The 72,089-nt window shown below is 38.9% G+C and overlaps 1 protein-coding gene across 3 annotated transcripts; it reads left to right on the top strand.

Annotated features, from left to right (window-relative positions):
- The first annotated feature begins 20,567 nt into the window (after positions 1-20,567).
- Positions 20,568-46,858, top strand: LOC127677138 (cytochrome P450 2C6). Of its 3 annotated transcripts, XM_052172349.1 has the most exons (9): positions 20,568-20,735; positions 22,424-22,586; positions 22,766-22,915; positions 27,686-27,846; positions 28,872-29,048; positions 39,900-40,041; positions 43,507-43,694; positions 45,405-45,546; positions 46,677-46,858. In XM_052172349.1, exons 1-9 carry the CDS (start codon positions 20,568-20,570, stop codon positions 46,856-46,858), a joined length of 1,473 nt encoding a protein of 490 aa, XP_052028309.1. The 3 variants fall into 3 exon arrangements, with proteins under 3 accessions (XP_052028309.1, XP_052028310.1, XP_052028311.1); XM_052172350.1 differs by lacking the exon at positions 22,766-22,915; XM_052172351.1 differs by lacking the exon at positions 28,872-29,048.
- The last annotated feature ends 25,231 nt before the right edge of the window (positions 46,859-72,089 follow it).

The following is a 72,089-nucleotide window of genomic DNA, read 5'->3' as shown; positions in this document are numbered from 1 at the left end:
TAGACTATCTAAACAGTCCCATAACTCCTAAAGAAATAGAAGTGGTCATTGAAAGTCTCCCAAACAAAAAAGCACAGTACCAGATGGTTTTAGGGCAGAATTCTATCAGACCATCAAAGAATATCTAACACCAATACTCTTCAAAATATTACACAAAACAGAAACAGAAGGAACACTACCCAACTTGTGAAGCCACAATTTCACTTTTATCATAACCACACGAAAATCTGACAAAGAAAGAGAACTTCAGACCAATTTCCTTCATGAATATCGATGCAAAAAATTCAATAAAAATTTTGCAACCAGAATCCATGAACACCTCATAATGACCATCTAGGATGATCAAGTAGGCTTCATCCCAGGTATGCCTGGATGGTTCAGTAGATGGAAATCCATCAATGTAATCCTCTATATAGACATACTCAAAGGAAAAAAAATGATCATTTCATTAGATTCTGAGAAAGCATTTGACAAAATTCAACATCTCTTCATGTTAAAAGACTTGGAAAGATAGGGAATTCAAGACCCATACCATAGTAAAAGCATTATACAGGAAACCAGTAGCCAACATCAAACTAAATGAAGAGAAACTTGAAGCAATCCCTCTGAAATCAGGGCCTAGACAAGGCTATCCACTCTCTCCCTCCCTGTTAAATATACTTCTCAAAGTCCTACCCAGACCAATTAGACAACAAAAGGATGTCAAAGAGATTCAAATTGGAAAGGAAGAAGTTAAAGTATCACTATTTGCAGATGATATGATAGATACTTTAGTGACACCAAAAATTCCATCAGAGAACTTTTAAACCTGATAAACACCTTCAGAAAAGTGTCTGGATATATAATTAACTCAAGCAAATCAGTAACTTTCCTATACTCACAGGATAAGGAGGCTGAGAAAGAAATTAGACTTGAGATTTGTACAGGGAGATAATTATAAATCAATTTGCATCCTTCTACATGTTGACTTCCAGTTGTCCAAGCATCATTTGTTGAAAAGGCTATCTTTCACCCACTGGATGGTTTTAGCTCCTTTGTCAAAGATCAAGTGATCATAGGTATGAAGGTTCATTTCTGGGTCTTCAATTCGATTCCATTGATCTACCTTCCTGTCACTGTACCAATACCATGCAGTTTTTATCACTATTGCACTATAGTATAGCTTGAGGTCAGGGATGGTGATTCCTCCAGAAGTTCTTTTATTGTTGACAATATTTTTCACAATCCTTATTTTTGTCATTCCAGATAAATTTGGAAATTACTCTTTCTAACTCTATGAAGAATTAAGTTGGAATTATGATGCAGATTGCATTGAATCTGTAGATTGCTGTAGGCAACATGACCATTTTTACTATATTAGCCCTGCCAATCCAGGAGCATGGGATATCTTTCCATCTTCTGAGGTCTTCTTTAATTTCTTTCTTCAGAGACTTGTTCTTGTCATACAAATCTTTCACTTGCTTGGTTACAGTCACACTGAAGCATTTTATATTATTTGTGACTATTGTGAAGGGTTTTATTAACCAATTTCTTCCTCAGCCTCTTTATGCATTGAGTATAGGAAGGCTACTGATTTGTTTGAGTTAATTTTATATCAAGCGGCTTTCTTTATCTCTTCCTTGACTACTTTTTTGCATGAGGTTTAATAAAGTTTCTTTTATGAATGTGTGTACCCTTTTATTTGGAGCATATATGTTCATAACTGAGAGGTTATCTCGGTAGATTTTTTCCTTTGATGACTATGAAGTGTCCCTCCCTATCTTTTTTGATTACTTTAAGTTGATAGTTGATTGTATTCGATATTAGGATGGCTACTCCAGCTTGTTTCTTGGTATAAATTACTTGGAAAATTGTTTTCCAGCCTTTTACTCTGAGGTAGTGTCTGTCTTTGTGCCTGAGGTGAGTTTCCTGTATGCAGCAAAATGTTGGGTCCTGCTTATTTATCCAGTCCATTCGTCTATGTCTTTTTTTTTTATTGGAGAATTGCATCCATTGAAATTAAGAAGTACTAAGGAGAAGTGGTCACAGAAAGCCTTCCAATCAAAACCAAGCATGGGACCAGATGGTTTTGGTGCAGAATTCTATCAGACCTTCTAAGAAGACACAATACCAATATTCTTCAAACTATTCCACAAAATAGAAACAGAAGGTACACTACCCAACTCGTTCTATAAAGCCACAATTAGCACACAGCTTGCTCTGGTGGGTCAGCACCACAGAGCTTAGGTTCCAGTCCTGAGGCCTCTGGTGGGAGCCTTTAGATCTCCGCTTCAGGATTCAGAACAGCCTGGGCTACAACACCACATCTCCAGGTCCTGCAAGAGGCCAGAGGAGCACCCGGGAGGCCAGCTGGGAAGAGTCAGTGTGCTCTGGTGAGTCCAGCAGGCCCGGGCGCGAGCCTTCAGGTGTCTACTTCAGGATCTGAACAGCCTTGGACACAGCACTCGGTCTCCAGGAAGTGCAAGAGGCCTGGTGTGCACTTGGAGGCAGACTGGGAGCACACAGTTTGCTCTGGTGGGTCAGCACCACAGAGCTTAGGTTCCAGTCCTGAGGCCACTGGCGGGAGCCTTCAGATCTCTGCTTCAGGATCCAGAACATCCTGGGCTACAACACCACATCTCCAGGCTCTGCAGGAGGTCAGAGGGGCACCCGGGAGGCCGGCTGGGAGGAGTCAGTGTGCTCTGGTGAGTCCAGCAGGTCCCTGCAGGAGCCTTCAGGTGTCTGCTTCAGGATCTGAACAGCCTGGGCCACAGCACCCTGTCTCCAGTCAGTGCAGGAGGCCAGCTGTGCACCAGAGGTCAGCTGGGAAGAGACAGCTTGCACTGGTGAGTCCAGCATTGACAAGACCAACTAACACCAGTGAGAACTAGATGGCAAAAGGCAAACGTAGGAACGGCACTAACAGAGATCAAGGCAATAGGGCAGCATCTGAACCCAATTTTCCTTTAACAGCTTGTCCTGGATACCCCATCACACCAGAAAAACAAGATTTAGATTTAAAATCACTGGTCATGATGCTGGTAGAGGAACACATGAAGGACATACTTAAAGAAATTCAGGAGAAAGTGGATCAAAAGTTAGAAGCCCTTGCAAGGGAAACACAAAAATCATTGAAAGAAATTCAGGAGAATACAAAAGCCAATAAGGAGGAAATGCAAAAATCACTTAAAGAAATACAGGAGAACTTTGGTCAACAGGCTGAGGTCATGAAAGAAGAAACACAAAAATCTCTTAAAGAATTACAGGAAAGAACAAACAAGAAAGGGAAGGAGCTAAGCATAACCATCCAGGATCTAAAATCAGAGGTAGAAACAACTAAGAAAACTCAAAGGGAGACAACTTTGGAGATAGAAAACCTTGGGAAGAAATCAGGGGACATAGATGCAAATATCAACAACAGAATACAAGAGATAGAAGAAAGAATCTCAGATGCTGAAGATACCATAGACACCATGGACTCAACAGTTAACGAAAATGCAAAATGCAAAAAGCTTGTTACCCAAAACATCCAGGAAATCCAGGACACAATGAGAAGACCAAACCTAAGGATTATAGGCATAGATGAGAGTGAAGATTTACAGTTGAAGGGGCCAGCAAATATCTTCAATAAAATTATGGAAGAAAACTTCCCTAACCTAAAGAGAGAGATGCCCATGAATATACAAGAAGCCTACAGAACTCCAAACAGACTGGACCAGAACAGAAATACCTCCTGTCACATAATAATCAAAATACCAAATGTACTAAACAAAGAAAGAATATTAAAGGCAGTAAGAGAAAAAGGCCAAGTAACATATAAAGGAAGATGTATCAGAATCACACCAGACTTTTCACCTGAGACTATGAAAGCTAGAAGATCCTGGGCAGATCTCATCCAGACTCTAAGAGAACACAAATGCCAGCCAAAACTTCTATACCCAGCAAAACTCTCAATCACCATAGATGGAGAAACTAAGATATTCCATGACAAAACCAAGTTTACCCAATATCTATCCACAAATCCAGCCCTACAAAGGATAATAGGAGGAAAACACCAATACAAGGAGGGAAGCTTCACCCTGGAAAAAGCAAGATAGTAACCTTCTTTCATCAAATCCAAAAGAAGTTAACCAATCAATTGTAAAAAATAACGTCAAAAATGACAGGAAGTAATAATCACTATTCCTTAATATCTCTTAACATCAATGAGCTCAATGCCCCAATAAAAAGACATAGACTAACCGACTGGATATGTAAACAGAACCCTACATTTTGCTGCATACAGGAAACACACCTCAGTGTCAAAGACAAACACTACCTTAGAGTAAAAGGCTGGAAGACAATTTTACAAGCAAATGGTCTCAGGAAACAAGCTGGAGTAGCCATTCTAATATCAGATAAAATTGACTTTCAACCCAAAGTCATCAAAAGAGACTCTGAGGGACAATTCTTGCTGGTCAAAGGAAAGATACACCAAGAAGAACTCTCAATCCTGAACATCTATGCTCCAAATGCAAGGGCACCCGATTTATAAAAGAAACTTTATTAACGTTCAAAGCACACATTGTACCTAACACAGTAATTGTGGGTGACTTCAACACTGCACTTTCCTCAATGGACCAATCAGGGAAACAGAAACTGAACAGGGACACAATGAAACTAATTGAAGCTTTGGACCAATTAGATTTAACAGATATGTGAACATTCTATCCTAAAGCAAAAGAATATACCTTTTTCTCAGCACCTCATGGTACCTTCTCCAAAATCGACCATATAATTGGTCACAAGGCAGACCTCAATAAATATAAGAAAATCGAACTAATCCCATGCCTCCTATCAGATCACTATGGAGTAAAAGTGGTCTTCAATAGCAGCAAAAACAACAGAAAACCCATATACACATGGAAACTGAACAATGTTCTACTCAATGATACCTTGGCCAAGGAAGAAATAAAGAAAGAAATTAAAGACTTTTTAGAACTTAATGAAAATGAAGACACAACATACCCAAATCTATGGGACACAATGAAAGCAATGCTAAGAGAAAAACTCATAGCCCTGAGTGCCTCCAAAAAGAAAACAGAGAGAGCATAAACTAACAGATTAATGACACTCCTGAAAGCCCTGGTACAAAAAGAAGCTATTTCACCCAGGAGGAGTAGAAGGCAGGAAATCATCAAACTCAGGGCTGAAATCAATCAAGTAGAAACAAAGAGAACTATACAAAGTATCAACAAAACCAGGAGCTGATTCTTTGAGAAAATCAACAAGATAGATAAACCCTTAGCCAGACTAACCAAAGGGTACAGAGACAGTAAACAGATTAACAAACTTAGAAATGAAAAGGGAGATATAACAACAGAAACTGAGGAAATTCAAAAAATCATTAGATCCTACTACAAAAGCATATACTCAACACAACTGGAGAATCTGGAGGAAATGGACAGTTTCCTAGACAGATATCCGACACCAAAACTAAGTCAAGATCAAATAGATCATCTAAACAGTCCCATAACACCTGAAGAAATAAAAAGGGTCATAGAAAGTCTCCCAACCAAAAAAAGCACAGGACCAGATGGCTTCGGTGCAGAATTCTATCAGACCTTCATAGAAGACCTAACACAAATACTCTTCAAACTTTTCCACCAAATAGAAACAGAAGGAACACTACCCAACTCCTTCTTCGAAGCCACAATTACGCTGATACCAAAACCACACAAAGATCCAACAAAGAAAGAGAACTTCAGGCCAATTTCCCTTATGAATATTGATGCAAAAATACTTAATAAAATTCTTGCCAACGGAATCCAAGAACACATCAAAACGATCATCCACCATGATCAAGTAGGCTTCATCCCAGGGAGGCAGGGATGGTTCAATATAAGGAAATCCATCAATGCTATCCACTACATAAACAAACTCAAAGAAAAAAACCACGTGGACATCTCATTAGATGCATAAAAAGCATTTGACAAAATTCAGCATTCTTTCATGCTAAAATTCTTGGAAAAAACAGGAATTCAAGGGCCATACCTAACCATCGTTAAAGCAATATACAGCAGACCAGTAGCCGACCTCAAACTAAATGGAGAGAAACTTGAAGCAATCCCACTAAAATCAGGTACTAGACAATTCTGTCCTCTCTCTCCATATCTTTTCAATATAGTACTTGAAGTTCTAGCTAGAGCAATTAGACAACATAAGGCAGTCAAGGGGGTACAAATTGGAAAGGAAGAAGTCAAATTATCACTATTTGCAGATGACATGATAGTCTACTTAAGTGACCCAGAAACCTCCACCAGAGAACTCCTACAGCTGATAAACAACTTCAGCAAAGTGGCTGGTTATAAAATCAACCCAAGCAAATCAGTTGCCTTCCTATACTCAAAGGATAAGCAGGCTGAGAAAGAAGTTAGGGAAATGACACCCTTCACAATAGCCACAAACAATATAAAGTCTTTTGGTGTGACTCCAACCAAACAAGTGAAAGATCTATAAGACAAGAACTTCAGGTCTCTGAAGAAGGAAATCAAAGAAGACCTCGAAAATGGAAAAATCTGCCATGCTCGTGGATCAGCAGGATCAATATAGTTAAAATGGCCATCTTGCCAGAAGCGATCTACAGATTCAACGCAATCCCCATCAAAATCCCAACTCAGTTCTTCACAGAGTTAGAAAAAGCAATTCTCAAATTCATCTGGAATAACAAAAACCCCAGGATAGCTAAAACTATTCTCAACAACAAAAGAAATTCTGGGGGAATCAGTATCCCTGACTTCAAGCAATACTACAGAGCAATAGTGTTAAAAACTGCATGGTATTGGCACAGTGACAGACAAGTGGACCAATGGAATAGAATTGAAGATCCAGAAATGAATCCACACACCTATGGTCACTTGATCTTCGACAAAGGAGCCAAAAACATCCAGTGGAAAAAAGATAGCCTTTTCAACAAATGGTGCTGGATCAATTGGAGGTCAGCATGCAGAAGAATGCGAATTGATCCATTCTTATCTCCATGTACTAAACTTCACTCCAGGTGGATCAAGGACCTCCATGTAAAACCAGACACACTGAAACTAATAGAAAAGAAACTGGGGAAGACCCTGGAGCACATGGGCACAGGGGAAAAGTTCCTGAACTGATCACCAATAGCTTTTGCTCTAAGATCAAGAACTGCCAAATGGGACCTCATAAAATTACAAAGTTTCTGCAAGGCAAAGGACACTGTTAAAAAGACAAAATGGCAACCATCAAATTGGGAAAGGATATTCACCAACCCTACATCTGATAGTGGGCTTATATCCAATATATACAAAGAACTCAAGAAATTAGACCCCAGGGAACCAAATAACCCTATTAAAAATGGGGTACAGATCTAAACAGAGAATTTTCACCTGAAGAAATTCGGATGGCCAACAGGCACCTTAAGAAGTGCTCATCATCATTATTTATTAGGGAAATGCAAATGAAAACAACCCTGAGATTTCACCTCACACAAGTCAGAATGGCTAAGATAAAAAACTCAGGAGACAGCAGGTGTTGGCGAGGATGTGGAGAAAGAGGAGCACTCCTCCGCTGCTGGTGGGGCTGTAAGATGGTACAACCACTTTGTAAATCAGTCTGGTGGTTCCTCAGAAAACTGGACATGACACTTTCGGAGGACCCTGCTATACCTCTCCTGGGCATATACCCAAAGGATTCCCTGGCATGCCATAAGGACACATGCTCCATTATGTTCATAGCAGCCTTATTTATAATAGCCAGAAGCTGGAAAGAACCCAGATGTCCCTCAAAGGAGAAATGGATACAGAAAATGTGGTATATTTACACAATGGAATAGTACTCAGCAATTAGAAACAATGAATTCACAAAATTTTTAGGCAAATGGTTTGATCTGGAAAATATCATCCTAAGTGAGGTAACCCAATCACAAAAGAATACACATGGAATGCAATCTCTGATAAGTCGATAGTAATTAGCCCAGAAGCCCTGAATACCCAAGGCACAAATCGCATAACAAATGACTCCCATGAAGAAGTATGGAGAGTGTCTTGATCCTGGAAAGGATTGATCTAGCATTGGTGGGGAGTATAAGGACAGAGAAAAAGGAGGGAGGTGATTGGAGTATGGATGGAGAGAAGAAGGTTTATGGGACATATGGGGAGTGGGGATCTTGGAAAGGGGAAATCATTTGGAATGTAAACAAAGAATATAGAAAATAAAAATAAAATAAATATAAAAATAAATATAAAAAAAACAAAAAACAAAAACACAAAAAAAGCCACAATTATGCTGATACCAAAACCACACAAAGATCCAACAAAGAAAGAGATCTTCACGTCAATTTCCCTTATAAATATCACTGCAAAAATACTTGATAAAATTCTTGCCAACCAAATCCAAGAATACATCAAAACAATCCTTCACCATGATCAAGTAGGCTTCATCCCGGGAATGCAGAGATGGTTCAATATACAGAAAGCCATCAATGTAATCCACTACATAAACAAACTCAAAGAAAAAAACCACATGGTCATTTCATTAGATGCTCAAAAAGCATTTGACAAAATTCAGCATCCTTTCCTGTTAAAGGTCTTGGAAAGAAAAGGAATTCAAGGCGCATCCTAAACATAATAAAAGCAATATACAGCAAACCAGTAGCCAACATCAAACTAAATGGAGAGAGTTTGCAATCCCACTAAAATCAGGGACTAGACAAGGCTGCCCCCCCCTCTCCATATCTTTTCAATATAGTACTTGAAGTTCTAGCTAGAGCAATTAGACAACATAAGGAGGTCAAAGTGATACAAATTGGAAAGGAAGAAGTCAAACTATCACTATTTGCAGTAGTGATATGATATGATAGTATACTTAAGTGACTCAAAAACTCCATCAGAGAATTTCTACAGTTGTTAAACAACTTAAGCAAGGTGGTTTGTTGTAAAATTAACTCAAGCAAATCAGTAGCCTTCCTATACTCAAAGGATAAACAGGCTGAGAATGAAATTAGGGAAATCACACAGTTCACAATAGACACAAACAATATAAAGTATCTTGGTGTGACTCTAACCAAATAAGAGAAGGTTCTTAATGACAGGAACTTCAGGTCTTTGAAGAAAGAAATCAGAGAAGACCTCAAGAGATGGAAAAATCTTCCTTGCTTTTGGATTGGCAGGATTAATGTAGTAAAAATGGCCATCTTGCCAAAAGCAATCTACAGATTCAATGCAATCCCCATCAAAATCCCAACTCAGTTGTTCATAGACTTATAATGAGCAATTCTCAAATTCATCTGGAATAACAAAAAACCCAGGATAGCTAAAACTATTCTCAACAGTAAAAGAACTTCTGGGACAATCAGTATCCCCGACCTCAAGCAGTACTACAGAGCAATTGTTTTAAAAATTGCATGGAATTGGTACAGTGACAGGTAGATTAATGGAATAGAATTGAAGATCTGGAAATGAACCCACAGAATTTTGGTCACTTTATCTTTGATAAAGGAGCTACAACTATCCAGTGGAAAACAGCCTCTTCAATAAATGGTGGTGGTTCAATTGAAAGTCAGCATGTAGAAGAATGAGAATTTATCCATTCTTATCTTCTTGTACTAAGCTCAACTCCAAGTGGATCAAGGCCTTCCACATAAAACCTGACACACTGAAACTAATAGAAAAACAACTGGGGCATACCCTTGAGAACATGGGCACAGGGGAAAATTTTCTGAACCAATAGCTTATGCTCTAAGATCAAAAATTGACAAATGGGACCTCATAAAATTACAAAGTTTTTGTAAGGCAAAGGACACTGTCAAAAGGACAGAATGGCTGCCAACAACTTGGGAAAGGATATTCACCAACCCCAAATCTTACAGAGGGCTAATATTCAATATATACAAAGAACTCCAGAAGTTAGACTCCAGAGAACCAAATAACTCTATTAAAAAATGGGATACAGAGCTAAACAAAGAATTTTCACCTGATGATCTTTGGATGGATTAGAAGCATCTTAAGACATGTTCAACACCATTATTTATTAGGGAACTGCAAATCAAAACAACTCTGAGATTTCACCTCATACCAGTCAGAATGGCTAAGGTTAAACACTCAGGAGACAGCAGGTGTTGGTGAGGATGTGGAGAAAAAGGAACACTCCTTCACTGCTGGTGAGATTGCAAGATGGTACAACCATTCTGGAAATTAGTCTGGAGGTTCCTCACAAAACTGGACATGACACTTCCAGAAGACCTTGCTGTACCTCTCCTGGGCATATACCAGAGGATTCCCTAGCATACAATAAGGACACATGCTCCACTATGTTCATAGCAGCCTTATTTATAATAGCCAGAAGCTGGAAAGAACCCAGATGTCCCTCAATGGAGGAATGGATACAGAAAATGTGGTATATTTACAAAATGGAATACTACTCAGCAATTAAAAGCAATGAATTCATGAAATTCTTAGGCAAATGTTTGGATCTGGAAAATATCATCCTAAGTGAGGTAACCCAATCACAAAATAGTACACATGGAATGCCATCACCGATAAGTGGATATTAATTAACCCAGAAGCTCTGAATTCTCAAGACACAATTAGCATATCAAATGATACCCAAGAAGAAGGAAGAAGAGGGCTCTGGTTCTCAAAATACTTGATCCAGCATTGTTGGGGAGTACCAGGACAGAGAAATGGGAAGAGGTGATTGGGAAATTGGCGGAGGGAAGAGGCCTTATGAGATTGATGGGGAGGGCGGGACTGGGAAAGGGGAAAGCATTTTAATGTAAACAAAGACTAGAAATTATTAAAAGTAATGAATTAATTAATAAATAATAAAAAATTATTAAAAATAAAAAGTTAGAAGCTTGGTTAATGTTGCCATATTTCTGATGTCTCCAAACTACACATTTTTTTCCATGTGGAAATTAAAGGAGGTAATAGAGGAATGGGAATGGCCTGGTATCTTTACAATTGCTGGTTTAAATCTTACAGGCTAGTGGATTCCATTGTCTTAAGATCTGCTAGCAATGGAGCTGATGACAAGTTTCTGGGATTAATTAAGTATGAACCTTTATAATATGTTTCATGTTTCATGTTCAGTATCTTATGTTCATGAGTTTTTTACAATGGAAATAGGGAATCCAAGTAATTAACACTTAGAGGATTTTACACTGACAAAGTTGATTGTCTCCCAGTTTGAACAACTGAAATTTGAAATCTATGAGGGTATTCGCCTTGTCTTATTGTATCTTGTTTGCTCCCATTTGGTTGCTGTTTCTTGAGGGCCTTCTCTTTTCTGAATAAAAGGAGGGGAGTGGAGATGGGAAAGAGGAGAGGCACAGGTTGAGCTGGGAGGAGCAGAAGGAAGGGAAACTGTTGTGGTAAGGTATATTGTGTGAGAGAAGGATCTGTTTTCAATTAAAAAAGAGAGAGAAAGATTTATTATGTGCTTGTAGAGCTAAATGTATTTAAAACTGGAACCTTCCTTCTTACATGTCTGAATTGTCAATAGAGTCAAATTCATGAGAACAATGATCAACATTTCTCTTTTTTATGCTTAGCTACACAAGGATATGCCTTTGTGTTAATATTTAGATTAACACCTTAGGCTGAAGGGAAAACTACATTTGTTCTATGATTTCATTTTTAATATTACAATGTATTTTCTGTTGTTACCTCAAACAATGAAAAGGTAACCAATATCAATATATTTCAGTTTCTTTAGTGATCTCTTTCACATATTCTCTATTTCAAGGTTGGTGCACTAATGATGAGACCTTACCCTAATGAGTTAGTCCAAATCCTTAGGTTGCAAAATGTAAAAATTTTCTAAAATAAATTCTTAAATTAATTGTAATTATTCTGTCAAATGACAGAAATGCCTCAGTCTGGAGTTATTAGACCAAATGATGCAAAATAAAAAAAAAAGAATGGATCAATTCACATTCTTCTGCATGCTGACTTCCAATTGAACCAACACCATTTGTTGACAGGCTATCTTTTTTCCACTGGAAGTTTTCAGCTCCTTTGTCAAAAATCAAGTGACCATTGGTTTGTGGGTTCATTTCTGGGTCTTCAATCCTATTCCATTGATCCACCTAGACCAAAACCTCAGGCAACAGCAGATGCTGATGAGGATATGGAGAAATAGGAGCTCCCCTTCATTGCTGGTGGGATTGCAAAATCATACAACCACTTTGGAAATCAGTGTGGTACTTCCTCAGAAAATTGTGAATAGCTCTACTTGAAGACCTGCTCTAACACTCCTAGGCATATTCCACAAAATTTTCCAACAAATAACAAGGGCAGTTGCTCATGATGTTCACAGTAGCCTTGTTTATAATAGCCAGATACTGGAAACAACCCAGATGTCCTTCAATGGAAAAATGGATACAGAATATGTGACACATTTACAAAATGGAGTACTTGTCTATTAAAAACTACAAGTTCACAAACTTTGTAGGCAAATGGATAGAACTAGAAAATATCATGCTGAGTGAGGAAACTCAGAACGAAAAGGGCATGCTTGGTATGTACTCACTGATAAGTGGATATTAGCCAAATGTTCAAATTGTCCATGATACAATGCAAAGATTGTTTGAATCTTAACAAGAAGGAAGGCCAAATGTGGATGCCATTCAGATGGCCAAGAAGCACCTTAAGAAATGCTGAACATCATTAGCCATTAGGGAAATGCAGATGAAAACAACCCTGAGATTTCACCTCACACCAGTCAGAATGGCTAAGGTTAAAAACTCAGGAGACAGCAGGTGTTGGTGAGGATGTGTAGAAAGAGGAACACTCCTTCACTGCTGGCAGGATTGTAAGATGGTACAACCACTCTGGAAATCAGTCTGGCGGTTCCTAAGAAAACTGGGCATGACATTTCTGGAGGACCCTGCTATACTTCTCTTGGGCATATACCCAGAGGATTCCCCAGCATGCAATAAGTACACATGCTCCACTAAGTTTGTGGCAGCCTTATTTATAATAGCCAGAAGCTGGAAATAACCCAGATATCCCTCAGTGGAGGAATGGATACAGAAAATGTGGTATATATACACAATGGAGTACTATTCAGCAATTAAAAACAATGAATTCATGAATTTTTTAGGCAAATGGATGGAACTGGAAAATATCATCCTAAGCGAGGTAACACAATCACAAAAGAATACACATGGAATGCAATCATTAATAAGTGGATATTAATTAACCCTGAAGCTCTGAATACTGAAGATACAATTAGCATATCAAATGATTCCCATGAAGAAGGAAGAAGAGGGCCCTAATCCTGGAAAGGCTTGATCCAGCATTGTACGGGAGTACCAGGACAGAGAAAAGGGAGGGGGAAAGACAGGAGAATGGATGGAGAGAACAGGACTTATGGGACATATGGTGTGTGGGGGGGACTGAGAAAGGGGAAGGCTTTTAGAATGTAAACTAAGAATATAGAAAATAAATAAAAAAATAAAAAAAACCCAAAAAACAAATAGAAGGATAACAAAAAAAGAAAGGCAAATGAAGTACACATTCAATTTAAAAAAAGAAAATGGGGGCTGGAGAGATGGCTCAGCAGTTAAGAGCACTGACTGCTCTTCTAGAGGTCCTGAGTTCAAATCCCAGCAACCACATTATGGCTCACAACCATCTGCACAGCTATAGTGTACTCGTATACTTAAATAAAAAAAAGGAAAAAGTATATGTTGACACAATGTAGTAAACTACTCAGCTGTTAGAGAAAATAGTAAGAAGAAATTTATTTCATAGATAACACTAGAAAAAATCATCTTGAGTGAAGCAGCCCAGGCCCAGAAAGAAAACATGATATGTCTTCACTTATATGTGAATATTAATAGTTAACTAAAGAATTTTGAAACTATAGTCCACAGACCCAGAGAGGCTAAGTAAAAGGAAAGGGTCTGTGGTCAATGAATGGATTTTCCTGGGAAGAGAGAATAGAATAGAGTTTTAGGTCGACAAGGGACATGTGGGCGTTGGGAATCAGGTGGAATAGAGGGAGAGAGTACAGGGAGAGACAACTGAAATAGGGCAATATTTAGGTGCCAATGAGGAAACCTGGTACTTTGGAAACCTCCTGGAACCTAAAGGGTTGACTCTTACTAATTGAAGATACAATGTCTGAACCAGTAAGTAGACAAGGCTCCAAGTGATAGAGCACAGAGACAAACATAGCCATAAATCCTTTGACCCAAACCTGTTCTGCCTGAAAAATGTGCTGGAGTCATGGTGTCATGGGGCTTATGGGAGTTTTCTGCACATTACAACTTGAGGCCCATGTCATGAGAGGAAACTTGTGCTTGACACTGTCTATGTTCATGAGCCAAAAGTCAAATGAAAATCTAGCATAGAACCTAGTACAACTGATGCCCTCCCCCCAAAACCAGTCAAGGAAATGACCCCTAATAATATTTTGATGTACTCAGATGAGCACTATTGCCTTCACAGAGGCTTCCTCTGGTTGCTGATAGAAGAAGATGCAAAACACTAGAGGGAGCCCATGAACCATGCAGAAGAGTGTGAGGTAGGACTGTAGTAGTCAGAGGCATTAACATCATCATGAGTTCTTTGTATATCTTGTATATCCCCTCTCCCTTCATATCCCTTTGTTGGGGCATCTGTTGAGCCTTCACCTGACCAAGGACCACTCCTCCAACTTATGCCCATCAAGGCATTCCTCTGCCACATTTTTGGCTGGAATTATATATACCCCTCGTTTAGACCCCGTGAGTCCTGAGGTCTCTGGACAGCCTATATCATTGTTATTCATGGGGCTGTAGACCCCTTCAGCTCTTCTGGACCACCCTCCAACTCCTCCATTGGGGATCCCACACCCAGGCCAATGGTTGGCTGCAAGCATTTGCCTCTGTATGTGTAAGTCTCTGACAGGGCCCCTCCAGAGTTGGAGTTGTCATCCGTAATAGTATCAGGGGTTTGGTGACTATTTATAGGTTGAATCCCCAGGTAGGGCAGTCTCTGGGTGGCCATTACTTCAGTATCTTCTCCACAATTTGTCACCTTTATTGCTCCTGTGAGTATTTTGTTCTCTTTCTTATAGGATCCAAAGCACCCTCACTTCAGTCCTTCTTGAGCTTTCTGTGGTCTGTGAATTGTAACTTGTTTATTTTGAGCTTTTGGGCTAACATCCACATAGCAGTGAGTGCATACCATGTGAGTTCTTTTGTGACTGGGTTACCTCGCTCAGGATGATACTTTCTGGTTCCATCCATTTGCCTAAGAATTTCATGAATTCATTGCTTTTAATAGCTGAATAGTACTCCATTGTGTATATATACCACAGTTTCTGTATCCATTCCCCTGTTGAAGGACATCTGGGTTCTTTTCAGCTTCTGGCTATTATAAATAAGGCAGCTATGAACATAGTGGAGCATGTGTCCTTATTACGTGTAAGAGCATCTTCTGGGTATATGCTCAGGAGTGGTATACTGGGTCCTCAGGTAGTGCTATGTCTAATTTCCTGAGGAACTGCCAAAGTGATTTCCAGAGTGGTTTTACCATCTTGCAATCCCACCAACAATGGAGAAGTGTTCATTTTTCCCCACATCTTTTCAAGAATCTGCTGTACCCTGAGTTGATAGGGCCTTTTTTTTTTAACCATTTTATAATCCTATGTTGACTCCCTGTTTTCAACCAAGATCCATACTGTGATTGTAGAAATACAGCTCACATGTTCATCTGACATCTATGTTACAGTGTCATCTTCCCTGCCTCATTTTTTGTCATGCCTCACTACACTATTGAATTTCAGTATTTTTGTGAAGCTTTCTTGGGTCATTTGCCATTTTGCTCCCTTCCTACTTTTTGATTACTAATTGTCATTCATGTCTATGCTAGTGTCACTTCAATTTTAATTAAGAACACAAATGGTATGCACTCACTGATAAGTCGATATTAGCCCAGAACTTGAAATACCCAAGATAAAATTCACATATTAAATGATGCTGAAAAAGAAGGAAGAACAATATATGGATACTTACTCTGGTCCTTCTTAGAAGGGGGAACAAATTTCCCACAGTATAAGATAGAAGGACAAAGTCTGGAGCAGATTCTGAGGGAAGGACCATCCAGAGACTACTCCACCTAGTGATCCATCCCATATACAGTTACAAAACTCAGACACTATTATTGATGCCCACAAGGACTTGCTGACCAGAGCCAGATAGAGCTGTCACCTGGGAGGCTCTGCTAGTTCATGACAAATACCGAGGGTGACACTCTCAGCCAGCCATTGAACTGAGCACAGGGTCACCAATTAGGAGCTACAGAAGGAGCTGACAGGGCTTGCAGCGCCACAGGAGGAACAACAATATAAGCTACCAAGTACTTTCTGAGCTCCCAGAGACCAAACTATCAACCAGAGAGTACACATGGAGTTACCCATGGCTCCAGACATGTAGGCAGTAGAGGATGGCCTTATTGGACATCAAAGTGTGGAGAGGCTCTTGGTCCTGGAAAGGCTTGATGCCTCAGTATGTGGAAATGCTGGGACAGGGAAGTGGGAGAGGGTTGATTGGGGAACAGGGGGAGGGGAGATGGGTTATGAGAATTTCGGGGTGGGGAGCAGGAAAAGGGACAACATTTGAAATGTAAGTGAAGAGTATATATAACAAAAGAAAAATAAAACAAATGTAAATAAAGAAAATATCCAATCAAAATAAAAATAATAAAAATTTAAAAAATAAAAATAAATCTTTTTAAACAAAGGAGAAAAAATGAAAACATATTATAAAATAACCAGTCTGTTCAGAATGGAATATGATTACACAGACATTATAAAAATTAAAGTATTAATGGAATGGTATGTGCTATTCTCATTATAATGGCAAAGCTCAGGCAAAGTCTTAATTTTTAGAGATGGCATCATAGTTACTCTAAATTGACTAAGCAGATATTTCCAAGCTCTCTTAGCTCAGAAAAGACATTGTCTTTTAAGAGTATGTCCTACAGTATTTCATAAATAATATACAAGTTCTGTGGATTTTATTAACATGCTCACATCAGTTTTTATTCTGATTTCCTCTCCTTTCTTTGTCTAAACAACAATTATTCCCACAGGAGATAAAAAGGGGAGCATTGTAGATTCTGTCCTTTGGCTAGGCAGACAGAGTCTATGGGTGGTAGATCCAGGCTTTGAGTCCTTATCTTACACTTGTTTTCCTCCACATAGACATTCAGTCCTATCAACATCCAACCTTAATGACTGTGTACTGTGATTCAATATCAACCATATTTAGTCCTATTCAAAGCAAACATGAGTTTAGTTAATAATTACATCATCATTTCTGTCAGAGAAGTTTGAGCTTAATGATTTTTCAAATCTGGTTAATAATTAGATTATCATTTTTGACATGGAGGTCAGAAAAGTTCTATTTTAATAATCTTTAGACATTTGGTGACCCAAAGGAGGAGAAGGAGGAGGCAGAGGAAGCATCAAACTCAGAGGAACAAGAAGATCTCTGGGAAGGATATCCGTGACTTGGTGATGGCTGCCCAGGCCATGTTTCCTCCACAGTCTCCCCTCTCCTCTATTCTCTTGGCTCTTTTTGTCATTATTCATACTCACTCTGCTACTGTACAGCCTCCTCCTGGCCTTCACAACACATACAACCAAAGATGCTTCACTAGGGAAACCTTCACTGGACACAACAGATTTATAAGAATGCAGGATTTCCCACTTGAATGAGGCTGGATCAGAATTGAGATTCCCCTACACCTGGATTTCCTCTCCACTGCACCCAGCCTGAGGGAGAGTAAAACCAAGACAAGAAGCCCGGTAAGGTAGAGCAGTTTTCCTTGTGGGTACCTTATAAAAGTAATCTTTTATGTTACATCTTGTTACCTGATTACTTTCTATTGTGCTTCCTGATGTTGGCGGAACGATGGTGTGGGCAACCTTTTGAAAACCGATGCTCTGTGCTGTATCCCATCAAGAACCCATAGCTTAGATCAGTTCTCAGACCAGTTCAGTAATGGGGAAAGATCAAAGTCATGCTGCTCATGTACTGATACTTCTGAAGGTGATGTGTAGCTTAAGATTTTTATCAGCCACCCACAACGATTCTAGTGGGAAATATAACAGGTTAGGGCATATGCCTTTATTCTATAGCCTCTGTCCTCAGCTAGTGCCCTCGAATTGAAGCCATTAGGATTGACCCAATTTAACAGTTTACCAATTTCCAATATAAAGTCAAATATAAATTCTTATGGTTTTTTAGTCTAGCCTAAGTTCAATAAAAGGAACTTTGTTTCTTTGGGATTTTGTCTCAATGTGGGCCAGGCAACAAATTCTGCTTACCTTACCCAAGATAACAGGGCAAGATGACTTTGGGTCACCAAAGGTCTAAAGATTAGTAAAATAGAACTTTTCTGATCTCCATGTAAGAAAATGATGATCTAATTATTAACTAGATTTGAAAGAGCATTAAGATCAAATTTCTCTGAACTCTATGTCAAAAACGATGATGTAATTACTAACTAAACTCATGTTTGTTTTGAATAGGACTAAATAAGGTTGACATGGAATCACAGTACACAGTCAGTAACAATTTGTGGATATGATAGTACTGAATGTCTATATGGAGGAAAAAGGTACAAGATAAGGACTCAAATCCTGGTTCTACTACCTATACTCTCTGTCCACCTACCTGAAGAATAGAATCTCCAACGCTCAGCTTTTAATCCCCAGTGGCAATAATTTTGGCTTAGGCAAAGAAAGTAGAGGGAATCAGAATAAACTTTGATGTGAGAATTTAAAGAAAATCACAGAACTGGTATATGATTTATGAAATACTGTATCAAATAATCATAAAAGCCAATTTTCTGAGCTAAGAGAGTTTGAAAATAGCTGCTTAGTCTAGTTAGAATAACTTTGATGCCATTTCTACCAATCAAGACTTTGCTTGAGTTTTGCCATTCTAATTAGAATAACCTATATCATTCCATTAACACCTCAAGTTTTACATGCCTGTCTTATCACATTCCATTCTGAACAGTCTGGCCATTTTATACTATGATTTCTGATATCCCCAACAACTTATGATTTATAAAAATCACAGAAATTGCTTTGTATTCAACCTTCCTTGTTCATTATATAGTAATGTTTTTTTTCTTATCAATTACAGAATTACAATGATGAATTTTATATCAACTTGACACAGGTAGAATTATTTGGAAAGTGGGAACTTCAATTGTGAAAATGTCTCCCTAAGATGTGGCTGCAGCATATTGTTAATTAGTGATTGTTTGGAGAGGGCCCAGCTCATGATGGGTAAGGCCATGCATGGGATCCTGGTCCTGCGTTTTAGGAGAAAGCCTCATGAGGAAACCATGGAAACAAACCAGTAAATGGCACCCTTCCATGGCCTCTGCATCAGATCCTACTTCCAGAGCCCTGTCCTGCTTGAGTTCCCCTTTTGGCTGCTTCCAGTGAAGAACCATGATGTGGAATTGTAAACTAATTAACACCTTTCCTCCACAATTTGCTTTTGGTTATGATATTTCATCACAGCAATAGTAACTCTAATTTAAACAAGAATAAAAAATGCAAAACACCTTTTCTGGGTGAGACAATACAATCCAGGACTCACAGTAATTTTTGTGCAGTTATCTGATGTGTCTGTGATTAGTTATACTGGGCTGCAATAGTCTCGTCTAGAGTGATATGAAGGGAGTGATCCTTTTCTTAAGTAGTCGTATAGATTGGTAGCTTGTTTTTTGGTACTCCTAACAGTGGGAGTGGCTCTTTTGCCTGATCTTGAAATTCTTTTCCTTCCTACTGTTGTCTTATCCAGCCTTAATTCGAGGGATCTTGTCATGTTTTACTGTATCTTGATGTGCCCAGTTTGGTTGTCATCTCTTGGAGGCCTGCTCATTTCTGAACAGAAATCAGAGCAGGAATACAACTGTGGAGAGGAGATGTGGGAGGGATGAGTGGCCTGGATGTGTGGTACTAGACAAGAATCTATTTTAAATAAAAAATGTAATAAAACCATGGTGAATATCTATGGCCATAAGAAAATATCTTTGAATTCATTTTTTTCTTTCTATGAACTGTTTGGCATTAAATATTCTTCTGTTTGTCTTTTTACCATTAGAACAAATAAGAGTCTTGATTTTCCATGACTTGTATTATACAGTGGTGAAGGACAGGATAATATACTGTCTTTTATTCAATATGTCTGAGTAACACTAGACACAGTTTATTTACTTAGCTGTATTTGCCAAACACTGTTAAATACTTATAAAGCTACACTTATTCAGAAAGAATCTGTAAATGTTTAAGGTAATAAATAATTTAAATATACTGTTAAACCTGGACATAATTGTTCAGGCATAGGAAGATATAGTAGATGAGTAGACTGAGCTACATTATGAAATGTTTAAGCATGAAGAACAGCTTATTTTTGTCATTATCACTAGGATAAAGTCCATGTAAACACAGATTAAAGAGCTGCAGCTGATTAGTTAATTGTGATGTCATATTGATTCTGCTGCCACAGGATAAAAGCTGTGTGCTGCCTGATCATAGCTGTGTCAGGAAGGAGGAGCTCAATGGATCTGGTCACGTTCCTGGTGCTCATCCTCTCTTCTCTCCTTCTCCTCTCACTATGGAGACAGAGTTCCAGGACTGGGAGTCTCCCTCCTGGCCCTACTGGTCTCCCAATTATTGGCAATTTCTTTCAGCTAGATGCAAAGAACATCACCCAAACTTTAACGAGTGTAAGTATACCTTATGCTCCCCTAGCACCTTGCAAGGAAAGATAAATCAAACTGTTCTTTTAAAAATTTCTTTTCATTATGAGATTCTAATTATTATTATTTTTATCATCATTATTATTTTAAGATTATAATATATTCCTCCTTCCTTTTTCTCTTTGCAAACACTCCACATTCTCCTTACTGTTCTTTATAAAAATCCCTGACTCATTCTTTTATTAATTACTAAATATAACCTGTATAGTTTGTATAATGTTATTTTTGCATATGTTTTCAGGACTGACCTAAAAGAATATTGAAATCAATGATCATAAAGTTAAAAACCCATAAAGTTGCATTTATTTTCTCCATCAGAAATTGAGGAAAAACTGATTTTCTATTGTGAATTAGAGAAATTTTGGTTCTTTTCATATTATAATAACGTTTGCAAAATTGCAAGAATTATGTATACTTCTTTCCATCTTTATTTTATTGCTGTTTTCCACCTTTTTTCTTTTTGCTAAAAGTCTCTGGAAAAGGGCTCATTACATCATCCACCAGCTCAAGTAGCACTTTAAAGATACGTATTTATTGGCATTAGCGTTTTGAAATGACTTTCTTTGAATGACCGGTGTTGTATTAAGAGAAAATATCTATAGATGTAGAGTAAAACACTAAATAATAGAACTAAACATATTTGATACTATTCACTTTGGCTTTTATTCTGTGAACCAGGCCATGAATGCCTCAGGTTAAGAAATTGTTCTCTTAGCAGATGCCTGTGCTGTGTACACCTTCAGTGCAACCCACTCTCCACATTTGTAGTAAGGATAGATGAACTTAGCTTCCTCATTATGGACTTCCGCTCTTCTTCCCTGGAATAAATTTTACAGGAAAAGCTTTGCAGGTGTTTCTGAAACAGTCATATGAACATTGATACTTACTTTAGTATTGACTGAACATGAAATTAGATTGTGCAGGCATCAACTGATAAAAAAGCCAAGTACCAATATTGAGTATTATTATTATTGTTATTATTATTATTAATTTCATGACCAAATGTTGCCTATGATTCCCCCTCACAGAGTTCTCACCTATTCCCTCTCCCCTTTATTTCTGTGATGGTTCTCCTCATTCTTCCTTCTCCCTTGGATATCAAGTCTCTATAGAATAGGCACATCCTCTCCCACTGTGGTCAGATAAGGTATTTCTCTGCTATATATGCCAGAAGCCTTTGAGCACCCTGTATATGCTATTTAGTTTGTGTCTTAGTCTCTTGGAACATCCAGGGGTCCAAGTTAGTTTACACTGTTATTCTTCCTATGGGGTTGCCATCCCCTTCAGTACGTGCAACCTTCCTCTACTTTTCTTTACTCTTCCTACAGTCCATTGCTTGGCTGTAAGTATCTGCATTTTTCTCAGTAAGCTCCTCATAGAGGTTCTCAGAGTTCCTGTCTGTCAGCACAACAGAACATCAGTAACAGTGTCAGGGTTTGTTGACTGCCCATGGAATGGCAGTCATGAATAATTCATCCCCAGAAAGAATCTGGAAAACTCTTGCCTCAGTTATTGAAACAGGATCAAGAGACCTGCTGAATATTTTGATGTAACATTTCAATGTAATCTAAATATCAACTGTCTGGGTCATCACAGGGTACTTTGTACCTACTGAGAAGTGACAATTACCCATTGCTTTTCTTTCCAATTTTCAGTTCTCAAAAGTCTATGGCCCTGTGTTCACTCTGTACTTTGGCATGAAGCCCACTGTGGTGTTGCATGGGTATGAAGCTGTGAAAGAAGCCTTGATTGATCATGGGGAGGAGTTTTCTGATAGAGGAAGCTTCCCAGTAGGTGAAAAAATTAATAAAGGACTTGGTAAGTGAGTGTGCATGTTCATTTGTGAGCTGGGCAGCATTTACAGTGAAGAAAAAGAAAGAAAGCAAAGGCTACATCTGATCCTGGGGCTCAGACTGGGCCTCTCTAAGGTTATGTCTTTGCAGATGCCCTTTTCTCTTTCTGGGATCACATTGTAGCTTCCATTCCTATTTCTTTAGGAATTTTTTTTAGCCATGGAAATAGATGGAAAGAAATAAGACGGTTTACACTCACAACTCTGCGGAATTTGGGCATGGGAAAAAGGACCATTGAAAACCGTGTTCAAGAGGAAGCACAGTGCCTCGTGGAGGAACTGAGGAAAACCAATGGTGAGGAAAGCTTTGCGTTTTGACTTTTCTATTCTGTTATAGGTTAGAGTACAAAGGATTTAACTTTTCCATTCTGTTATAGGTTAGAGTACAAAGGATTTAACTTTTCCATTCTGTTATAGGTTAGAGTACAAAAGATCTAACTTTTCTATTCTGTTATAGGTTAGATTACAAAGGATTTAACTTCTCCATTCTGTTTATAGGTTAGAGTACAAAGGATCTAACTTTTCCTTTTCTGATCTGGTACTATTCTTTCAGAAATGTTTTTCGTTGCTTTTGAATCAGGTATCATGAACACAGGTTTTATTTCAGTTTTATAAAGAGTTACATCCTTAGCATAAACATATCTTATTTATTGCTGATCATTTCATGAGAATAAATGCTATTGATAATGGTGGCAGTGCCGTTATCCATGCTTTGTTTATGGATCACAAACCAGATGATATTTGTTTTCATTTTGTTGAGCTACTTTGGTCTCCACTATTTCACTGATGTGTCAAGATGTCTTAAATGTTCATTTTCATAGTCCTGGGTACTTATGAATCAAAGTATATTTTTCATTTCTTAGCTGTGTGTAATAGAACTTTATCACAATTTGAAAAATTATCATGATTTTTGTTGTGATTTGTATGTTTTAAGAAATTGCACATGATAGCTTTAATCTGCAAAACATACAAACTTTTTATTATATTTTACTAGATATTTTATTTATTTACATTTCATATGTTATCCCCTTTCCCAATTTCCACCCCCTATCCTATCCTTTTGTTTCTATGAGAGTGTGTCCCCACCCAACCACCAATTCCTGCTTCCCTGCTCTGGCATTCACACATACTGGGGTACTGAGCCTTCTGAGGACCTAGAACCTCTTCTCCCAATGATGCCCAGCATAGTAATCCTCTGCCTCATATTTAGCTGGATCAATGGGCCCAGCTATTGTCGACTTTCTGTTTTATGGTTTAGACCCTGGGAGCTCTGGTTGGTTGATATTGTTCTTCCTATAGGGCTGAAAACCCCTTTAGCTCCTTCAGTCTTTTCTCTAATTCCCCCACTTGGCACCCTGTGATCAGTTCAATGATTGACTGTGAGCATCCATCTCTGTACATGTCAGGATCTGGCAGAGCCTCTCAGGAGACAGCTGTATCACGCTCCAGTCAGCAAGCATTTCTTCGCATCCACAATAGTGTCTGAGTTTGGTGACTGTATATGGGATGGATCACCAGGTGGGACCATCTCTGGAGGGCCTTTCTTTCAGTTTCTGCTCTACACTTTCTGTCCATATTTGCTTCCATGAATATTTTGTTTCCCTTTCTAAGAAGGACTGAAGCACCCACACTTTGGTCTTTCTTCTTCTTGAGCTTCATGCCATCTTTGAATTGTATCTTGAGTATTCCATGCTTTTGGGCTAGTATCCATTTACCAGTGAGTGCAAATCCTCATGTGTTCTTTTTTTTGAGTGTCAGATATTGTCTATAAAAATACATATGTTTTCAGAATACATAAGTTTTCTCAGTGGGAATTTAGGTTTTGTGGAGACAGGAATATCATAAATGTCTTTGATGTCATATTTTTAAAAATTCTTTTATTGGATATATTCTTTATTTACATTTCAAATGTTATCCCCTTTCCCAGTTTGTCTCCTCCCTGGATAGCCTCTAACTTACCCCTCTCCCCAAGCTTCTATGATGGTGTCCCTCCTCTCACCTCCTCACCCTCGATTCCCCTACAATGGGGCATCTATTGAGCCTTTATAGGATCAAGGAATTCTCCTCCTTTTGATGCCTGAAAGGCAATCCATTGGTACATATACAGCTAGATCGGTGTCTACTCCTTGGTTTGTGATTTAGTTCTTGGGAGCTCTGGGGGTCTGGTTGGTTGATATGTTGTTCTTCCTATAAGGTTGCAAACCACTTCAACTCCTTTACTCCTTTCTGTAACTCCTCCATTGGAAACCCCATGCTCAGTCCAATGTTTGGCTGTGAGTATCTGCCTCTGCATTTGTAAGGCTCTGGCAGGGCCTCTCAGGAGACAGCCATATCAGGCTTTTTTCAGCAAGCATTTCTTGGCATCCATGATAGTGTCAGGGTTTGGTGACTCTATATGGGATGAATCCCCACAGTGGTACAGTCTCTGGATGGCCTTTTCTTCCATCTCTTTTCTACATGATATTTACATATTTGCTCCTTACAGTATTTTGTTCCCCCTTCTCAGAAAACTGGTTCACCCACACTTCGGTCTTCATTCTTCTTGAGCTTCATGTGTTCTGTGAATTGTTATCTTGTATATTCTGAGATTTTGGGCTAATATAAACTTAACTTGATTTAGCTTTGCCCTATTTTTTTTTTTATTGAATATCGTCTTCATTTATATTGCCAATGGTAAAACCTTTCCCAATTTTCTCCCCTCCCCAAAGACCCCCAACTCCTCCTCCCACACCCTGCCTCTACGTATATGTCCCTTAACCCGACACACTCCCACTACCCCACCTTGGTTTCCTTTTGTTGGGGCTTCTATTGAGACTTTACCTGACTAAGGACCACTCCTCCCACTGATGTCCAGCAAGGCCTTCCTCTGCCACATTTTTGCCTGGAAACATGTGTACAGCTTGGTTGATGGTTCAGTCCCTGAGAGTCTTGGGGCATCTGGGTGGCCGAAGTCATTGTTCTTCCCATGGGGCTGTAAACCCCTTCAGCTCCTCCGCACTACCCTCCAGCTTCTCCATTGGGGACCCCACACCCAGTCCAATTGTTGGTTGCTAGCTTCTGCCTCTGTATTTGTAAGGCTCTGGCAGGGACCTTCTGGAGACAACCAGGACATGCTCCTTTTGGTATAAGCTTCTTGTCGTAGTATCAGGGTTTGGTGACTGTTTATAGGATGAATAACAAGGTAGGGCAGTCTCTGGGTGGCCTTTACTTCAGGCTCTGCTCCACACATTGTCTCCTTTATTACTCCTGCGAATATTATGTTCCCTTTCTTAGAAGAACCAAAGCACGCTCATTTCAGTCCTCCTTCTTCTTGAGCTTCCTGTGCTCTGTGAATTGTAACTTGTTTATTTTGAGCTTTCGGGCTAACATCCACTTATTAGTGAGTGAATACCATGTGTTTTCTTTTGTGATTGGGTTACCTTGCTCAGGATGACACTTTCTAGTTCCATCCATTTGCCTAAGAATTTCATGAATTCATTGTTTTTAATAGCTGAATAGTACACCATTGTGTGTGTGTGTGTGTATATATATATATATATATATATATATATATATATATATATATATATATATATATATATAAAATCACAGTTTCTGTATCCATCCCTCTGCTGACAGATATCTGGGTTCTTCCAGCTCAGCTTCTGGCTATTATAAATAAGGCAAAAATAAACATAGTGGAGCATGTGTCCTTATTACATGTAGCATCATCTTCTGGGTATATGCCCAGGAGTGGTATAGCTGGGTCTGCAGGTAGTATGATGTCTAATATTCTGAGAAATTGCCAAACTGATTTCCAGAGTGGTTTTACCAGCTTGCAATCCTACCAATAATGGAGAAGTGTTCCTTTCCCCCCACATTCTCTCCAGCATCTGCTGTCCCTTGAGTTTTAGGTCTTAGCCATTCTGATTGGTGTAAGGTGGAATCTCAGAGTTGTTTTGATTTGCATTTCACTGATAACTAAGGATGCTGAACATTTCTTTAGGTGCTTTAGAACCATTCATGTTTCCTCAGTTGAGAATTCCCTGTTTATCTCTGTACCCCATTTTGTAATAGGGTTATCTGATTCTCTGGAGAGTAACTTCTTGAGTTCTTTGCATACATTGGATATTAGCACTCTATCGGATGTAGGGTTAGTATAGATTTTTTTCCCAATTTGTTGTCTTTACCCCATTTTTAATAGGGCTATTTGATTGCTTGGAGTCTAATTTCTTGAGTTCTTTGTGTATATTGGATATTAGCCCTCTATGAGATGTAGAATTGATAAGTATATTTTCACAATCTGTTGTTTGCCATTTTGTCCTATTGACAATGTCCTTTGCCTTAAAGAGGCTTTGCAATTTTATGATGTTTCATTTATCAATACTTGATCTTAGAACATAAGCCATTGATGTTTTGTTTAGGAAAATTTCCCCCGTGCCTATATATTTGGGGCTCTTCCCCACTTTCTTTACTATTAGTTGTAGTGTATCTGGTTTCATGTGGAGGTTCTTGATCCACTTGTATTTGAGCTTTGTACAAGGAGATAATAAGGGATCAATTTGCATTCCTCTTCATGCTGACCATAAGTTTAACCAGTACCCATACAAACGTAACCAAATGACTTGTTTATCTAATCTTGGATTGTTTTCATTAAAACTATCTCATTTTTCTCTAAGTATATTATAGTTCTGTCTTCTGTTGTATATACCATTTCTCTCTGCAGCCACTCTTTTGTCTTAGAGGGTGAGAAGATCTTAATTTGTTGTCATTGTGAATGTTACTCACCCAGGAAATACCTGTCACAGAAGACTCAGGTTATTTGCTTAAATACTGAAGAAACTTTTCTTTAAGTTCTTTCTTAAAAATAAAGTGAAAAGAATATGGAAAATCATATTTGAGTGATATTAATTCATATTAATAGTAAAAGTTATTGCTGTTTCCACATATATTGAATATTCAGTTATTAGAGGACTTTGTAGATAAAATACTAATTAAAATTTCTAATGTACTGTACACATCAACAAGGATAAAGTTCCCTCTTGGTATATTTTAATAACATTTGCAATTGTTTCCCATTCTTCAGGCTCACCCTGTGATCCCACCTTCATCCTGGGCTGTGTTCCATGCAATGTCATCTGCTCCATTATTTTTGGGAATCGTTTTGATTATAAAGATCAGGATTTTCTTATCTTGATGAAAAAACTCAATGAGAATGTCAAGATTCTGAGCACTCCGTGGATACAGGTGTAGAAAAATATTTTTCCTCCTGAAAGCAAACCTGTCACAGGTCAAATTACATGTGGACTAATAGAGATGTAATGGGACCCATGTCCTGCCTAGAGTAGTATGTAAAGGTCATCTGGAAGGGAAGCCTATGTCTTTAGCTAAACAAGAAGAAAAACAAAGGACAAATGCTGTAATGGCTGAAGCTACTTAGCTCCCTGTCTGATGGTTATTTTATCACTGACCTCCAGAGGACTATTAATAGAATTAATTCTATTAATTAATAATAGAATTAATATTATTAAATATTATAGACTTAATTAATTATAGAATTAATTAATATTATTAATTTATAATAGAATTAATACATTGATTTTGAGAATGACATTTAGTCATTCATATAATACTCTTGCAATACCCACAAGTTCTTTTAACATCAACCATTAAGACCTACTAATTCTGGTATTTGGCAGAAATACCTTAATTTAGAAAGATAATAATCTATTAAGAAAAATATGGAATAATTATTCAGGAAGCACTGAGATCATCCAAATGTTTGATGCTTTAGTTTGGATCTTCACTTAAAAGGGAACAGGAATATATGACAATATGAATGGTTTTATAGTGTATTGATCACAATTATCTTCACAATCATTCCTTGTGAAGAATTAACATCTTCTTTCTCCACCTATATAGTAATTATGGACCACAGAGAAGTCAATAAAGTATGCAACTGTTGTCAAAGCATCTTTAAAATAGGCCCACTCACTTCTGTGTTCTCACTTCATGTCAGACGTTGGCTGATTGTAAAGCTTTCTGCAGATAATTAGTTACCCTATTATCTTAACATCCACTGGAATCTAAAATGTGTGAATTTCATTAGTTTATACCATGTGATATTCATATTTATAAAATGAATCAACTCTTATTCAATGTGAACATGAGTCATATATATAACTATAAATCTAGATCATGCTTGTTATATTATTCTATGTTTATATTTTTATTACACCTTATTTATTTAATAAATTGTTTTTTTCTTGTAGTTTTGCAATTCTTTTCCTGTACTCATTGATTATGTTCCAGGAAGTCATAAGACAATAGCTAAAAATTTTGATTATATTAAAACCTACCTTTTGAAGAAAATAAAAGAACATCAAGAATCACTGGATGTTACAAATCCTCGGGATTTTATTGATTATTACCTGATTAAGCAAAAGCAGGTAAAGTTGATATATACCCACTTATTTGATTTTTCAAGTATTTCCTCATTCACTGAATGTTTACATATTTTCCAGACATATATAAAAGCTCAGTCCAGTGTCATTTGAAAAGCAACTTGAATATTTGTTGGGTATCTAAGAACACAAGTTGGATTCAGGAACACATGTAATTAAATTTTTTGAACATATCTTTTAAATAATTTTTTAAAAAGATTTCTTTATTTATTATCTAAATACACAGTAGCTGCCTTCAGACACCCCAGAAGATGGCATCTGATTTCATTAAAAATTGTTGTGAGTCACCCTGTGCTTGCTGGGATGTGAACTCAAGATCTTTGGAAGAGCAGCCAGTGCTATTAAACACTGAGAAATCTCTCTAGCACATTTTAAAGTTTTTCTTAATACAGATTTTACTATTTAGCATGCCATTTACTGATTGTCTTATTTACTTGATTATTGAATGTCTGTAACATTTCTTGTAGGGTAGGTATTTGTATAAGGACTTTTTTCCATTATTTTTCATTCTTGAATATTTCATATATATATATATAAATATAATTAGATATAGCCATATTGAGTCCCCATTTCCTAACCATTTTTCACATATTTTCCCAACAGCAACCCACCCCCAAGTTCACTTTCTTTTGTTTTTTTCTTTTTTCTCAATTTTTTATTAGCTACATTCTTTATTTACATTTCAAATGTTGACCCCTTTCCTGGTCTCTCGCCAAAATCCCATAACCCATCTCCCATCCCCCTGTTTCCCAATCAACCCTCTCCCTTGTCCCTGTCCTGGTATTCCCCTACACTGCGGCATCTTGACTTTCCAGGACCAAAGGCCTCTCCTCCCTCTGATGTCCAACAAGGTCATCCTCTGCTGCTTATGCATCTGGAGCCATGGGTAATTCCTTGTGTACTCTTTGGTTGATGGTTTTGTCACTGGGAGCTCTGGGGGTACTGGGTGGCTCATATTGTTGATCCTCCTATGGTCCTGCAAACCACTTCATTTCCTTGCTTTCTTTCTCTAGCTCCTCCATTGGGGACTCTGTGCTCAGTTCAATGGCTGGCTGAGAGTGTCCCCCTCTGTCTTTGTTATGCACTAGCAGAGCCTTCCAGGTGGCAGCTATATCCAGCTCCTGTCATCAAGCACTTGTGGGCATCCACAGCAGTGTCTGGATTTTGTAACTGTATATGGGACAGATCCCTAGGTGGGGCAGTCTCTGGATTGTCTTTCCCTCACACTCTGCTCCACACTTTGTCTCTGGATCTCCATCTGTGGGTATTTTGTTCCCCCTTCTAAGAAGAACCAGAGTATCCATACTTTGTTCTTTCTACTTCTTGAGTTTCATTTGATTTGTGGATTGTGTCTTGTGTATTCCTAGCTTCTGGGCTACCTTGAGTGCATACCATGTGTGTTCTTTTGTGATTGGGTTACCTCACTCAGGATGATATTTTCCAGTTCCATCCATTTGGTTAAGAATTTCATTAATTCATAATTTTGATAGCTGAGTAGTATTCCATTGTGTAAACACACCACGTTTTCTGCATCCATTTGTCCACTGAGGAACATCTGGGTTCTTTCCAGCTTCTGGCTACTATAAATAAAGCTCCTGTGAACATAGTGGACCATGTGTCCTTACTACATGCTGGAGAAACCTCTGGGTATATGCCCAGGAGTGGTGTTGTAAGGTCCTCTGGTAGTATTATGCCCAGTTTTCTGAAGAACCACCGAATTGATTTCCAGAGTGGTTGTACCAGCTTGCAATCCCACCAGCAGTGGAGAAGTGTTCCTCTTTCTCCACAACCTAGCCAGCACCTCCAGTCTCCTTAATTCTTGATTTTAGGCATTCTGACTGTTGTGAGGTGAAATCTCAGGGTTGTTTTGATTTGCATTTCCCTGATGACTAAGTGTATCGAACTTTTTTTTAGGTGCTTCTTAGTCATTTGATATTTTTCAGTTGAAAATTTTTGTTTAGCTCTGTACCCCATTTTTAATAAGGTTGTTTGATTCTCTGGAGTCTAACTTCTTGATTTTTTGTATATATTGGATATTAGCCCTCTGTCTGAAGTAGGGTTAGAAAAGATCTTTTCCCAATTTTTGGTTGCCGTTTTGCCCTATTGACAGTCTTTTTTTTTTTTTTTTTTTTTTTTTACCTTACAGAAACTTTTATAATTTTATGAGGTCCCATTTGTCAATGTTTGATCTTTGATCATAAGCTATTGGTGTTCTGTTCAGTAAAATTTCCCCTGTGCTCATGTGTGCAAGCTCTTTCTCAGTTTCTTTTCTATTAGTTTTAGTGTATTTGGTTTTATGTGGAGGTCTTTGATCCACCTGTACTTGAGCTTTGTTCAAGGAGATAAGAATGGATTGAACAATAATAATGCAGGGATAAAGGAATGGTTCCTTGCATTCTTCTGCATGCTAACTGCCAGTTGACCCAGCACCATTTGTTGAAGATGTTGTCTTTTTTCTGCTGGATAGTTTTACTCCTTTGATATCAAAGATCAAGAGATGATATGTGTGTGGGTTCATTTCTGGGTCTTCAATTTTATTCCATTGATCTACCTGCCTTTCACTGTACCAATATCATGCAATTTTTACCACTATTGCTCTGTAGTACTGCTTGAGTCCTGGGATACTGATTCCCCCAGAAGTTCTTTTACTGTTGAGAATAGTTTTAACTATCCTGTTTTTTTGTTATTCCAGATGTATTTGAGAGTTGCTCTTTCTAACTCTAAGAAGACCTGAGTTGGAATTTTGATGGGAATTGTATTGAATCTGTCTATTGCTTTTGGCAAGATGGCCATTTTTACTATATTAATCTGGCCAATCCACAAGCTTGAGAGTTCTTTCCATCTTCTGAGGCTTTCTTAGATTTCTTTCTTCAAAGACTTGAAGTTCTTGTTATACAGATTTTTCACTTGTTTGGTTAGAGTCATGACATGACACTTTATATTTTTCATGATAATGTGTACAGTGTCATTTCCCTAATTTATTTCTCAGTCTGTTTATTCTTTGAGTATAAGAAGTAAATAAAAATATATCAATAAAAAATAAAAATGAGGAAAACAAAACAAAACAAAACAAACAAACAAAAGAAGTCGATTGATTTGTTTGAGTTAATTTTATATCCGGCCATTTTGCTAAAGTTATTTGCTGTAGGAGTCCTCTGGTGGAGTTTTTTGTTTCAATTAAGTATACTATCATATCATCTGCAAATAGTGATAATTTAACTTCTTCCTTTCCAATTTGTATCCCTTTGACCTACTTTTTGGCTAATTGCTCTAGCTAGAACTTCAAGTACTATATTGAATAGATATGGAGAGAGAGGGGAGCCTTGTTTAGTCCCTGATTTTAGTGTGATTGCTTCAAGTTTCTCTCCATTTAGTTTGCTGTTGGCTACTTGTTTGCTGTATATTGCTTTTACTATGTTTAGGTATGGGCCTTGACTTCCTGCTCTTTGCAAGACTTTTAACATGAATAGATGCTGAATTTTATCAAGTGCTTTTTCATCATATAATGAAATGACCTTGTGGATTTTTTCTTTGAGTTTGTTTATGTAGTGGATTACATTGATGGATTTCAATATATTGAACCATCCCTTTATCCCCGGGATAAAGCCTACTTGACTGTGCTGAATGATCATTTGATCATTCATGTATTCTTTTGGCAAGAATTTTATTGAGTATTTTTGCATTGATATCTATTAGGGAAATTGGTGTGAAGTTTTCACTCTTTGATTTTTGTTTGGTTTTGGTATCAGTATAATTGTTGCTTAATAGAACATATTTGGTAGTGTTCAGTCTTTTTCTATTGCGTGGAATAATTTGAAGTGTATTAGTGTTAGGTCTTCTTTGAAGGTCTGATAGAATTCTACACTAAGCCCATCTGCTCCTCTGCTTTTTTTGGTTAGAAGATTTTCAATGACTGCTTCTGTTTCTTTAGGGGTTATGTGACTGTTTAGATGGTCTATATTGTCCTGATTTAACTTTGTTATTTGGTAGCTGTCTAGAAAATTGTTCATTTCATCCAGATTTTCCAGTTGTGTTGAGCACAAGCTTTTGTAGTAGGACTCTGATAATTTTGCTTTTAATTTCCTCAGGTTGTGCTGTTGTATCTCCCTTTTCATTTCTGATTTTGTTAATTTGGATACTGTCTCTGTGCCCTCTGGTTAGTCTGGCTAAGGGTTTATCTAACTTGTTGATTTTCTCAAAGAACCAGCTCCTGGTTTTGTTGAATCTTTGTATAGTTATTTTTGTTTCTAATTGGTTGATTTCAGCTCTGACGTCAAATCAGTTTGACGATTTCCTGCTGTCTACTGCTCTTGGGTGTATTAGCTTCTTTTTGTTCTAGAGCATTCAGGTGTGCTGTTAAGCTGTTAGTGTATGCTCTCTCCAGCTTCTTTTTGGAACCACTCAGAGCTATGAGTTTTCCTCATAGCACTGCTTTCATTGTGTACCATGAATTTGTGTATGTTGTGCATTCATTTTCATTAAATTCTAAAAAGACCTTGATTTCTTTCCATATTTCTTCCTTGACCAAGGTATCATTGAGTAGAGCATTGCTTAGATTCCATGTGTATATGGGTTTGTGTTGTTTTTGTTGCTATTGAAGACCACCCTTCCTCTATAGTTATCTGATAGGAGGAACTGGATTCGTTTAATCTTCTTATATCTGTTGAGGTCTGTTTTGTAACGAGTTATATGGTCAGTTTTGGAGAAGGAACCATGAGGTGCTGAGAAAAAAGGTATATTCTTTTGATTTAGGATGAAATGTTCTATAGATATCTGTTAAATCCATTTGGCCCCAAACTTCTGTTAGTTTCCCTGTGTCTTTTACTTTGATTTTCCCTGATCTTTCCATTGAGGAGAGTGGAATGTTTAAGTCACCCACAATTATTGTGTGGGGTGGTATGTGTGCTTTTAGCTTTAGTCAAGTTTCTTTTACAAATGAGGGTGCCCTTGTATTTGAAGCATAGATGTTCAGAGTTGAGAGTACGTTTTGGTAGATTTTTTTTCTTTGATGAGTATGAGATGTCCTTTCTTGTCTTTTTTGATGACTTTTGGTTGAATGTCAATTTTATCCGATATTAGAATGCCTACTCCAGCTTGTTTCCTTGAACCATTTGCTTGGAAAATTGTTTTCCAGCCTTTTACTCTGAGGTAGTATTGGTGTTTGACACTGAGGTGAATTTCATGTATGCGGCAAAATGCTGGGTCCTGTTTATGTATCCAGTCTGTTAGCGTATGTCTTTTTATTGGGGAATAGAGTCCATTAATATTAAGAGATATTAGGGAATAGTGATTGTTGCTTCATGTTATTTTTGATGTTATTTTTATGTTTGTGCAGTTATCTTCTTTAGGGATTTTGAAAGAAGATTACTATCTTGCCTTTTCTAGGGTGCAGTTGCCCTCCTTATATTGGTGTCTTTCATCTATTATCCTTTGTAGGACTGGATATGTGGAAAGATATTTTGTAAATTTGTTTTTAATCACAGAATATCTTGGCTTCTCCATCTATGGTAACTGAGAATTTTGCTGGGTATAGTAGTCTGGGCTGGCATTTGTTTTCTCTTAGGGTTTATATGAGATCTGCCTAAGATCTTGTTTTCATGGTCTCAGTTGAGAAGTCTGGTATAATTCTGATAGGTCTTCTTTTTATGTTGCTTAGCCTTTTTACTTACTGCTTTCAATATTCTTTCTTTGTTTAGTGCATTTGGTGTTTTGATTATTATATGATGGAAGCAGTTTCTGTTCTGGTCCAGTCTGTTTAGAGTTCTGTTGGTTTCTTGTATGTTCATGTTCATCTCTCTCTTTAGGTCAGGGAAGTTTTCTTCTATAATTTTGTTGAAGATATTTACTGGTCCTTTTAGTTGCAAATATTCACTCTCTTCTATAACTATAATCCTTAGGTTTGGTCTTCTCATTGTGTCCTGGATTTCTTGGATGGTTTGGATTACAAGCTTTTTGCATTTTGTATTTTTTTGACTGTTGAGTCAATACTTTCTATTGGTATCTTCAGCACCTGAGATTCTTTCTTCTAACTCTTGTATTCTGTTATTGATGCTTGCATCTATGACTCCTGATTTCTTTACTTCCAAGGTTTTCTATCTCCAGACTCATTCCCCTTTGTTATTTCTTCATTGTTTCTACTTCTGTTTTTAGATCCTGGATGTTTTGTTCAGTGTTCCTTCACCTGTATTTTTGTGTTTCCCTGTATTTCTTTAAGGGATTTTTGTGTTTCCTTTTTAAGGGCTTCTACCTGTTGACTTGTGCTCTCCTGTATTTCTTTCAGTGAGTTATTTATGTCCTTCTTGAAATCCTCTATCAGCATCATGAGAAGATTTTAAATCCAGATCTTGCTTTTCTGTTGTTTTGGAGTATCCAGGACTTGTTGTCAGAGAACTTGTTTCAGATGGTGCCATGTTGCCTTGGTTTCTGTTCGTAATATTTGTGTGTTTGCCTTTTGCCATCTATTTATCTCTGGTGTTAGCTGGTATTGGTGTCTCTGACTGTGGCCTATCTGTCATGCAAGCATCTCTTATCTGTGCTCCTGGGAGATCCTTTCTTTCTTTGTACACAGGTATGTAGGTACTCCTGCAAGACCTGCTCTCTTATAGTTGCATTTGGGTATGTAGCTCTGTGGCCCTGATTAGCCCTGAGTGAGGGCAGAAATCCAAAAACTCCTGTTCCAGGCTGCTCCTAGGCTCTTGTATTCTCGGGGTTTCTGTCTGTTTCCTCTGAGCAGCAGGGATTGTTCTATCTGTGCTGTCTCGTCTCTCTGCACTCCTGAGTGGTTAGCTACCTCTCTGTGACACTTAGATATGGTGTGCTGTGGTAGAGTATGGTCCCAATCTGGAGACATAAACCAGAAGGCTCTTACATGAGGCTTCTAGATGTGATCCTTTGAGCAGCAAGGGAGGTCCTACCCATGCTGACTACCCTTTTCACACTCCTGGGTGGTCAGCTATCTCCCTGTGCCAACTGGATATGGCGTACTGTGGCAGAGTTTGGTCCCAAGCCAGAGACAGAAGCTGGAAGGCTTCAGCAAGAGGGTTCTGGACGTGATCCTCTAAGTTGTGGGGGTGGTTCTATCTGTCCTATCAGTCTTCTCTGCACTCCTGAGTTGTTAGCTACCTCCTTGTACCACTTGGGTATGGCACACTGTGGCAGAGGATGGCCCCAAGCACTCTTTCTTTCTTTTCTTGCTTCATTGTTTCCACCTTTCTTCCTCCCCCTCTTTCTCTTTCTGTCTCTCTCTTTCTCCTTCTTTCTTTTGCTAACCACTAATTCCAATAAATGTTCCCCATATGTGCATTGAGTCATTCACTACTACATCATGGAAAATCTCTCAGTAGCCATATATTCAAAGTTAAGATTCTTTCTTCCATCTAGTTATTATTTTCCAATAGCATTTGTGTAAAAAAAAATGTCCTAAATCGCCCTTTCCCAATTGCTGCTGGTAGTTTGAGTGGTGTAATTTTATTCAGGTCTGTGTCATGTGCAAAAGGTTGCATTTTAATGTTCTTCTCCCCATCCTCTTGTTTTTATAGACCTTAGCAGGAAGATGGAATTGATATAGATGTTAGATTTAAGGCTATGTATGAGGTCTCTTATTTTTTGCACTTTTATGATTTACACATATCTGGATAGACTTCTAATCTGCAAAAACAGCTTCTTGGACATAAATTTATAACAGTCCATGATTAAACATAAACATATACACAGCAGCTGGACAATGTGATCATTAACAAAATAATATCATTACATTGTAACCTAGAGTCTCTGACCTCTTCATCCATGGACTCTTTCTTTTTACCAGGAACACATTTCTGGGTATGAAATTCCCTACTGCAGGCTTTAAAACTAATCAGAAAGTGGTTAGGTACCTTGTAATAGTCATACTTTATTGCAACAGAGCAGATCCAGGATCCTGACTTGATCTGACAAGGGATAAAGCCCAGAGGTTCCAGATTCAAAGTAGGAATGAGATATGACCCTGTGTGAGGTTCACAGGTGAGGTAGAAGTTTCTCAGTCCTTCCTTGGTAGTGGAAGTTATGGATCTGAATGGAAGTCAAAGCTATTCTGGACTAAGAAACACAGAGAGCAGGAGTTGAATAATTCAGTACAAGTTGCCATGAACAAGATTATTTTTATATTCAGTGAGATAAATCTGAGTCAATTAGGAAAGGAGCATAATAGTAGAGATATAGTAGAAAATGAACTGAAAACCAGCCAACCAAAATTAAGATAACCAGGAAGCAAGTGTAAGTCAGTCTTATTGTCTTTACTGCCACCAATACTTTATATTGAGTGCCTATGAACAATCACCCAGGATCACAAGTTAATTTTGTTTGGAAAAAAATGCCTAGGTATGGCAGATACTTTATTGTTTGCAGTAAAAAATCTCCTAGTTATGTGGAATGTGTGCCTGTAATACTGACATACATATATGATCATTTTAATTTAACAGTGAAAGCTTAATATCATTTAAAACTTTCTCTGAAATGACTGTTGTGAGTTCAAATTCTGACCTCTGTGAACACCAATGTTTTGTGCTCTGGAATGTAAACTATGAGGAAGACATCCTTGTAAAGAATATTTAAGATGAAATCAATGAAGATCGCACGGATTATTTAAGTAATTTAAATCCTTGGATTTGATTGGCAATGAAATAAGAAGGCATAGTATGTGATCAACTTGCATCCACACACACTGCTGAGAAGACTTAGAAACATAGCCATAGTCTGGTGTGCAACATTCAGTGACTAGAAATTAAAATGAGTAATAAAAGCATTAAAAGATAACAAACTCTATCATTGCTCTAGAGAAGAGACTTGTGAAGGTTTTCCTATGTAGGTTCAGCTGGTGGGTATTTTAGTTTCAGTAGAATGAACATATTTAGCCACAATCATTTGTCACCATCTTTCTCTCTAAAAATAGACAACTGGATTTGATGTGACCTCATAAAAATGTATGAGTGCAGGTGCAGGGCCTGATTTCTCTTTCATACCATACTTTGGTGTTTGAAAAAGAGAATTAGAATTGAAGAAGGTTTGTTTTTACTAGTCTTTCTCAACTATTTTCCCTTGTATGGCCTACATTATTAGGCCTTCTGCAATAAAAACAACATGGAATATATGGCTTCTTATGATTTTCCAGACTATCAACCAGAAAAATAAAATAAAATGAATTCCTTGAAAAAGAAAAACAGCTCCTGATGTAATATGACAAAGTGAGGTGTGTGTCTTTGTTTAGCAGACAGTAACATAGAGAAAGTCATTTACTAGTGCTAATAGTTTTATTACACAGTATTAGACACTCTAGTGTTATCAGTTTTTAAATTAGGTGTAACTTCCCACAGTTACATTGAATGGGTTACCTGGAAGGGAAGCTGGGAATGTATAGGAAGGCAGGTGAAAAGAGATAAAGTTTATTTAACTCCAGTGCAAACAGTATGGATTATAGACTAGTCACCTGCTGTTCAAGCTCTCAAAGATTAACAGAGGTCTCCAAATATATAAGCAGGGAAAACCCTTCCCTCAAAGGCTGGAAACTTCTCCACAGAACCAGTTGCTCTACAGGTGGCTTGTATCTCTCAGGAATCTGCAGGTCCATGAAGAACAATGGGCTTCACCTTGGCCTGAGCACTCCATCTGAGGTGGAGGCGATTATGGCTAACACAGGAGTTCCCACTCAAAGTCTGGGAGAGGAACTTCACATTGGTTGATGACATGTTCCTGCCAGGTTGGCATGGCATCCCAATAAGCCTCTCTTCAATTAGGGTATATGAATACTGATATACTGACCAAACATCCATGATGACATCCCTATTATATATTATCTGCTCAGCTTTATTCCTCATTTTGAAAATTGCATTATTTATACTCTCTTCTTTATCACATTTGAGCAATATTGAGTCCAAAAATTTTTGAACAAAGATATGAGAAATTTGTAATATAAGCCTGTAACATCTAGCATCATGTGTGCCCATTTTCTAAATTCTATTGATTTAAATCTGTTATGAATCTCTTAAAGAAAGAGCAAGTTTATTTAATTCCAGTGCAAACAGTATGGGCTATAGACTAGTTATAGTATAACAGAGAACTCCCAAATTGTTAGAGTCAAATGTCTTTGAATTTTTCTCACTATTTTAGCATATGGAACTTTGTTTTTAATGAATGAACAAAAATATCATTTACATCTTTTTAAGTGTTAAAGGTCAAGCATTTTGCAATGAAGCTGAGGGCAATCCTGTAGGAGGACCAGCAGTCTCAATTAATCTGGATCCCTGGGATCTCTCAAACACTGTGACACCAAACAGGCAGAATACAACAGCTGATATGAGGCCCCTAACACATATACAATAGAGGAATGCTGGGTCTGTGTTCATTCAGAGATGATGCACCTAATGCTCAAGAGACTGGAGACTCCAGAGAGTTTAGCAGTCAGGTGGGGTGGGAGTAGAGATATACATGTGGAGATGGGGGGGGTAGGGGTGGGAGGAGGGAGGTATGGGATGCAAAACAGTTGGAGCCTGGACAGGGTTGGTGTGGTAGGGAATAAAATATGGAGTGTACAAAATAATTAATAAACATATTCCAAAAAGAAAGAAAATAGCATTGTACAAATTTAGGTGTAGAGTATCAATGAATTCAAGCAAAAAAAAAATAAGGGTGTGGGAAATGAAATTTCTCTGTATCAGTCTCAGCAATGCTGTGCTACTTCTGGAACTATCTTTTTCAAGTTCTGTGTTGGCAATAATAGAAAATGGTCTGATATTGTAGAGTCATTGTTGTCATAGGTGGTAATAAACAATTTACCAGATAAACACATCAAATAATTCTTAGGAAAACCACAACCAACACTCAGAGTTTACACTTGAAAACTTATCAACCACTGTGAGTGATTTGTTTGGTGCTGGGACGGAGACAACAAGCACAACACTGAGATATGCTCTCTTGCTCCTGATGAAGTATCCAGAAGTCACAGGTAAGGACACAGATGGCTAATCATAGTATTCTTATAGGATGCTGGGAAGACATTGTTAGTGTTCTGTGTATTATTGTTAGAGACACATCAGTCGTTAACCTGCTCTGTAACTAGTCAGAGAGTGGATCAGTAAGAGGAATGAACAACTTTAGATGTAGGAAAAGGAATCAAATGATCAGCATGTTCCTTGGGAGATAATTAGTCACAGGCATTGCCAGCTTTCTTCGGCTTGTTTTAGCTATACATTTAATCCCCAAATTAGGTTTTCAGAGCACCAAGCTTTTGCACTTACATTTTTCCTAAGAAATCTAGTTCTGGTGTACAGAGGTAAAAACTTACTTTACTGAAACATACATACAAATCCTGAAATTTCCTGAGCCTACCTGAAATAATGTCCAATCTGAGGAATGAAAATGAGTCAATTCATTAGAATGCTATATCCATATGGGCAATACTTGTAGAAAAAGGAATGTCATTATTTCAAAAGTTCATTTCCATGCAACTTCTGTTGAACATGTTTTATCCAGTTGTACCAATAGCATTTATTTAAAAATAATAATATTTTAGAAATGCACTTTTATTTTTTGTATTTATAGTACATGCTAAGTTATATATTATGCTTATGAATATTTGTTCACTTAAAAGTTAAAAAATGTATTACTGGCTGAAAATGAATTTTTCCTATGACATGTGATCAGATAACTTAAAATATTACATATGCATTTAGTGGTATGTATGCAGTTTTGATGCTTTCATTAGTATAACATCTGCAGATAGCAACAAAGAAAATAACAAGGTGGGAACAGTCTTTGTTCTTAAATTTTGATACCAGAATAATTACAGCACTAGTGAGTACTCTCTTAATTTCTTCCAAAGCAGAGGTGGTCCCCTCTGTTTCCTCTTCAAAAGGGATTGTGTCTCCAGGAGATAGCATATGTATGGGCCTACATGAAAGCTACCATATATAATTTTCATTAAAGTAACACTAGCATAAACATGAATAACATTTAGTCTTAAAAGGTAGGAGGAAATGAAAATGGTAAATGACCAAGAAAGCCTCACAAAAATACAGAAATAGAATAGTGTAATGAGGCATGAGGAAAAATGGAGCAGGGCAGATGACACTGTAACAAAGATATCAGATGAACATGTAAGGTATATTTCTACAACCACAGTATGGATATTGGTTGAAAACAAGGAGTCAACATAGGGTTTTGAAATGATTATAAAAGGAGTATCTTCTTGCCAGGGCCCCTTCTCTTTCACAATCCTACAGTGACTGAGTTCCCCCCATGGAGGAAGTCAGAATTGCTCTTAAAAGTGAATGTAAAAAGCCCTGTGTTAAAATATTTCCAGTGGTTGACAGAGAACGAATAGGGATAAAAATGGGACCGATGATTGTGTTTTAGTCCCAGAATTGAGAGGATCAGAGAACCTTTCTTCAATTTGTTTATGAATTTCAGGGTCAAGATCTATCTTTTACTTATTATCTGTAATGATATCTACAGTGTATCATCTTAATAGAAGTCTCCAAATACTCTACAGAGTGAAAAGAATTAAATCACTAACCCAAGAATCAGTCATGGAGTTTCAGAACACTAGGACTGAATATAAGCATAACATACTTTAGGGAGATCCCTGAGTCACATGTAAATTTGCTGTGAGACTGCTAAGCAAAAATGTAGGCCTCAACCTCAGTGTTGTATCAACTTTCCTTTCTTCATGAAACACTTGAGAATATTTTTGTCTCTGAAGCAGGGTCAAGGAAGTCATGGGCTCCAGGAATTTGAACAGCCCACATGGGATAAGATTATAATATAGGTTTCTTGGCACAAGATTTACAAAGCTCTCTATTCTATATTTATCATGTGGATACTGCATATATGAACAGAGATTGAGGGACAAATGAGAAGTCATATGTGGTCTGATGCCCATATCCACCAAGCTTTTAGTCTAAGAGCTATGGATTTAGAAACTTAGAAGCTGTTGTAACTCATAAAATGGCAGACTACAAACTAAATAGAAAAAACTCCAATCAAAATGTCTGCTACTAATAGAAGAAGTCAGGGTTTCTATTCCTGCACAAACATCATGACCAAGAAGCAAGTTGGGGAGGAAAGGGTTTATTGAGCTTACACTTCCACATTGCAGTTCATCACTAAAGGAAGTCAGGACTGGAACTCAAGCAGGTCAGGAAGCAAGAGCTGATGCAGAGGCCATGGATGGATGTTTCTTACTGGCTTGCACAGTCTGCTCTCTTATAGAACCCAAGAGCACCAGCCCAAAGGTGGTACCACCCACAAGGTGCCCTCCCCACCTGATCACTAATTGAGAAAATGCCTCATAACTGGATCTCATGGAGGCACTTCCCCAACTGAAACTCCTTTCTCTGTGATAACTCCAGCCTGTGTCAAGTTGACACATGAAACTAGCCAGTACAGAAGATAATCATAATTTTCATGATAGAGGATATTTATATACCATTAATTAATCTCAGTGAAAATTGGAATGACTAATCCTGAAAACCAACACATTGTTCATGAAGTAACAGGAAGTGTCTGCCTGTATGTGTATGTTTGTTTTATTTGTAGATGTCTTTTAATATATGGCATATAATTATAACTCAGATTTTCATTTTTGCAACAGAGGATATTAGATATTTCATATAAATGAGTATATAGGAAACATTAATTATTTACAAGTGTGGTAATTTTATTTATTTTTTATTTATTTTTATTTTTTATTTTTTTATTGAATTTTTTTTTTTTTTACATTTCAAATGATTTCCCCTTTTCTAGGTCCCCACTCCCCACAAGTCCCATAAGCCCTCTTCCCTTCCCGTGTTCCTCCATCTACCCCTTCCCGCTTCCCTGTTCTGGAATTCCCCTATACTCTTGCACTGAGTCTTTCCAGAACCAGGGGCCACTCCTCCATTCTTTTTGGACATCATTTAATATGTGGATTATGTCTTGGGTATTCAAAGTTTCAAATTATACAAAAGCAACTGTATAATTTGAAATTGTCCTGTTTTGTGCATCATATTACATTAAATTTCTCACACACACACATAGGTACACACACAGGCATACACACACATACATAGACAAACACACACACACAAGATTTTTTAAGGATATTGTATTATGACAAAAATTCAGTGTTTGATTTCTATTTGTTCTTTATCAGCATATGTTATGACAGTTAATTGTATTGTTTTGCTATTTGAAATATTTACTTAATTCTATTTTATTTGCTCTTATAAATACATACTGATATATCATAACAGCTATTTGTAAGATACTGGTATTTATTTATATGTAGCATCTCTGCATGTCTTAATGTACTCCTTGATACAAAATTCATTTATAGTGTTATTGAAGCACGTTTTGTGCATCATGTAGTCATGTACTGTGATAAACATCATACATCTTTCTCATTTCCCCTCTTTTTACTGTGACTAACCAGCTAAAGTTCAGGAAGAGATACACCGTGTGATTGGCAAACATCGCATCCCTTGCATGCAGGACAGGAGCCACATGCCCTACACAGATGCCATGATTCATGAGGTCCAGAGGTTCATTGACCTCCTCCCTACCAACCTGCCACATGCAGTGACCTGTGACATTAAGTTCAGGAACTACTTCATCCCCAAGGTAGGCTTTTCTCTGCTGCACCTCTATGCTCTGTGCTCCAGTCTTCTGTCACACTGTCCCGTTGATTCCTACATTCTTTCTGCTCACTCTTTCATGATGATCCATCCCTGTGAATTGAGGATATGATTGAATATTCCCCCTCCTTTTTTTCTTATTCTTGATCTGTGCTTGAACTTTTCACTCCTACTATACTCACCCTGTTCTTTGATAGTACACATGTCCAATTGTCCCCCTTTATTATATATTTTTTTTGCTTAGACTGTGAGATTCCAGTTAGGGATGCTATAAATTCCCACATACCTTCTTATATATCTTGAAATTTGTTTATGTATTCACTTTATTTGAACTATGAGATCCCCATGTAGAGATCCTATGTGCATTCCCACATAACTTCTTATGTTCCTTGCATTTTTTAAGCCTTCCTCTTGCTGCCCATTTTCCCGTTCATATTGCTTTGCCTCATGCTTGAATCCTGCAACCACTATTGTCCTATCTACTTTCATTTCACCCATATTCTACTAGCCCTCATGACTCCTCCATTGACAATGACCTGAATTTATCTACCTAGCTTCCTCATATACTTTCAGTTAAAAACAGAAAGAAAAGAAATGGTTTAAAGTAAGTATCTCATGTGAGAGAAAACATATAGCATTTGTATCTTTGAGCTGGGTGACTTCACTAAGTATAATTTTTTTTCTCGTGAGCATGAGAAATGTTTTTGTCTTTTGGGTAAAGTCATGCCTGCATTTCTGGGATTAAACCAGCTTGGTTGTGATTAATAATGTTTTTGATATGACTTTTGTAAGTGTAACTTTTATTCACTTGATGTAATTGTTATCTAGGCTTACTTCTCAATACACTCATTCTTTCTAGTTCTTTTTGAACTCAGGTTGACTGGTTCAATTAAGTTTTTCTGGCCCAAACTCCTCTCCAAACTGACTGATTAAATCTGGGTTTTCTTAGATTCTCACTGAATTACTCTGCTTGGCCTCAAACTAACTCTGGTTATCTGTGATAATCTTCTGGCTCTTTCTTATTCTCTAACTCAATCGGTCTTTATATGTGTCTGACTTTTTCTTCTTGTAACCTGCCTTTGTTAATCTGTCCCTGTAAAAAGTTGCTTCCTGTATTTCACAAATTGAAATGCTGTGAATTCTACTCCTATCCCCTGCCTTTCAGCTCAATGAGTTAGCTGGACTGATTGACTAGAACTCAGAGATTTACATGTCTCTGTCTCCTGAGTGCTGGGTTTAAAGGTGTGTACCACCACACCTGGACCTAAGCTGTTCTTTACCTGAAACTTACTCTATACTATGCTGGCCTTGAACTGAGAACTTTGCTTGCCTTTAGCCCCTGGATTAAAGGCATATTTGTATGCCAAGTCTGTGTGTCCAGATCACACAGACCTAGAAGATGATTGCATATGATCTCTTGCCATAGCAGTCACATTGCTGGATTAAAATTCCTCTTCAGATGATTATTTCAGTACTCAATACTGACCTAAAATTGGACTCAAGGCACTTTAGGAACATCACTGTCACTGGCCTCACACTCTACCTATGCTCTGCCTGTCAGAACTGTCCCTGATATTATTTATACTTAACCTTTTCTATGGAACAGAAGGTTGAACTTTGTTATTTCCCATTTTTCTAACATGCCATGATGTCTTAGTAATGTGCTTGTTTGTTACTCTTCTGTGTGTCATTGCAGGGAACAACAGTACTAACATCACTCTCATCAGTGCTGCATGACAGCAAGGAGTTTCCCAACCCAGAGATGTTTGACCCTGGACACTTTCTAGATAAGAATGGAAACTTTAAGAAAAGTAACTATTTCATGCCTTTCTCAGCAGGTAATATAAACTCATTACCATGGTTCCAGTGGCATGCAGATCTATGGGGACTTACAAAGTGACTCCACAGAGGCTGATAGATTTTCAGTCTGTGAATGATCAGTAGCATGACTTGCATTGTCCATGCACTCCTCTTTATGAGGACCACCCTCTCGGTCAGGCTACGTAAATGAGGCTTTTGATTGTTCAGAAATTGAGAAACCTAGAGTAAAGGGGATTTGTTTTCTTCCTTTAGGTACATCACAAAAATACCAATGATACCATCTTAAAAACCAAAATTCATTTATACTTTTCTTACTCCCCATGAACATGAAGACTTCGTTGTAATTTAAGTTCATGTCTTTGACCTTACTTATCTCCAGGCTGAACATTAAGCTATGTATCAAAAACCACAGAACAGTACTAAGGGGCCTAAAGCATGTTTGGGAAACAGATGACTGAGTACTTCACATTAATGTAGTTGGACTAATGCATGTGAGATTGTCACATGTATCAGAACTGGAGCATTGTTGGGAAGAAGTTCACATCTTGCTCTTTCATACATCACACTTTGTAGAAAACATAGAGCATCATTCTCATCAAAGATGTCTAGCTTCCTCAAAGGGCATAGGTCACAAAAATATTCAAAAGAAAATGGGGGATCATTTCACTGAAGTGCCCTAACCACTGTAACAGAACAATTTCTCTCTGTTCATCATCACCTTGTTATGATGGAGACATTTAAGACATGCCATGATGCCCTGCAGTGTCCTCAGGGCTCCTCCTCCCCAAAATTAGGTTATGAACAATGGTTATAGAATATATTTCTGAAATATACATGAATCCTTAGTTTTAAGATCTTTATTAAAAATTAATAATCTCCCGTCCACATCTTCCCTCGTGCTTTGAATACAGGTATAATCAAACACATCTATTGGATAAATATTTTTGAATGATATGTTCCTTAATACTATATGATAGTTGAAAATGACCCTCTCTGTCCATTTGTCTAAAAAGTTTTCCCTTTATCTATTTACACACATGCTCTTTAACTCAGCAGTTAGTGTTTTTGTCTTGTATTTGTACCAGTGCATCTCAGGTTAACACTTGTATAGAAGGAATAATTATCTTTTTTGGAATTTCCCTCCCAGGAAAACGGGTGTGTGCAGGAGAGGGCATGGCCCGCATGGAGCTATTTTTAGTCCTGACCACGATCTTGCAGAACTTTAAGCTGAAATCTCTCGTTCATCCAAAGGACATCGATACATCTGCAGTGTTAAATGGATTTGCATCTGTACCACCATTTTATGAGCTGTGCTTTATTCCTCTCTAAAGAGATCAAATTGCCTGGCTCCTGATAGGCTTTCCTTTCTCCCATCAAATAGCTCCTATATTCCTCAAGATTCATGAAATATCCATATTCCATTTTCCAGTTTCTCGAGTCACTGCACACATATATTTGCACATCCCTATTCTCTGTAGTACTCTTCTCTCCCTTATGTCTATGCATATCTAAATTTGACTTCTTAATGTGCTTTATTTCCAGTCCCATGTAATTATCTTATTATAATTCACAGTAAATTTTCTTCCTTATACTTTCAATAATAAGATCGTTTGATTGATGTGTCTTTGCTCAGTGTTTCATTATAATTCAGGCTAGAAACAATACATTGTATATTCTCAAACTATGACACTGTTCCATACAATGGGGACAGAGAATGGAAAATGTGAGCGCTGGGGATCAGCTTTGGTGCCTTTTTTCATCCATGTCATTACAGCCTAAGTACTCAAATTTGTCTCCAGGTCATATCTCAAATTCAAAGCATATTGACATATACTCATTATACCAGAACTTATTAGGCAGACAGAGGAACATCCCTTGAGATTCCTGGTCACTCATACTAGCTTAATAGCCATGCCAGAGAGGCACACTGTCTCACAAAAATGATGAGAATTTCCTGAGAAACAGTACCCAAGTTTTACTTCTGGCCTCTACAGAGATATGACTGTGTTCTCAAACATGCAACTAGTCATGTACACACTCTTTTCCTTTTCTCCGACACAGAAGAGAATGTGGAAGGGAGGATTATAATAAAGGTCTTTTACTGAGTGTTAACTATAGTCACTGGCAGTATTTGTATTTGAAACAGATCAACTATGATCAGAAGCAGAAGCACTCTGTAGATAAACATAGTAAAGACAAGTCACAGGCAGGAATAGCAATGCATGTTGGTGTTTGTGCCTGGGGTTGCTTTGAACAACAACAACAACAACAACAACTACTACTACTACTACTACCACTACTACAGCAAACCTTTTAATGTTTTTTCTTTTTATATTCTTTCTTCACACAGTACATCCTCAATGCAGACTCCCCCCATTCCAATTCTCCTAGTGCCTCCACTACCATCCTTTTAAACTAGATCTATTGCTCCTCCATTTCCCTTCAGAAAATAGAAGACTTCCCAGGGATATCAACTAAACATTGCATAACAAGATGTGATAAAACTAGTCACAAAGCTTCATATCACAGTTCGATTCAGCAACCCAGGAGGAGGAAAGGGTCCAAAGAGCAGATAGAAGAGGCAGAGACACCCAAACTCCCCTTGTTAGGAGGCCAAAAAAAACCTACTAAGCTGTACAACTGCATCATGTATGCAGAGGATCTAGTGCAGACCTATACAGTATTTGCTTCAGTCTATGTCAGCTACTCTCTGCCCTGCTTATTTGATTGTGTATCTGTGTTCTAATGATTTTTTTTTTGTAAATATGTACTTTCAGGACTGACCACTTGGTATTTGTGCTGGTTAGTCTTTTTAAAAACATTTTTTTAAATTAATCATTCCATTTGTTTACACCTCAAATGATATCCCTCTTTCTGGTTAAGCCTCTAAAACCCCCTCCATCCCATATCCACCTCTCAAATGATATCCCACTTCACAGTTACCCAGCCACAAAACTCCTTCCTACATTTGCCCTCTCTCTAATCCTCTTTGCCTCTATTAGGATGCTCCTGCCCTACTACTCCAGCATCCCCCTATGTTGGGGCATCAAACCTCCATAGGATCACAAGCCTGCCCCCATCATTGATGTCAGAGAAGGCCTCTGCTACATAAGTATCTGGAGACATAGATCCCTTCCTGTACACTCACTGCTTATTGGTGTGGTCCCTGGGAATGCTGGGTGGTCCAGTCAGCCCAATTGTTCTTCCTATGGTGTTGCAACCCACCTCTGCTTCTTCAATCCTTCTGCCAGCTCCACAACCAGGGTCCCAGAGCTCAGTGCGATGGTTAGCTCCAAACATCCACATCCGCACTGGTCAGGGGCTGGCAGAACCTCCCAGGGAACATCCACACCAGGTTCCTTTCAGCAAGTACCTCTTGGCAACAACAAGAGTGTTAGGGTTCAGTGTCTGCAGACAGAATGGATTATTAGGTGGAGTGGTTCTTGGACAGCCCTTCCTTTAACTTCTGTTCCATTTTTGTCCCTGTCTCTCCTTTGGACAGAAACATTTGTGAGTTTAAAAACTTTGATATGTGTGGGTGACTCAAACATCATCTTCAGATTGTGACTATCTACTGGACATGGTCTCTGCAGTTTCTACTTCCCCTTAGCTTCACATTTTGGCTAAAGTCATCCACATTGTTCCAGGAAGCTTCTTGCTTCATTGGAGTCTGGGACCCTCCAGTGGCTACCTCCAGTTCCTTATCTCCCACTGCTACATATTTTTATTCGATTTCCTTACTCCATTCCCCTCTCCCATCTCCTTCAGTACCTGCTCCTGCTCCCACTTTTCCCTCCTACTCCTCTATCACGTCCAGATAATCCCTCCCTCCACCTCCTGAGATCTTCCTGTTCCCTACTCTATGCAGAAGTGAAGTGTCCATGACCTGGCATTCCTTCCTCCTAAGCTCCATATGGTCTCTGTTTTGTATCATGGGCATTGTGAAGTTTTGGGCTAATATTCACCTATCAGTGAGTACAAACCATATGTGTTCTTTTGTGATTCTGTTACTTCACTCAGTATGATATTTTCCAGTTCTATCCATTTGCTGGCAAATTTTATGAAGTCATTATTTTGAATAGCTGAATACTACTCTATTGTGTAAGGTTTTTTTTTCTTTCATTTTTTTAATTGTTTCTGTTTTTTTTTTATTGAAAATAGATTTCCGCTTACAAAAATATTTTTTTAACTTTTTTTATTTGATATATTTTTTATTTACATTTCAAATGATTTCCCCTTTTCTAGCCCCCACTCCCTGAAAGTCCCATAAGCTCCCTAAGTTTACCATCGCTTTTGGCTATTATAAATAAGGCTCTTATGGCAAATGTGTGGAATTGGAAAATATCATCCTAAGTGAGCTAACCCTATCACAAAAGAACACACATGGTAAGCACTCACTGATAAGTGGATATTAGCTCAGAAGCTCAGAACACCCAAGAAACAATTCCCATATCAATTGATGCCCAAGAAGAAGGAAGGAGAGGCTCCTGGTTCTGGAAAAGCTCAATGCAGCAGTGTAGGGGAATACCAGGACAGGGAAGTGGGAGGGTGTTGATTGGACAACAGGGGGAGGGAAGAGGGCTTATGTAACATTCAGGAAGGGGGGATCCAGGAAAGGGGAAATCATTTGAAATGTAAATAAAGAATATATCTAATAAAAACAACTTCGTGGAACATGTGTCCTTGTTATATGTTAGAGCATCTTTTGGGTTTATGTCCAGTAGTGGCATAGCTATGTTTTCTTTTTTTTAATTAGGTATATTCTTTATTTACATTTCAAATGTTGTCCCCTTTCTTGGTTCTCCCCTACCATGAAAATCCCATAAGCCTTCTCTCCTTCCCCAATCAACCCTCTCCCGCTTCCCTGTCCTGGTATTCCTCTACACTACAGCATCAAGTCTTTTCAGGACCAAGGGCTTCTCCTCCCTTTGGTGTCTAACAAGACCATCCTCTGCTGCTGATGTGTCTGAAGCCATGGATAACTCCATGTGTACTCTTTGGTTGATGGTTTTGTCCCTGGGAGCTCTTGGAGTACTGAGTGACTCATGTTATTGTTCCTCCTGTGGTGCTGCAAACCCCTTCAGCTCCTTGGATCCTTTCTCTAGCTCCCCCATTAGAGACCCTGTTCTCAGTTCAATGGCTGGCTGAGAGTGTCCCCCTCTGTATTTTTAATGCACTAGGAGAACCTCCCAGGATAGCTATACCCTGCTCTGTTCAGCTAGCACTTGTGGGCATCCACAAAAGTGTTTGGGTTTTGTAACTGTATATAGGTCCATTGTGGAGAGTGGAGTTTGAAGTCACCCACAATTATTGTGCTGTGTGCAATGTTTGCTTTGAGCTTTCATAAAGTTTCTTTTACTAATGCAGGTGCCCTTTCATTTGGAGCATATATATTCAGAATTGAGAGTTCTTCTTGGTAAATATTTCCTTTAACCAGCAAGAAGTGTCCTTCCTTGTCTTTTTTGATGACTTTAGGTTGAAAGTTAATTTTATCTGATATTAGAATGGCTACTCCGACTTGTTTCCTGAGACCATTTCCTTGTAAAATTGTTTTTCAGCCTTTTACTCTGAGGTAATGTTTGTCTTTGACACTGAGGTGTGTTTCCTGTATGCAGCAAAATGTAGGGTCGTGTTTATCTATCCAGACTCTTAGTCTATATCTTTTTATTGGGGAATTGAGTCCATTGATGTTAAGAGATATTAAGGAATAATGATTATTACTTCCTGTTATTTTTGATGTTATTTTTATGTTTGAGTGGTTATCTTCTTTTGGGTTTGATGAAAGGTTATTTTGCTCTCTCCAGGGTATAGTTTTCCTCCTTGTATTGGTGTTTTCAACCTATTATCCTTTGTAGGGCTGGGTTTGTGGGAAGATATTGTGTAAATTTGGTTTATCATGGAATATCTTGGTTTCTCCATCTATTTTGATTGAGAGTTTTGCTGGGTATAGTAGTCTTGGCTGTCATTTGTGTTCTTTTAGAGTCTGTATGAGATCTACCGAGGATCTTCTAGCTTTCATGGTCTCTGTTGAGAAGTCTGGTGTAATTCTGATAGGTCTTCCTTTATATGTTACTTGGCCTTTTTATTTTACTGCTTTTAATATTCTTTCTTTGTTTAGTACATTTGGGGTTTTGATTATTATGTGACGAGAAGTATTTCTGTTCTATTCCAGTCTGTTTGGAGTTCTGTAGGCATTTTGTATGTTCATGGGCATCTCTCTCTTTAGGTTAGAGAAGTTTTCTTTCATAATTTTGTTCAAGATATTTGCTGGCTCTTTGAGTTGTAAATCTTCACTCTCATCAGTTCCTAAAATCCTTAGGTTTGGTCTTTTCATTATGTCCTGGATTTCCTGGATGTTTTGAGTTACAAGCTTTTTGCATTTTGCATTTTCTTTGACTGTTGAGTCAATACTTTCTAGGGTATCTTCAGCATCTGAGATTATTTCTTCTATCTCTTATATTCTGTTGTTGATGCTTACATTCTATGACTCCTGTTTTCTTTCCAGAGTTTTCTGTCTCCAAATTTGTCTCCCTTTTCTTAGTTGTTTCTACTTTTGTTTTTATATCCTGGTTGGTTTTGCTCATCTCTTTCACTTATTTGTTTGCATTTTACTGTAACTCTTTAAGGAATTTTTGCATTGCGTATTTCAGGACTTCTGCCTGTTGATTTATGTTTTCCTGTATTACTTTAAGTAATTTTTGTGTTTCTTCTTTATGGGATTTTATATATTCTCCTGTATTTCTTTAAGCAATTTTATGTGTTACCTTTTGAAGGGCTTTTACATGTTGACTCATGCTCTCCTGTATTTCTTTAAGGGAGTTATTAATGTCCTTCTTGAAATCAATTAACAGCATCATGAAGTGTGATTTTATATCCAGGTGTTGCTTTTCTGGTGTGTTGAGGTATCCAGGACTTGCTATTGATGGAGAATTTCGTTCAGATGGAGCCATGTTGCCTTTGTTTCTGTTGGTGATGTTCTTGTTTACCTTTTGCCATCTGGTTATCACTGGTGTTAGCTGGTGTTGCTGTCTTTGACTGTGTCTTCTCTGTGCTTCTGGGAGGCCCCTACTCTCTGTGTACACTGGTATGTAAGTATTTCTGCAAGACCTACTCTCTTGTAGATGTATTTGTGTATGTAGTTTTGTGGCCCCCAATCAGCTCTGTGTGTAGCCTGTGCTGGCTGTCTCCTCAGCGCTGCTGGGTATATAGCTGGCTTCCTGCACCACTTAGAGATGGTGCCCTGTGATAGGGGATGTTCCCTATCCAGAATCAGAAACAGGAAGGCTCCTTCTAGGGGCCTCTGGACAGGATCCTCTGAGAGCTGCTGGGCAGGCCTCACTTATGTTGGCTGTCTCCTCTGTGCTGTCTGCTGGTGGATATCTGGCTTCCTGCACCACTTGGATATGGTGCAAGAATTCTTTTTTAGTACTCTACCCCATTTTTAATAGGGTTATTTGGCTCTCTGGAGTCTAACTTCTTGAGTTCTTTCTATATATTGGAAATTAGGTCTCTGTCGGATGTAGGATAGGTAAAGATCTTTTCCCAATCTGTTGGTTGTCATTTTTGCGGGGTTTTTGTTTGTTTGTTTGTTTGTTTGTTTTTCCTATTGACAGTGTCCTTTGTCTTACAGAAGATTTGCAATCTTATGAGGTCCCAATTCTTGTTGTTAGAGCATAAGCTATTGGTGTTCTATTTAGGAAAATTTTCCCTGTGCTCATGTGTTCCAGATTTTCCCCACTTTCTCTTCTATTATATTCAGTGTATCTGGTTTTAATTGGAGGTCTTTGATCCACTTGGACTTGAGCTTTTTACAATGAGATAAGAATGGATCAATTTGCATCCTTCTACTTGTTGACTGCCAATTGACCCAGCACCATTTGTTGAAAATGTTGTCTTTTTTCCACTGAATGGTTTAAGCTACTTTTTCAAAGATCAAGTGAACATAGGTATGAGGGTTCATTTTTGCATCCTCAATTCTATTCCATTTATCTACCTGCCCGTCACTGTACAGATAACATGCAGTTTTTGTCTCTATTGCTCTGTAGTACAGATTGAGGCCAGGAATGGTGATTCTACAAGAAGTTCCTTTATTGTTGAGAATATTCTTCACTATATGACAGCGCCCGCGCTGCCACCTGCCATGGTACTGAGTATCGGGTGTAGGCCTGGGGGATTAAAAAAATACAGACACGGGTCATTCTGCAAGGAGAATGCTAAAGCTTTACTGAGAGACCAGCAATATATATACTAGAGGCCAGGGAAGGAGCAGGAGAAAACAATTATAGTCATAGGTCAGGCACCTGGAAAGTCCATACCACACCAGGCAGGAAGGCAGGAATCAAGCTAAGCCACGGGATGTTTTGCTCTCAAAAAAACCTGTGCAAACAGCTCAGCTGGGGGTGTTGAGCCAAGCTCTCAGGTTCCCAACAACTCCCCCTTTTTTTTTATTTTTTTTAAGAATGAATAGCTCTGTCTTAGGACACCTTCTGTCCAACTCCCATTACCCCTCTCTGGGAATCTCTGCCAGTCCCAGAGCCCCTGTCTTAGGTTGGTGTGGACTGCAAAGGAGTTGCCCATCATAGACTAACTATTTTCATTACAGGCTGAGCCAAATTTAAGCAGATGTATTATCCTGTGCCTAAGCACTTGTTCAATTACTGCTCTGGACTGGTTTTGTTGTTTGGACATACAGTTTAGCAGGAACAATCCCAATGTGGCAGCTCCACAAGCCAAAAACCCCAGTGCCATAGACCCAGACAATTTTTAATCAGGAATGGCAATAATGCCAAAGTCTCTCTGATATTAATACAAGGTGACAGGGAATCTCCCTTCATTATTTAGAGGGATAGGCACAATTCCAGGAATTCTTCAACCACAGCAGCATCTTCATACTCGCAGTAGTTTGTCAATACGCAATCTGCTAGAACAATTCGATTTCTTGTCTTCTTTCTGTTCATTAGAGACTTTTCAAACTACAGAAGAATGGGACTAAAACATATGGTTTAGTATTCAAGGAATCATTGCAAGGCACAAGACAGGAGTCAAGAAATGAAGTTCTATCTAGCATAACCTATTCTCTAATATAAGATTTAAGGTAATATTGCCCTGCCTGAAGTTGTTCTTGTACTAGGTGATGAGCTGCCTCCATTTTCTTCTTAGAAAGGGGCCACTGTACTTATACCGTTAAGACCAATCAAAAACAAAAATGAAGCAACTGCATGAATCTTATAAATTTAAACCAACCTTTTTTTTTCTAGCTGCAATTTCAAGAGATAAAGCACTTTGTACCCAATAGGAGAAATAACCATCAGCCTACTTGCCCTAGAACTTGAGAAGCTGCTGGCCCTTTTAAAAGCAGCTTTTCTCTAGCTAAGCTTGACTCCTAGTTAAATGCAGGGCAGCTTAAATCAGCCTCTGCTGTGTAACCTGAGACTGGATCAAGAAATGGACCTCCAGTAGATAAAGTTTTTACCAATTTTTCTTTTCAACATGAAATAAGGTTTTTACCATTTTTTCTTTTCAACATGAAACATAGGACACTCATTCAAACAACGAAACAAGGACAGACACATGCGAACAAATTGGTGCACCAAAGACAATACATAGAGAGGAAAGAGCACTTGTAACCAGTACTAATAATATCTCCAGTAGGGCCCATAGAGGAAACAGGACGTCTCCATGTTTCCCCTTGTCCCTAAGAGAGTTTTGAATCCATTTTCCTTCTCTTTCTCTTTCTCTTCCATGTTTCTAAAATCTGTTTTTTTCTTTTACTCTTTTTATTTTATTTTATTTTATTTTAATACCATTCCTCTTGCCTGATGCAGTTTTAGACTGCTGACAATTTGCCTAATAAAATTCACAATCCCAATTTGCTGTCACACCCTAGCTATTTTAACCTTGAACCCAATACCTGTTACCTAAGCAGAACCACCAGTTGATCCACCAACTATACTGTTTGTTGTTGTTGTTGTTGTTGTTGTTGTTATTCCAGATACATTTGGAAATAGGTCTTTCTAACTCAATGAAGAATTGAGTTGGAATTTTGATGGGGATTGCATTGAGTCTGTAGATTGCTTTAGTCAAGATGGCTATTTTTACTATATTAACCTGACAATCCATGCACATCAGAGATCTTTCCATCTTCTGAGGTCTTCTTCAATTTCTTTCTTCAAAGACTTGAAGTTCCTGTCATTCAGATCTTCACTTGCTTGGTTAGAGTCACATCGAGGTATTTTAAATTATTTGTGACTATTGTGAAGGGTGCCATTTCCCTAATTTCTTTCTTAGCCTCTTTATCCATTGAGTATAGGAAGGCTACTGATTTGTTTGAGTTAATTTTATATCAAGCAACTTTGCTGAAGTTGTTTATCAGCTTTTGGAGTTCTCTGGTGTAATTTTGGGATCACTTTAGTATACTATCATATCATCTGCAAATAATGATAATTTGACTTCATCCTTTCCAATTTGAATCCCTTTGTTCTCCTTTTGTTGTTTAATTGCTCTAGTTAGGACTTCAAGTACTATATTTTACAGATAGGGAGAGAGTGGACAGCCTTGTCTAGTCCTTGGTTTCAGTGGGATTGCATCAAGTTTCTACCCATTTTGTTTAATGTTAGGTACAGGTTTGCTGCATATTGCTTTTACTACATTTAGATACAGGCCTTGAATTACTGATCTTTCCAAGACTTTATCATGAAAAGGTGTTGGATATTTGTCAAATTCTTTCTCAGAATCCAATGAAATGATCATGTGGGGTTTTATTTGAGTTTGTTTATATAGCAGATTACATTGATGAATTTCCATATATTGAACCATCCCTGCAGCCCTGGGATAAAGCCTACTTGATAATGGTGGATGATTGTTATGATGTGTACTTGGATTTGGTTGGCAAGAATTTTATTGAGAATTTTTGCATCGATATTCATAAGGGAAATTGGTCTAAATTTCTCTTTCTTTGCTCTTTGAGTGATTTAGGTATCAGAGTAATTGTGGCTTCATAAAACAAATTGGGTAGTGTTCCATCTGCTTCTATTTAGTGGAATAGTTTGAAGATGATTGGTATTATGTCTTTGAAGGTCTGATAGAACTCTGCATTAAGTCCATATGGTCCTGGGCTTTTTTTTTTGTTTGTTGGAATACTATTAATGACTGCTTCTATTTCTTTACAGGTTATGGGATTGTTAAGATTATTTACAGCAGGTGTTGGCAAGGATGTGGAGAAAGAGGAACACTCCTCCACTGCTTGTGGGAATGCAAGTTGGTACAACCACTCTGGAAGTCAGTCTGTAGGTTCCTCAGAAAACTGGGCATGGTACTTCCAGAGGACCCTGCAATACCACTCCTGGGCATATATCCAGAGGATTCCCTGGCATGCAATAAGGTCACATGCTCCACTATGTTCATAGCAGCCTTATTTATAACAGTCAGAACCTGGAAAGAACCCAGATGTCCCTCAATGGAGGAATGGATACAGAAAATGTGGTATATTTACACAATGGAATACTACTCAGCAATTAAAATCAATGAATTTATGAAATTCTTAGGAAAATGGTTGGAACTGGAAAATATTATCCTAAGTGAGGTAACTCATTCACAAAAGAACACACATGGAATGCAGTCACTGATAAGTGGATATAAACCCAGAAGCTCTGAATACCCAAGACACAACTCACATATCAAATCATTCTCAAGAAGAAGGAATGAGAGGGCCCTGGTTCTGGAAAGGCTAGATGCAGCATTATAGGGTATTGCCAGGACAGAGAAATAGGAGGGGGTTGATTGGGTAACAGGCAGAGAAAAGAGGGCTTATGGGACTTATGGAGAGGGGGGAACTGAGAAAGGGAAAATCATTTGGAATGTAAAGAAAGAATATAGAAAATTAAAAAAAGATTATTCATCTGAACCTGATTTAACTTTGGTACCTGGTATCTATCTAGAAAATTGTCCATTTCATCTACATTTTCCACGGTTTTTTTTTTTTTTTTTTTTTTTTGGTTTTGGTTTTTTGAGTATAGGCTTTTGTAGTAGGATCTAATGACTTTTTGGATTTCCTCAGCATCTGTTGTTATGTCTTCCTTTTCAGCTGTGGTTTTGCTCATTTAGAAACTGTCTCTGTGCCCTCTGGTTAGTTTGGCTAAAGGTTTATCCGTCTTGTTGGTTTTTTCAAAAAACCAGCTCCTGGTTTTATTGATTCTTTGTATAGTTCTTTTTGTTTCTTCTTGGTTAATATCAGCCCTGAGTTTGATTATTTCATGCTGTCTACTCCTCTTGGGTGTATTTGCTTCTTTTTGTTCTAGAGCCTTCACTTGTGCTCTTAAGCTGTTAGTGTATGCTCTTTCCAGTTTCATTTTGGAGGCACTCAGAGCTATGAGTTTTCCTCTTAGCACTGCTTTCATTGTGTCCCATCAGTTTGTTATGTTTTGCCTTCATTTTCACTAAATTCTAAAAATCTTTAATTTCTTTCTTTATTTCTTCCTTGACCAAGTTATTGTTGAGCAGAATATTGCTCAGTTTCCATGTATATGTGGGCTTTCTGTTGTTTTTGTTGTTATTGAAGACCAGCCTTACTCCATACTGATCTGATAGAGTGCATGGAATTATTTTAATCTTCCTATATCTGATGAAGTCTGTTTTGTGACTGAGTATATGGTCAGTTTTGGAAAAGGTACCACGATGTTCTGAAAAGAAGGTATATTCTTTTATTTTAGGACAAAATATTCATATCTAATAAAAAAGACTTTGTGTTATGGAAAATTTGGTGTTGTTGTATAATAAAAAGTTTACTTATCTAAGTCTAAGTTACTATGCTAATGTAGCTGGCCTGCCTTCTGTGTTCCTAGGAAGCTGGAGACTGCAGTCTCAGGCACTTAGCACCTCATCCTAAAACAGCAGGAGATTAAGTAAAAGATTAGTTCCTAGAGACTTTTCCCTATTGTCCAGATGCTTATTGCTTGTCAGGTTAGGGGGAAGTTTAGAGCAATAAACTTCTATTGGACCAGGAGAAGGGAATAACACTGGCAGAAAGAAAAACTTTTACATAAGTGAATATGCCTAATCTCACATAAGTTCATACACAGCTTCAAACAGCATTTTCATTTACACATTTACATACAAATTCAGCTGGGCCCAATTTGCATGCATTCTCACAATTACATACTTACACACACATGCATACACTCTCACAATTACATACTTACACATCCATCCATCCTTATATATGCATATGGAGCAAAAGACCAGTCACTGGTGCAGAAAGAACTCACTCATTCTGGATGAAAAATGAACTCCAATATTTACTGCACTGAGAAAGAAAAGGCTTCCACCCTTTTGATGCTAGCTAAATGAATTAAATCCATGTTTATAAGAAAAAACTTTATTTCTTTTAATAAGACTAAGCCTGCCTTCTCCTTACCATGGGACCTGTTCTGTTCTGTCCCATGGTAAGGAGAAGCCTGCCTGTTTCTTCTGCCCTCTGCAGTATCTTCTTTTTTCCTTTTTCCCTCTGCATTCTGCATATTGCTTTCTTAGGGTTTTTTATGACATCTATACCTAATTTATTTCACTCTGCATTCTTCTAATCTTGTTTCTTCTGACTAAAAACTTCTCTGTTTAGTTCTTCTCTCAGCTCTGTTCTTCTCACCTATGTTCCTCTCACCTAAATTCTACTGGTCTGATTCTTCTCTTTGTCCTCAGTCCTTAAACATCTTTCAGAATACATGATCACATGTTACAAAGTTCATCACAAGTTCATACAAAAAAATTCAAGTCATAAATTAAAATAGAAGTTACAACAGAGAATGGTTTGGTTTTTATCATTATCATCATCATCATCATCATTATTATTACTATTACTATTATTATTATTATTATTAAACCCAGGTTCTCTGGCAGAGCAGCCAGTGCTCTTGGCCACTGAACCATCTCCCGACCTCTGTATTAAAGGCTTTTTTTATTTAATATATTCTTTATTTCCATAATAAAGAGAATGTTTACATGCATATCCATTAGGAATAATTATCTAGCTAAACATCTATCACATGTTTTTCACAAGTTCATTGAAAATTTAAAGCCATAACTAAGTTATTAGTGAAGTTTTGTATAGATAAATCCAGTCAATACTTTATCTTCTGTCCTATAATAAATCCTAGTTCCCTTTTTATGACCTTTGGTTAATTGTTTTATAACCTGTTGGAATGAGCTCTGAGTAGGAGAAGTCTGGTTGCCTTCTAAGAGCAATTAACTGGTGACACTTGGGAGACTGGCAGAGTTCTCATTGCCATTTCAACTATCATTTAAGACCTAATAGCAATTCCACTATAAAAGCACTTTATAATCACAGATACAATTTTAGGAGTTCTTGTAGGATCATCATTAAAACTTAAGTCATCTATTTGTCTTCATAGCATCACTATAAGAGTGCATCTTTGTGGATCTGCAGAGATCTGCTCCAAAGGGGTGTGGTATTACTTATTATTATATATGTTTAATAACAACAGGAAAAGTATATGAACGGGGTGGGGGGATCTTTCCTAAAATTAGTCCCTCACAGCCTTGCCTAATGAGGGCTCACCTGTCATATATATATAATAATCCAAAGCAGACAATTTCAGGAGGATCACCTGCTAGTATATTAGCTTGTCCCATATGGCTCCTGATATTATTCCCTTTCCTGCTTTCCCCCACACCCAGAATTTCCCTATGCCATAACCTATCACCCTGCTTATATAAGGGTGTTCCCCCACCCATCCATCTATGCCTGCCTCCATGCCTTGGAATTCCCTAAAACTGCAGTATTGAGCCTTCCTAGGACCCAGGGCTTCTTCTTCGAGTGATAACCAACAAGGCCATCTTCTGCTACATATGCAGCTGGAGCCATGAGTCCCTCCATGTGTATTCTTTGGTTAGTGGTTTACTCCCTGGGAGCTCTGGGGGTTTGGTTGGTTGATATTGTTTTTCTTCCTATGGGGTGGCAAACCCAGTCAGCTCCAGTACTTTCTCTAATTCCTCACTGGGGATTCCATGCTCAGTCCAATGGTTAGCTGCGAGCATCTGTCTCTGTATTTGTCAGGCTCAGAGACTCTTAGGAGCCTGTTGTATCAGGATCCTGACAGCAAGTACTTCTTGGCATCCACAAAAGTGTCTGGGTTTGGCATGGATCCTCAGTTGGGCCATCTCTGGATGGCCTTTCCTTCAGTCTCTGCTCCACACTTTGTCTTCATATTTTCTTCTTTGAGTATTTTGTTCCCTTTTTCTGAGAACAACCATTCTTATTTCCTTGTGCAGCTCAAATCCAAGTGGATCAAGAATCTCCATATAAAACCTGATGTTCTGAAACTAATAGAAGAGAAAGTGGGGAAAAGTCTTTGAACACATTGCTGCAGGAGAAAATTTCCTGAACAGAACAACAATGGCTCATACTGTAAGATCAACAATCGACAAAGGGGATCTCATGAAACTGAAAACCTTCTGCAAGGCAAAGGACACTGTGAATTGGACAAAATGATAACCTACACAATCTTTGAGAAAAGATTGTTATCAACCCTACATTTGATAGAGTACTAATATACAAAATATACAAAGAACTAAAAAAGTAAGAGTCCAGAAAACCAAATAATCCAATTAAAAAATGGGGAGCAGAGCTAAACAAAGAATTCTCAATTGAGGAATATCAATAGGCTAAAGAAATGTTCAACTTCCTTAGTCATCAGGAAATGCAAATCAAAATAATTCTGGGATTCCACATCACACCAATCACACTGGCTAGATCAAAACCTCAGGCAACAGCAGATGGTAATGAGGATGTGGAGAAATAGGAGCACCACTTCATTGCTGGTAGGATTGCAAAATGGTACAACTACTTTGGAAATCAATGTGGCACTTCCTCACAAAATTGCAAGTAGCTCTACTTGAAGACGTAGCTATAACACTCCTAGGCATATAACCAAAATTTTTCCAACACATAACAAAGGCAGGTGCTCCGTTATGTTCACAATAGCCTTGTTTATAATAGCCAGAAACTGGAAACAACCCAGATTTCCCTCAATGGAAAAATGAATACAGAATTTGTGATACATTTACAAAATGGAGTACTTGGCTATTAAAAACTACCACCTCACAAACTTTGTAGGCAAATGGATGGAACTAGAAAATATCATGCTGAGTGAGGTAACTCTGACCCAAAAGGACATATACAGTATGTACTCACTGATAAGTGGATATTAACCAAATGTTAAAAAGGCCCATGATACAATGCAAAGAGTGTTTGAAGCCTAACAAGAAGGAAGGCTGAAGGAGTATGCAGGATGATGAAGTAGGGGGAATATAAGGGTTAGGTGAGAATATAGGTGAGTTAGGTGAGTGTGGCTAGGCGGCGTGGGGGAAGGTGTCCAGGCGGGCCCTTGCCTGGGCACCTCTGCCCCTGAGTGACCACACACACACACTTGGTATAGAATAGAGTTTATTCAGAATAGGGGATGGGAGTTAGTGAGAGAGAGAGAGAGAGAGAGAGAGAGAGAGAGAGAGAGAGAGAGAGAGAGAGAGAGAGAGAGGAGAGAGAGAGAGGAGGGAGTGGAGGCCGGCCATGGCCACGTGGAGGGGGGGAAAGAGTGCCCCAGGGGCAGAGAGGTGAGAGTATGTGGGAGAGCGGTGAGCAAAGAGAGAGAGGAGGGGCAAGTAGCCCCTCTTATAGTGGGCCAGATCTCTGGGGCGGGGCATACCTAGCTATTGCCAGGTAGGTGTGGGGTGGAGCTTACACAAAACCCCAACAGTCCCCAATGTTTGGTTTATTAATAAAAGAAAAAGAAAAAAGAAAAAAGAAGTGACGGCGCATACGGCGAAGCAGGAATAGGGTCGTTGTTGTGATTTGGCTGCTTCATGCTGACATTGGGGCGGCTTGTCTCTGGAGAACCTAGAGAAAGGGGTATGGGGGGTGATTGTCCAGTCTCAGGAGGACTGGCTGCTTCTTTGCTGTCCAGGATTTGTAGAGCCATTTGAAGATAGGTCAGGAGAACAGGTCCAGTAGGAGCTGCCTGCGTCTGGAGAAGCTGAGCGGAGATTGGAACATCTGAAGGTTGCTTCTCTGGAGCTGTCCTGGATATGGCAAGGGCCTGGACTTAACAAGATGTTGGAACACATTAGTATAGTTAGGGAATAAGACTAAATACATTTGGGAGAAAGGAAAATTTTCTTTTCTTAAGATGTACAATTGAAATCCAGAGGAATCCCACCCTTTGGAAAGGTAGTAAAGTGGGAACTTGGGCAGATGTACTTATCTGGATGGAGCCTACTTGGTCCATGAGCAGTAGATTTGGGTAGGTTTCCTGTAGCTAACAAGTTTATTAAAGAGATAACATGAGTTAACCACATGAACAGTCTTTAAGATGAGCCTTTGTGGATCAGAAGGAATAGAATTGAAGGTTGGGAAAGTGACAGAGCAAGAAGAGGAAATATGAAGCATTTAATGGAAACAGAGTTTAGGTAAGGAGATAACTGTCTAGCTGTCAATGTAGTCAGAAGTCTGAGGAATAAACAATAACTTAGCAGTTATATTATTAAAGAATGACAGATTCCAGTGGCCAGCAGTTCTTTGTGGTCTCTGGTCTCCATGGCGGCTTTGGCTGTCAGTCTGCCTTTCAAGATGCACGGCTTTTCTCTGTGGAATGGATACCCATGACATGAGAAATGGCTTACCTTTGTTTAGCTAAGTCATTTGACTCAAGGTATCCGGTTTTGTCCACTGCACTTTCAGGCAGCATCCTGTGGCGGTGTCCATCTTTCTTCTGAGACCTCCTGGGAGAAGCTATCAGGCCTTTGGGAATTCTGTCTGTCTTAAATCTAATAACAAACTTCTGACAAGATTGAGCGCAAGATAGGAGAGCAATAGTTAAAGAGAGACTAGGAATGGAAATCTTAAGTAGCTTTGACAGGTTGTATAGGTAGAGGAAAGTATATTGCCTTGGTTAGTAAAGATGCTAGGATCACAGAAAGAAAGCTGGCAGCAATGGATAAAATTGTGATGTCTAGGCAGATTTAGGCTTGTTAACATCAACTTGAGCACACAGCCTATAGGAGCAAATGAGCTAAGGGTGTGGGAACACAGATGGGGAGCAGGCAGGGCAAAGAGAAGGCTTAGACCGGAGATAGATAAAAGCTTGAATGTATAGGATTTGGTCCCATTTACCGGATTGCTGACAGTATGTATTAAGATCCCTTAAAACAATTAGATCTAGGGTGCCATTAGGTGGCCATTTTGAATTATTGTCTGGCTTATATTGAGTCCAGACCTTATTGTAGAGGTTTATTAGTTCAGAGACTTGAGATTTTCCAGGAGACAACTCAGAGGGCTTCCTGGGGGTACGGCGAAGACGCTCTATTTCCCATCAGGTGTGTGTGTGGGGGTTTGTTATACCACAATCGGCGTCCCGGAGAGTGTTATATAACAAAGAACGGCAGCTAAGCCAGAGGGTCCGGACCGTCATGGGGACTCCTGGGAGCTGAGGCAAAAAGCCGGAAGAAGTAACCTGCCTGGGCCCAGGGTTTCAGAGAACGGCTGGAAGCCAATGGGGGGAGACTTGTGGGAAGCCATTAGAGACCTTCACTTTGGCTGACAGGGCTAAGGCCCTGAGAAAAGCAAACAAGAGCCTCTCCAATGGGTATTGGTTTAGCCATTGTCTCGAGATAACTGCAGAATGATCCTGTCTGTGTCAACATCGACGACTCCAGGTATCTTCATCAGATGACCTTCTCATCTCCTGCTGTAAATGCCAGGAATACCTCTGCCCCCTTTGTCCTTGCCTTGGGGTATGCCCCTCCTGATAGCCTTAAAACCTGGGTACCCCAGAACATTAAACGAGGCTTTGACAAAACCCAGATTGACTCGTCTTTCTTGGTGCTTGGCCTCCTTCCTTCTCTCCCCCCTTTTGACCCTCAGGTAGCACCCCTTCGGAACCCTGGAATAACTGACCCGCAGGACGGGTTACAGTGGCGCCTGAACAGGGACCTGAAGTACGGTCAACTACCGGACGACGGAGGAGAAATCCCGGGAAAAGGAATCAAGGACCCCACAGACCGCATCGCTCGTGCGTCGCTGGAGGGGCAGGTGAGTGGCCAAACATTGTCGTCCGATTGTCATTGGGGAAAAAAAAAAGAGGCTAAAGAGGCTTGATTCATAGGAGAAATCAAGCAATCATTCAGAGAGAGAGGAGTAAGAGTTAAGAAAAAAGATTTAATTAAGTTCTTTTGTTTTGTCATGAGAAATGTCCTTGGTTAATTTTAAGTGGACCTGACATTCACCCGTTAACTTGAGATAAGGTTGGTAAAGAAATTAATAAGATTTTGAAAACAGGTACAGGTGAACCAATGTTTGATACATTCTTTAGTTACTGGAGGCTCATTCAGAGTGCGAATGAGGACCCTGCTGAATATTGCCCCCGCCCTTTGTCGCGGGCAGCTTCTGTGACCTCGCTTTCCCCTAAAAAGAACTCTCCAAAACCTTCCTTGGTCGTTATAGACAGGTCTGAGTCCCCGCCATCCGCTCCTGTAACTTCTCTTTATCCTCCGCTCCCGAGGGACCCATCCCTTGCTGATTTGCCATTAAGTTTAGAGGACCCCTGGGGAGAAAGCCAACTTGGAGGAGAAAAGCTACAGAGAGCAAGCAGTCCTCTTAAAGGAGCTACGAGAGACAAATGGTCACTCTAACTTCAAGATTTATTTCAAGTCAAATGCCTAGAAAAAGCCAGAGCCAAAACAAGGCCCTCCACGTGGCCCGCCACCCTATACCCAGCAATAGGCATGCAGCGTGGCTACTCTCAGCAAAGTTCCTCAGACCTTAACTGGGTCCAGGCAATCATCAGAGATCGTCCTATACTCAGCCTTAAAATAAATGGTAAAAGCTTTGAGGGTATCTTAGACTCAAGTGCCAATTCTACTGTGATCTCTCAATGTGCTTGGCCCCCTGCTTGGCCTATTGCAAGCCTTTCAGACCCATCAGCAGGGGATTGGACAATCAAAAAAAATACTCTCCAGAGCTCAAAGTTGCTGACTTGGGAGGACAGAGGGAAATACTGGCTCTACTCAGCCCTTCGTGGTTTCTGGTCTGCCTGTTAACCTCTGGGGAAGAGACATTCACTCTCAAATGAAAGTCCTTATGTGTAGTCCCAATGAGGTTATTGCTCAACAAATGCTCTCCCAGGGCTATCTCCCTGGACAGGGACTAGGCAAAAATGGACAGGGGAGACCCATGCAGGTAGAAGTCAGAGACTGCTGCTGAAGCGGCCGGAGAAAAACTGCTCATGGACAGCATGTAAGACCTGGACTCTCCTCCCACCCCTCTCCACAGGTGTGTGTGTTCGACTAGGCATCCTCCTTCCCCCTTGTTAAATCTTAAACAAGAGAAAAAGCAGGTTACAGAAAAGCAGTTTTTCCATGTGTAGGACATGGTATCAATAATAATAATAATAATAATGGTTAGAAGCTATTTCAAAACTCTCCTGGAAAAGAGAAGAAAATGGGAGACGTCCTGTTTTCTCTCTAAAACCTACTAGAGATCTCCTTAGTTCAGGTTAAGATATTTGGATCTTTGGGGGACATCAAGTTCCCTCTCTGTCTATTGTACGTCTTTGGTGCACCAAAACTTGTCTATATGTGTGTCAATTCATGTTGTCTATTGTTTTGTTTGGCTGAATGATTGGTTGTTTTTATGTTTTATGTAAAAAAAATGGTAAAAAGGCGTTATCTTGCTGGCAGTCCTGCCAATTGTGGTTTACACAGAGGAGGCTAATTTGAGGTGCCTCACATTCTAAGGTAGGAGTCAAAGACAGCTGGAAAAAAAAAACTGCTTCTTAAAGAGCAAGCAGCCGGACAAGTAGAAATGGTTAATTCTCCTAGAAAAATTTCTATCATGATGATGATTGGGTTCAAAGTGCTTTATTCCCCTGAAGTTATAGCTAGAAAAAAAAATGTATTTGGTTTAAATTTATGAGATTTGTATGATCGCTTCATTTTTATTTCTAATTAGTCTTAAAGGTATAAATGTTTTACATATCTTGACTATAGAGTTATAAATTAATTAGTTATAATTTAAAAGGTATAGTGTTTTTAAGAAAAGGTTTGTTTAAAACTGGTGATTCAGTGTCAGAGCCATCTTAACTAGCTACACATGGCATGACACAACCCAGGAAATACAGGCCTCTAAGATGCTTCTAAATTGACATGGTGTTTTGTGTAAATCTTGGCCTGGAGATTAGACTTATAAGAAATACCATTTAAAATAATGTCTCTTCAATAAGTTACAAAGTCATACATTCAAACACAAGATGATGGACAAACTTTACCATATAAAAATATATTTGCCATTAATTTTAAAGAGAAAAGATTATTTAAAACTGGGTTTTGCTTTCAACAAATTGTAGTTATGCTTTGATATTACAGGTTCCTTTTGTTATTTGACCTCCATACAATAGGGTCTGATTACAGGCTACTCCTTGCCGGACCGATGGGTGTGAGTGTAGGTCTGGCTTTAGAGATAACAAACTCAAATCAGGAGTTTTACATTTGAGTTAATACAAAGCTCAGAGCTTCCTCAAAGCTGCTCAAAGCTGCAGAGGATTGAGAGATGCAGTTTTGTCTTGCAGGCCTCACTTAGAGAGTTTCTGGCCAAAAGAACATTTTTAACAGATTCATACAGATATGGTTTAAAATAAAGTTCACACTTAGATCTGTAAAAGATAATAAGGCTATATAAAAATTATAAAGACATTAAAATTTAGACTGTCTACTCCATACAAAATTATTATAGGTATAGAGGGTAGTTTTTTGCTTTGCATTCTGATAATCATAAAAACATTCACTTCTAACTTTAAAGGAGCATAAGCTAATTTAAAAAAAAACAATAAAATAATCTCATTAGAAAGTTATTCCTCAAGAAATGGCTTGCTCTTAACAATGGGCTTTTAAAGTTTTTAAGAAAATGATTTTCAAAAGGTTTTAAGATAAATATTTTGCCTAAGACACTGCTTTAAGTTTGTCATTTAAGCTTCTGATGTTCTCAAGATAGATACAAAACAAATACTGAGAGACATAACTTAGAGAAAGCTACCATAAATATTTGTCAACAGTTTATGATATATGTTCACTTCCATTCCTTAACAAAGAGAACATTAATATAAAATCTCTCCAAATAAGGTTTTGACATCCTCCAATAAAGATTTGATATAATAAAATGTTACAAAATAAAATCATAAAAATATTTTTAAAAGATTGTTTTAAGAACATGATAAAATGTTTGTTCCTTATTTTAAACAACAATTAAATTGATTGTTATTAATTGTTAATCTATTACATGACAAGCCTTTTTGACAAAATTAATAATTGTTATCTAAAAGATAAATTGTTAAAAATTTGCCTCTATACATGTTTTTATATTGTTATAGATTTATACATGCATCCTATGAAAATGCATCTACTATGGGAGTAAAGCTCATATAATTACATCACATATTTATTCTTTTGAGTGTCCCCTTGCTTCAGCACAGATAATTGAACTGGGTGCTGTAGCTGTTCTTTTAAAATGTTAAAAATCAAACTTTTGATTTTTATATTAATAATATACATATATAGCTCATGACTTATAATTGCTTAAAGTTGTTTCTTTTTAATGATACTAATTCTTAACTTTTACAATTATTTATACAAATACAATTCAAAAAATTAATCAAAAATATACATACAACTATTGACAGCTTTTCAAGCTTTCTAGTTATAACTGTTTTAACATAAGAAACAAAATAAAAAATAAAATTAGTCATTACATATGTTATTTTAATACTAAATGTTCCAAATCAGATTAAGACAAATATTATAACTGATTATTATAATCAGTCATTTGAGATGTCTTATTAACAATTTGATATTAGTCATATTACTGAGATTCCTCATAATTCGCAAAGACAAGATATTATAGAACAAGCCCATAGAACTTTACAATATTTTTATAATAAAAGAGGGGAGAATCACATCTCTATATACCATAAAAATTTTAAAATTTTAATGCTTGGGATCTCTCTGAGTGTAGAGAAGAGGACATGTTTGTGTTTTTTCTACAAGATGCTAAAGGAACATGCTAGCTGCCAAAATGGTTAAGGAAAGATGCTGATCATTGAAAATGGCTGCGGTCCTCAACACCTTTAGATGCTTCTTACTAATGCTGACACCACAGACAACTACGGAATCAACATCACTCTTTGCATGGCAATTTTATTTAGCTGAAGATTAAACAAATTATAAACAGATCAAGGGGAGATATTGGCTACTGCTGATTGCCCCCCTTCAGGGTGTCAAAAGGCCATATATTTAAATTTTGAAGATTTCAAATGTAGACCAGATAGAATGTGGCCGGCCATTTATTTTCTTTAAGACATCCACAGACATTGCCTACCTTGTTACCTTTCAACACAATTGACAACAATACTATTTACTTAGTGCTGCCATTGATAAATACCTGGCCGAACTCAGAGATGGTTTAGCTAATCTAAAAGACTCTGTTGCCTCCTTATCAGAAGTAGTGTTACAGAACAGGAGAGGTCTTGATTTACTCTTCCTGAAGGAGGGAGGACTCTGTGCAGCCTTAAGAGAAGAATGCTGTGTTTATGTAGACAAGACAGGACTGGTAGATGACAGCCTAAAGAGAGTAAAAGAAAGTTTAGAGAAATACAAAAGAGAACGAGAACAGCAAGAGTCTTGGTATAAAAATTGGTTCTCCACGTCCCCATGGCTTTCCACCCTACTACCTTCTATCCTAGGACCCTTCATAGGGTTATTACTGTTAATCTCCTTTGGTCCCTGGGCTTTTCAACGATTAACCCGCTTTGTTAAATCACAAATAGATTCCACCCTACCCAAGAATTATATCTCGGTACAGTATCATCGTTTGGACGCAACAGAAGCGATGGAACCCGGAAGACAAGACGGCTCAGCAGAAACAACTGCAATACCTGCCCCGGAGAGGCTCGATTTCAATAAGCTCCTTTGATGAGGCTCTGCCTGGCTCCCACCCATTCATCCCTGGGCTTAGCTGAAGGGGGAGCTGACCCAAGGTAGCCGTTTTAAAGACGGGCAACTTCCTCCATCCCCTGACCAACCTAAGACATAGAGCCTTGAGGATGACAAGGTAATCCAATGATGGGTAAGGCTGCGAGATTAGAGAGGTCGATCCTAAGACAGAAACGGCTACACATTATCAGTCTGGCCCCCTTGCCCAGTATTTACCCGGAACCTTTCCACTTCTAAAATAAAGAATAAAAGAGAAAAATGTGAGAAGCCATTAGAGACCTTCACTTTGGCTGACAGGGCTAAGGCCCTGAGAAAAGCAAACAAGAGCCTCTCCAATGGGTATTGGTTTAGCCATTGTCTCGAGATAACTGCAGAATGATCCTGTCTGCGTCAACATCGACGACTCCGGGTATCTTCATCAGATGACCTTCTCATCTCCTGCCGTAAATGCCAAGAATACCTCTGCCCCCTTTGTCCTTGCCTTGGGGTACGCCCCTCCTGAAAGCCTTAAAACCTGGGTACCCCAGAACATTAAACGAGGCTTTGACAAAACCCAGATTGACTCGTCTTTCTTGGTGCTTGGCCTCCTTCCTTCTCTCCCCCCTTCTGACCCTCAGGAGCACCCCTTCGGAAACCTGGAATAACTGACCCGCAGGACGGGTTACAGAGACTCAGGATTACTTCTGGAGCGGAAGACACCTGGGGTTATGAGCGTCGTAAAACGAGTGTTAGCCAAGCAGCACCTAGGTCCAGCAAGGACTGGCCACATCCCTTCTGAACTTAAGAAACCGTCCAGCCAACCGAAAGACCTTACCTTTTTAGGCTGATGGTGTTTGCTAAGGAAGTGCAATCCGATATCAGGGAACGTGGAAGTCAGTGTGGACTGTTTGGCTGTGGGACCCGGTCCCCCAACCTTGCTTCACCTGCCTGTGCGTGGCTGCAAGACCAGTCATGGACTGCCTAGGACATTGGGAGACCACGCAGTGTAGAAGAGGGAAGACAGGGTGATAGGGAGAAGCTGTAGAACTGTGAAAGAATTGGGTAATAGAATTGATGGGTACGTGGGCTGTGGCTAGACTTTTGCAGGTAAAGGCCCTAGAAATCTGCACTGTAGCCAGCAGAGTGGGATAGTATGGTGGTGGGGGGTGGGGCACAGCCACTGGAAAGGGTGCAGGCTTGCTGCGGCGAGGAGGCAGCATCGCTCGGCAGGGATGGAGTGTAGCCGATTCTGAGAGCCTGGAGACCGTGCCATGTGTAACAGTTGCGTTACCAGAACCTGGTTTGGCTCTGATGGTAGACTGTCAGCGAGAAAACTGTAGCAGGGAAACTTAGTACGGGCTTGATGCGGCGGTCTCTGAGAGCTGAGGAGGGACCAGTGATCGTGCATGCGCAGGGCGGAACTTCCTGTCAGCAGCGGACGTAGGAAGTTAGGTAGCACAGTGGTTGGGAAATAGTTTGTTTCGTATCTTAGCAACGACGCGGGAGGGGCGGAGCTGCCCAGAAGCAGCAGCAGCAGCTTCGGCAGCAGTTCTGGCGAGGGAGGGGGTCTGGCATGGGCCGCGGGCTGCGGGGCTCGTGGCGGGGGGTGGTGGTGTGGGGGTGGGGCCAGCGGGGGACCACCCCCGGAACGGCCGCACTTCCACCGTGGCGGTGCGCCGCGACCGGCTCTGGGACGGCTGGGAAGGCCAGGCGGAGAAGGTGGTGGCGGCGGTAGCAGCGGAGGCTCTGGCAGCCAGCGCCATGAGCCCCACGGACCGCCAAGCCAGCTCGTGGGAAAACAAGGAACCAGTAATAAGATTTAGCCGAGCCCGGTGGCACTCACTGCGCGGGGCATTGCGGCTGCACCTGAGTTCCACCAGGAAAAAGGGAGGGAACAGAACAGCGCGGTCCTGTAGGGAAACGCGGGAAGTGCAGAGACTTACCCATTGGTGGAAGAAGCTTAATATCCCTTAATATCCCATGGTGTTTCTCGTTCCCAGCCAACTGCACCAATGAAGGATGATGAAGGATTGATTCAGCAGGATGATGAAGTAGGGGGAATATAAGGGTTAGGTGAGAATATAGGTGAGTTAGGTGAGTGTGGCTAGGTGGGCCCTTGCCTGGGCACCTCTGCCCCTGAGTGACCACACACACACACAGACATGGTATAGAATAGAGTTTATTCAGAATAGGGGATGGGAGTTAGTGGGAGAGAGAGAGAGAGAGAGAGAGAGAGAGAGAGAGAGAGGAGGGAGTGGAGGCCGGCCATGGCCACGTGGAGGGGGGGGAAGAGCGCCCCAGGGGCAGAGAGGTGACAGTATGTGGGAGAGCGGTGAGCAAAGAGAGAGAGGAGGGGCAAGTAGCCCCTCTTATAGTGGGCCAGATCTCTGGGACGGGGCATACCTGGCTATTGCCAGGTAGGTGTGGGGTGGAGCTTACACAAAACCCCAACAAAGGCCAAATGTGGATGCCTCAAACCCACTTAGAAGGAAGAACAAAATAATCACAGGTGGCAGAGGAAGGGAGGGATCTAGGT

The sequence above is a fragment of the Apodemus sylvaticus genome, chromosome 1 (genome assembly GCF_947179515.1).
Source record: "Apodemus sylvaticus chromosome 1, mApoSyl1.1, whole genome shotgun sequence".
NCBI lineage: Eukaryota > Metazoa > Chordata > Mammalia > Rodentia > Muridae > Apodemus > Apodemus sylvaticus.
The sequence above is the reverse complement of the archived record's forward strand: the minus strand, read 5'-3'. Positions and strand labels throughout refer to the sequence as shown.

Coding starts and splice junctions, on each gene's coding strand:
- LOC127677138 (XM_052172349.1), top strand. CDS start 20,568: ATGGATCTGGTCACGTTCCTGGTGCTCATCCTCTCTTCTCTCCTTCTC. Junction 22,916..27,685: donor GGAACTGAGGAAAACCAATG/GTGAGGAAAGCT, acceptor CCCATTCTTCAG/GCTCACCCTGTGATCCCACC. Junction 45,547..46,676: donor TTTCATGCCTTTCTCAGCAG/GTAATATAAACT, acceptor TTTCCCTCCCAG/GAAAACGGGTGTGTGCAGGA.